Genomic DNA, 68,934 nt, shown 5'->3' on the forward strand with positions numbered 1-68,934 from the left:
TTCCGCTGCTGTCAGGTGGCCCAGTTCCGTCGCGGTGCGCTGGAGCGTCGCTTCCTGGCGCGCGCGGAGGAGGTGCGCGCCGGCACGTGCGTGGTGACGCTGGCGCAGGCCGAGCCGGTGACGCCTGGCGTGGCTCCGCCGCGCGCCGGCGACGCCAACAACAACGCCATCAGGAGGGTGTCCCCGCCGCGCGCTGACCAGGTGGGCGGCGGGCCCGCGCGGCTGGCGGCGGAGCTGCTGAGAGGCCGAGGGCGCTGGGAGGTCATGGCCGCGTGATGTGGAGAGGCCCTACTGTTGTGAGTCTTTCAGTTGAAACGGGAGGTCGCTGTGCGTTTTGAGCCTGCTGAAAAGTTCGATGCGGTCATGAACACCACCGCTCTCTGTATTTTGATGTCTGCGTGACGGCGCGTTCGTCGCACCAGTTTTCTCGTCCCGAAGCTTTACGAAAGTTTGATCTCGGGATAACCTGTTAATACTGACGTTGTGATGCTTGGGAGACATTAAGAAGTAAATCTGACGAAAAACAGGACAGGCTGGAGTCTGTATCGAAAGGGTTCTGAACGTCGTCATCGACGGGGATGGGTGATGTGACCCGTTGCTGGTGTTGTCTGCCGCAGGACATGAACTGGCGTAACAAGCCGGCCCCGCCCGTCACTACCTCGGAATCGACGAATTGGCGGGCGGCGGACCCACGACCAGGCGGAGGGTTCCGCGTGGAGCGACGCACCCCCGCCGGCCGCGGCCCCCCAGCCGAGCCTCAGGCGCAGGCACAGGCGCAGACCCAGACCCAGACCCAGACCCAGACCCAGACACAGGCACAGACACAGACACAGACCCGGACCCAGCCCGAGACCCAGATCCGCACCCAGACTCAGCCCGAGACCCAAATGCAGACCCAGACCCGGATCCAGCCGCCGCGGGAGCCTGAGTCGGTGTCTGGGCCGGATTCGGACCGCTTCGCCGGTAAGATGCGCATGGACGATCCTGCCGAGTACGCGCGGCGGCCGGCGGCGCGCGCGGACGGCAGCCGCAGCCGCCCGACTGGCCGCCGGCCCTCGGGCGGAACAGCCGGCCGCGCCGCCGCCGCGCCCGCTGCTGACGACGACTGGGACGACGCCGGCAAAACCTCCGCCGCCAAACTCTCCGCCGCCGACGACTGGGACAACGCCGCCGAGCCCTCCGTCGCCAGGCCGGCCGCCGCCGCCGCGCTGGAGATCCCGGCGCACGCGAGCAAGATCGAGCGACGCCCGCTGGCGGTGGGCGAGACGGTGGTGGCGACGCCCACCTGGGTGGCCGGCCTGCACCGGTTCCACGTGCAGCCGGCGCCGGCCGACCCGGCGTTCGTCGCGCTCATGGCTGAGCTGCAGACGGGCTACGGCTCCCTGCGGCCGGCCGACGGGCTGGAGACGGACCCGGCCGTCGGCAGGCCGGTGGCGGCCAGGTGAGCCTGCGCTACTGGACGGGAATGGCGCACCTGGGGCACGATGGCGGAGCGGAGGGAGACTGTTGTCCTTTGCCCTGAGGCTCTGAAAGTATGTCACGCACCACACTGTTCCTCAGATGGACAGTGTTTTGCACGTTCTGCCTCATGTAGTTGAGTAGCGTAGTGTTCTTGCGTGTCACAATCGTCAAAAACGGCCGGAAGTAGCCGTCTGGGATCATCTATCGCGTTCGTGATTGACACACTTGGCTGACAAAGACTATTGCAGCGGTGCATTAGTGACCTGCCCTCACGCTGTGGACGGTGGGCTGGGCGGGGAGTGGGGGAGACTGTGGCCGGGGCAGGAGCCGGCGCCGGCGGCGGGAGCTGGCTGTGCTGACGGCCGTGCTGACGGCTGGTGCGGCCGCCGCGGCAGGTTCGCCGACGGCGCCTGGTACCGGGCGGAGGTGCGCGCCGTCACCGCAGGCCAGCTGCGCCTGCTGTTCGTCGACTATGGCAACGCCGAGCTGGTGCCGCGCGACCAGGTCAAGCGACTGCGGCGGGGAACTCTGCCGGCTGCCGGCGCAGGCCTACTGGTGAGTCGGAGCCGGGGCCGGGGGCCGGGGCCGGGGTCGGGGTCGGGACCGGGACCGGGGTCAGGGCCGGGGTCAGAGCCGGGGCCGGGGCCGGGGCCGGGGAGGGCCAGGGCCGGGGCCGGGGGCCGGGGCCGGGGCCGGGCCGGAGCCGGAGCCGGAGCCGGAGCCGGAGCCGGAGGCCGGAGCCGGAGCCGGGGCCGGGGCCGGGCCGGGCCGGGAGAGAGCGTGGACGGTAACCCACTGTGGCTATCTCAAGAGCCTGGCGTGTCAACAAATGGTGTCCATTGCTGAGTTTGGTGAGGCTGACGGCAATTGAGCTGCTGTCATAGCGGTCATTGATTGCAGGCAAGTAATGGGATCTTGGAGACGAGCCCTATAGACGAAACGGGCGTATGCCGAGTTCGTTCATGCCTAGTGTTGTGATGGATACGTGATCGAGCGGTATTTGTTTGGTTAGACGGCGCCACAGCCTGCCTAATGCGCGGGTCAGGATGGCCGAGCGGTCCAAGGCGCTGCGTTCAGGTCGCAGTCCGGTTCTCCGGGCGTGGGTTCGAATCCCACTTCTGACAGACGGTTTTGGTGTGTGCCCGCGGTCATCTGAACGTATTTAATTGACAGTGGAATGCATTGCGGTCCGGTGGACATACTCTCGGGAGATTGGAGGAGAGAGAGCGGTGGGAGAGTCGGAAGGGAGGGGGCATGTTGCAGGAAGGTGTTGTCACCCGGCGTCTCCATCCTAAGTGCGGTGAGCAGACGCCTGAGTCTCCCTGCTGTGCCCTCAGCTGCCGCTTTGGCGGCGTAGAGCCGGTCGGAGGTCAGTGGAAGGTTCTGGACGAGGCGCAGCTCGCCAAGTACTTCAGCTGCGACATGGAGGTGAGCGGCGTGGGGTCAACGCCCTATCGTCATGTGTTGGATGTTGTGATGGTCATGATTGGGACTCAGTTGTGTCACATTGGCCAGCTTTTTGGTGCTTCCGCCGCTTTCGACAGACCCATCTCGACCCAACGCCCGATGTAGAAGTAGAGGAAATATGGTGTATCGGTACGTCCTCTCACCGACCTCTGCGTTGACCATCACTGTAGGTTATCTTGTGTGGCCGACCCTGTCTGGTCAGGTTCGCCGTGGTTGGGTTGCGCGTTTCGAAGCGTGCGCAGCTCTAAGCACGACGCACGCCACCTCGTGGCCTATGACTTGGTCCGGCTTGGTCATATGGCCTGGTCATGAGCCAGGGGGACTGTGGCTCTTCCGCTCGGTCCAGACATGGCGTCACTGCTGCTGCCGCCGTCGACGCGTCCCCAACACGACACTGGGCAGATGTGACTGTCACAACAGGGTCTAGTGCGTGCTGTTGTTCGGGCCGGGCTCCTCCGACCCGAGCGAGAGAGGGGCTAGGGCGAGTCATGACAATTGCAGAGCGGTCCACTTGTAGGACGGCTTCATGCCTGAATAGTTCCGGCGCACAATGCTGGATGATGAGCATTCGACCGATAGGCGGCAGTTAGGGCCTAAAAGCTGCCAATAGCGACCAGAATACAAGGCATTACAGTGACCAATACCGGGCGCTGTAGCCGGGAACGGTGGGGGGGGGGGGGGGGGAGGGGGTTGTGTGGAACGCGACCCCTCTGGCGTGAGGTGATCCAACTAAGACTGGGTTGGTGGCACGGTGAGAGCGTTGGGCGCAGTGTTGTGGCGTAGGTCTGCTGTCGCCGGATGGCGGGCGGGTCGGTCAGGCTGCCAGCAACGGCCGCGCGGCGAGGGGGTGCGATGAGGATGGGAAGGGACGGGGTTATTCAGGAACTTGGTTATAACGCGTAGCAAACAAAGTTTGATCAAGTGAGGGCATGCTACCTATTGCTAGGTATTTTCATTCATCTCATGAAAGTCCTGGGTGCGGTTACCGTACGTTCACCCTCACGTGCAATATGCGGGTTGAAAATTTTTTGAAAGGTTTTTTAGTGATGAACAAACTCGGCATTGGGATCGTGGCAACTTCAGATATCTACAGAATCATCACGCAACACTTGCAGTACGCAGTACAGGAATGCGTCATGCAACATTGCCTAAGCGGCGATGGGAATATCAATCCGGCTGTCTTTCATCTGCTGAATTCTTTCAATAAGCAGCAAAAGCAATAGCACAGTCCGAGCATTGAGCTCGCATGCGTCCCGCGTGGGAATTCTGCCGTCCACGGACTAAAAGGCCTAAGAGTCATCCAGTAAACATAGCACTTCGGCCCTTTTGCCTTCGGATGGCAGGATTGTGCGTGTCCCGGCTATGCGCTCGGTATTCCTTGGGTTGGTGCGCCGTTGTGGGGCGCGACGGTGCCGCCGTGTGGCCAACAGGCGGCCGGCGCCCTGGGACGTCACCTTACCGGCTGCCGGCAGGTGACGTGTGTGGGCGTGGCCGGTGCCGTCGCCGAAGTGGAGGTGACCTTGGCCGGCCGCAAAGTCACCGACTTGCTGGTGGCCGACGGGCTGGCCGTGCGCGCGGTGCCGGCCCGGACCCTGCGCCAGCGCGGTGAGCGGCCGACGCTGCGGTGTCTGACGCCGGCCCTGATCGTCACCAGCGGCCGCGGACGGCGGCGGAGCTCGTGACGGCCGCTCCCCGCTCGCTCTGACGCCGGCCGGCCGTCTCCCGCTCTGGTGCTGGCTGGCTGCCTCCCGCCCTGACGCCGCCCAGCCACCTCCAATTCGAATGCCCTTCGGCCGCCTCGCGCCATCCGTGACGTGTCCGATACGGCTCGCTTCACTGGCCAGCAGCCTTAAACATTTGTTTGTCCGACGCGCGTTCTGTTGTGTGTTTCATTCAGGAGTCTTCACGATTACGTAAGCGTTCCTCTGTCGACTTGCGAACGCCGTTGCCTGAGGGCATGATCATATAGGGTCCGTCATGTGGGTGTCATCGAATAGAGTCATCTGGATGTCCGCCGGCTGGCGTGCCAGCGTGACCGTCGGTGGAGGGGCCTCTGTCTCGCGGTGCTGCGAGCGGCAGCGGTCGGGGTGCCGTGACGTCCCCGCGCCGCCGCCGCACCGACAGAGTGGTGACTGGCACCCGCCTCCGTGCCCGGTAGCCGCCGGGCCGTTCCCTCCGCTGCGCGCCGAGTTCCGTCGCGGCGACCGGCTGGACGTGTTCGTCTCGTACATCGCCGGCCCCGACCGGCTGTTCGGCCAGCTCAGCGCCAGCGCCGCGCAGCTGGAGCTGTTGGAGGCGCAGATCGCTGCCGCCACACCCGCCTGCGAGGTGCGCCCGACGGGAGCTGTGTGTCTGGCTGCGTCTGTTGGGCTCATTCACAGGCGCACGGGCTCATAGAAGTGTTTGTCGGTCGCAAATGTCTTCGAGCATGTGATTACTATCTTCAGTTGAGGGCACTTACGGCCTTTCCACCCCACCGGCGTTCACTATATGAAGTTATTTTGGTCTCTTTCCACTGATTGAGTATGCTGTGTCCCTGCCATAGTTGCCTGTCTATCACCTAGTCCAGTCTGCCTGCCCTCCTGTAATCTCCGTCGCCGGGCTCCGCGCGCCCCTGACCGCCGGCGCTGGCGCCCCTTCAGCCCGTCCCTCCAGCCGTCGGCTGCGCCTGCCTCGCGCCGTTCGAGGACACCCTCTACCGCGGCCTGGTGGCCGCCGTCGACCCAGCCGGCGTCACCGTCCACTTCGTCGACTATGGCAACACCGAGCGGCTGTCGGCGACCGAGGTGAGGCCCCGGACGGTTGAAGGTCGGGGCTGACCACCGGCGGAGCAGGCCACTCTGGCTGCGCTGCCAACTCCGAGCTTGCTTGTTACAGTGCCGGGAGCTGGCGTATTGTATTGAAGCTAGTGTGATGTGTGGACCCGACTCACCCGTGTTATCTGACGCAGGGGCGAGCTGCGTTTATGCGGGCACTCGGTACCGGAGTAAATTGGCGTGACCTGACCTTGCCCAGCCCAGGCGACTGGTTCAGCTGACGCTCGCTCCACATAACATGGTCTAACCGGGATCAGTTTCTAGCGTGTTCCGCCATAACACTAATAAGCCACATATGCTAGTATAGCTGCTGATACGACCTGGGCTTATATTTTAGGAGATGACCTGACCTGACCTGACCGTGTGTGTGTGTGGGACCAGCTGCTAGAGTGTCTGGAGGGTCTGCGGACCCAGTGATGACCTGACCTGACTGTGTGTGGTCAGCCGCTGGAGTGTCCGGAGGAGCTGCGGACCCCGTGGTGACCTGACCTGACCTGACTTGTGTGGGTCAGCTGCTGGAGTGTCCGGAGGAGCTGCGGACCCGTGGTGACCTGACCTGACCTGATCTTGTGTGGGTCAGCTGCTGGAGTGTCCGAGAGGGCTGCGGACCCGTGGTGACCTGACCTGACCTGATCTGTGTGTATGGTCAGCTGCTGGAGTGTCCGGAGGAGCTGCGGAACCTGCCGGCGAGGGCGCTCGTTTGACGCTGGCCGGCGTCTCCTCGGACCAGACCGCCAAGCTGCTCCCGAGCTGACCAGATGGTGAGGCGCGCAGAACACGGCAGCCCGGCGGGGGAGGGGCGGGGATGGGCGGGGGCAGTCTCAACACGCTGTCAAGTGGCCAACGCTGCCCCGCATGCTGTGTGCGCGGATATGTGTCGTAAAGCGCACCTGTGTGCAGCACATAGTATTTGTAAAAGTGTGGTTTTCAGCAGGCTTAGGCTTCTGAGTGTGTGTGTCCGCGTGAAGGCTGTATTTTCTTCTGTGTGCGATAATTTTTCATCCATTATACGTGTATGCTTTCATTGATGACATGCTAAGCCATACATCCATGCGGAGTGTAACAACGTAAGCCACTCGACTCAGCAGGAACTAATCATGCATTGTCTTCGAGTCGCGCATCTGCTATTGAGCATCGAATCACTCTAACGGGATATCCGAATGATGGCCTTCTTTTCTATTGAGGCCTGCATTCTGTGTCTAGCCGGATAGCTGTGTTTTTTTTTGTTTGTGAGCCGTGCTCGCGCTTGGTCCCGGCCGGCCTGACCTGACCTGACTCCGCTGCCGCGCCGGCCTGACCTGACCTGACCCCGCTTCCGCGCTGGCCTGACCTGACCTCGCTGCCGCGCCGGCCTGACCTGACCCCGCTGCCGGCCTGACCTGACCTGACCCCGCTGCCGCGCCGGCAGGAGCTGATTGCGCTGGTGGAGCGGACCGGGCCCGACTCGTTGGACGTGACCCTGCTGGATGGCGAGGTCAATATCAACCTCGAGCTGGGCGGCGCCGCGCCGGCGCCCGAGCCGCCGGCCGAGACGGCGCCGCCAGCGTCTGAGCCGAGTCCGCCGCCGTTGGAGCCGCCGCCGCCGTTGGAGCCGAGCCCGCCGCCTTCGGAACCGAGTCCGCCGCCGTCGGAGCCGCCGCCGCCGTCCCACCGCATCACCGTGTCGTTCGCCATCTCGCCGGACGAGTTCTACGTGCAGGACGCGATGGCGGCCGGCCAGCTGGACGCGCTGATGGAGCAGCTGGAGACCGCGTACAGCGCGCTGTCAGACGGCGAGCGGGCCGTGGCAGAGGTGAGCCGACCGGCCCCAGAGGCGCCGCCGGCTCCAGAGGCGCCAGCGGTTCTAGAGGTGTCAGCGGTCCTAGAGGCGTCAGCGGCCTTAGAGGCGTCGGGCGTCCTTGTGACCTGGCCAGCGCTCTGTGCGGTGGACAAATGCAGAGTTGGTGCTCACTGGACCCGATGATATGGAAGCCGTGTTGACGTGGCCGCGTAGGCGCTACATGGCCTAGATCGCAGCTCATCCCGCTACATGGCCTAGGTCGCAGCTCATCCGCGCTACATGGCCTAGATCGCAGCTCATCCGCGCTACATGGCCTAGATCGCAGCTCATCTGCGCTACATGACCTAGATCACAGCTCATCCTCGCTACATGGCCTAGATCGCAGCTCATCCCGTTATATGACCTAGATCGCAGCTCATCCGCGCTACATGGCCTAGATCGCAGCTCATCCAAGACTTCATTCACCAACATTAGTTTGCCTCTCAGTATTAGGTGACGCGAATTGTGTTTTGGAGGTGACCGTTGCAATCTGGGTCCTCTGGGCGGGAGTATCACGGGAACACGAAGCTTGCCTTTTCAGCGTCCCGGGTGGAGCTGGTGATACGATGCCAAGCCTCGTCTAATGGCCAAAAATACCGGGCATTTGCGCGTGCTATTGCAAAGCCACGCCCCCAGCGTTGGCTACACTCGTGGTCAGGTTTCTTTCACGTGTTGGGCGATAGCGGAGCCTACATGTGGCCACGCGCCTGGAGCTCGCTGTGCTTGCCACTCGCCGTGTAAAGAGGCTGTGGAGTTCACTGTTGCCTTAGCTTCTCTCGGCGGCTGGGCTCATCACGACCGGTGGCGCGCCGCGCCCAGCTGTGACCGGCCGCGTCTCCTCTGGCGGCAGGTGGAGCCGGGTGACCTGGTGGCGGCGCCGTTCTCCGAGGACGCCGCCTTCTACCGGGCGCGTGTGCTGGCCGTGTCCGCGGACGCCGCCTCGCTCCACCTGCAGTTTGTGGACTACGGTAACAGGGAGTGGGCGGCGCACGGCGCGTGCCGTCAGTTGACGCCCGCGCTGCTCGCGCCCGCGCCGTTCGCGCAGCAGTGCCGGCTGGCGGCGCGGCCGGCCGCCGGCGCCTCCGGCTGGAGCGCGGCCGCCACCGAGGCGTTCGAGGCGCTGGTGGGACTGGCCGAGGCCCAGCTGACGCTGACGCCGGAGTCCGACGGCGACGCCGTCTGGACGGTACGGCTGATGGATGCTGCCGGGGAGGACGTGGCGGCGGCGCTGACGGCGGCCGGTCACGCTCAGGCAGCGGAGGACCCGGCGCCGGCCGCCGCCGCCGCCGGTCTGGCCAGTCTGATACCTGGTCAGGTGGCCGCAGCCGTCGTAGCCTTCTCACTGAGCCCAACTGACTTCTGGGCACAGCTGCTGGCCGACTCGGACCGGCTGGACACGCTCATGGCCGGCATAGAGGCGCTGGAAGGCGAGCTGACGGTCGAGGTTGGCCCGGTGGCCGGCCAGCTCGCCATCGTGCGCTACGCCGAGGACGGCGCTCTGTACCGCGCCCGTCTCCTCACGCAACCCGAGCAGGGCAGCTGCAGCGTGCTCTTCATCGACTACGGCAACACGGAGACGGTGCCGGCCGCCGAGCTGATGGCGTGCCCGGCGCCGGTCGCCGCCGAACCGCCGCTGGCCTCCCACTGCGCGCTGATGCTCCGGCCGCGCGCCTGGACGGGCGCCGCGCTGGAGCGGTTCGCCGAGCTGGCCGGCGTTGGCCGACGAGCACGCAGAGCTGGAGCTGGAAGTGCTCCGAGCCGGCGACCCGGCGCTGGTGGCGCTGCGGCGTGGCGGCGTCGACCTAGCCGCGGAGCTGGAGGAGGCCGGCCTCGCCACGCCGTCGGGTGAGGGCGGCGGCGGGCCGGTGGCCGACGAGGCGGACAGCGCCCGACAGCACGACACCAGTGCCGTCTGCGAGGGAGCCGCTGACTTTTCCGCGGCGGGGCGGGGCGAGAAGACCGGAGAGACGGAGGAGACGCACCTTGCCACGCCCCAGCACAGCGGCATGCCGGCGCTGCTGGAGGACCCGGGCGAGCACGCCGTGTTCGTGTCGCACATCAACTCGCCGCTGGACTTTTACGTCCACTCGCCCGACTCGGCGCTGTTGAACGACCTGATGGAGCGGTTGGCGGCCGCCGGTCCGGCGCTGCTGCCCGCCTCCGAGCCGCGGCCGGGGGACCTGGTCGCGGCCTCCTCCTCCGAGGATGGTGCGCTGTACCGGACGCGCGTGCTTTCGCTCGCCGGCGACCGGGCGCGCGTCCTGTTCATCGACTACGGCAATGACGAGACGGTGCCGCTGGCTGCGCTGCGGCGCTTGCCGACGGCGCTGGCGGGCCCGCCTCCGCAGGCGCTCCGTTGCCGCCTGGCCGTGTGCGCGTGCGCCGCCGCCGCCGCGGCCGAGCGGCTGCGCCAGCTGACAGAAGACGGCGCGGCGCTGACCCTGCTGGAGTGGTGCACCGACGCGGTCGGCCCGGTGGCCGAGGTGCGGCTGGCGGCCGGCGGCGGGGACGCGGCAGCGGCGCTCGCGGCCGCCGGCCTCTGCCTGCTGTCGCGGCGGCCGTCGCTGCCGCCGCCGCAGCTGCCGCCGCTCGGTGTTGACACGGCCGTCCGTCTGACGCACGCCGAGGACGCCCAGCTGGTGTACCTGCGCCTCGCTAAGGACGACACGGTGCTGCTGGCGCTGGGCGACCTGACGGACCTGCTGTACGCCGACCCGGTGCCGGCGCTGGCGGCGCCGGCCAGTCGGCGACCTCTGTGTACTCCGGCCGGCGGCCTGCCGATGGCTGGCAGCGCGCGCGCGTGTTGGCTGTGGACGCGGCGGCCGGCGCGGCGCGCCTCCGCTTGGTTGACAGCGGCGCAACGCTGCGCGCTCCGCTCTCAACGCTGCTACAGCTGCTGCCGAGCGTGGCACTGCCGCCGCCGCTGGCGCTGCGCTGCCGCCTGTCGGCGCCGCTGCCCGGCCCCGCTGAGACGGCCGCCGCCCGGCTCAGCGAGCTGTGCGCGGCCGCCGCCGACCGGTTAACGGCCCGGCTCGAGACCGACGACGACGGACTGTGCGCGCAGCTCGCGCTCAACGGCCAGCCGGCAGGTGATCTGTTGGCTGGTGATGGCACCGCGCCGGCCGGTGGTGACACCGCGTCGGCCTATGGTGACCCCGCACCGGCCGGTGATGACACCGCGCCGACCGGTGATGACACCGCGTCGGCTGTGGGTGATACCGCGTTGGCCGGTGGTGACACCACGCCGCCTGCGGGTGACACCGCGTCGGCCGGTGGCGACACCGTGCCAACGCCGCGGCCGGGCACCCGACGCGGCCGAGACGAAAAGATTGTGCCCGGACAGATATCGTTCTGCTTGATCTCAGACGTAGAGTGCTCTGGAGAGGATGCGCACCGAAGCGAGCCTGCCGTCCAGCTGGACGAGACGAGCGGGTCTGCCGCCCAGTCGGAGGTGGCTGACGAGTCCGCTGTCCAGCTAGGGGCGTTTGATGAGTCGGCCGCGCCGCCGGGGAAGCGACAGGGCAAGTCAGTTGATGGTCCGAAACATGGACAGAAGATGCCGACCGCCCGGAATGGTGGCGACGGGCGGGGCGGCGTGGCGACGCCAGTTCGCGGACGGCGGCTCAGCTGGGAGTCGAAGATCGTGCCAGGCCAGATATCGTTCATTCTGCTGACGGAGCCGCTGGACGAGACGGCCAGCCCGGAGTTGGGCCTAACCGGCGGCTCGGCTCTGACCGACGACTCGGCCCGGGGGCGGGCGTCGGGAGTGAGCGCCGGGCGGACAAGTTTGTCGGAAGACACCGGCAGGGCGACGGGGATAAGCGCTGAATCAGTGGCAACGGAACAGGCGGCCGTGGAACCGGCGGCCGAGAGAACCAGCGCGCGACCAGCGGAGGAGAAACAGGACTTGGGGGCTGTGGAGGACAAAGCCGGCATGAGACCGGTGGAGAAGGCGGACCCCGAGTCAGCAGACGTGAAGACCGACTTGGAGCCCGCGGAAGGCAAACAGAACCTGAAGCCGGAGGACGAGAAAACCACCGCGGGAGCGGGGGAAGAGAAACTAGACCTGGAGACGGAGGGTGTGGCAGTGGGTGGTAAGGTGACGGGGGGCAGAGTCGACTTGGACGTGTCAGTGGCCCCAGCGCTGACGAGTGGGAACAGCATGACCGTGACAGCAGAGAGCGCAGTGATGGTGGGTGCAAGCTCCGCGAAGCCAGAGAAAGTAGGGAAACGGACAAATCTCGAGATTATCCTTGAAGCTGAGGAAGGAGTCCATGAAGAGGCTGAAGAAGAGGAGTCTGAGGCAGTCAACGAAAGTGAGTTGGATAAAGTTAAGGGCATGGGAAGCATCGAGCTGGCTTTGGTCCGTGAGTTTGAAATGACTGTGAACGACATTGATCTCAAGGTAACGGAGGAGGACGCGGTGCTTGAAGCCGCGAAATGGCGAGTTGAATGCGAGATAGCGGAAGAGTCTCATCTCGAGGTAACTGACGAAGGCGAGCTCCAGGGAACAACAGCGACGCGGATCGCGAAGTTAGGGATGACAGAGGAGTGTTCCACCCTAGATGTCGCAGAAGGGGAAGCAGCAGAGGTTGAGGCACCTGATGAGGTCCAGTTTGAGGTTGTGACGGAAGAGACACCCGCCCGCGAAGAGGAACAGGGTCTGGAGGACATGATGGGCGCCGACCGCTGCCCCAGTGATGATGACATCTTGCTGCCCAGCGGGTGTACGCTATCACCTGGCGATTGTCTGTCTGCCGGCATCGTGGAGATGTGTGAAGACGTTGCGGAGCAGCTGGAGGAGACACTGACTGCGGATCAGGCTAGCGCAAGCCCCCGAACGCAGCCGTCGCCGGGAAAGCCCGGTGGTGATGTCTGCGCCGAGACCCGGTCCGCTCCGGGGGCCGATGGAGAGAGGCGCGGGAGCGCCGCGACTCCTCTCGGCGATGGTGCCGATCGAGCGGAGACGAGTGACGAGGGAGCGGCTCCGGGAGGGGATGACGCGGAGGAGGCGTCAGTGGGTGCGGCGCACCATGCCTCGGCCGGTGACGCTGCCACCGACGCCGGTTCAGCGGGTGACGAGATACCTCAGGAAGTGGAAGCCGTCGCAGAGATGCGATCTTCCGACGAGGCACTAGTCATCGACGAGGCTGTTGAGGAGATGTGCGCAAGGCTTTGCGAGTTACTGATCCAGGTAGAGTCACACTCTGCCGATGAGGCAAGGCCTCAAGAGTCGACGGTCGGAGGTGCCTGTCGGCTGCCGGACGACGCGGCTGGGCGCGACACCGCCGGTGCCGGTGACGCGCGGCAGGAACTCGTCCCGAAGCTCCCGCCGGCGGGCGACGGTCGGCGGGAGGCGGCGGGTGCCGCGGGCCCGGCCGGCAGCGACTCTGCGCCGGCGGCTGGCCCCGGCGGCGACGAGCCGGCTCAGGGCGCGTCCCGGCCTTCCGCCCCGGCCGCCGCCGCCGCCGCCCAGCCGTAGCCGCCGCTCCGGCGGACCGCGTAGACGCACGGATCGGCGCTGGAGTCTGGTGGGAGGTCGGGGTGAGCCTGACAGTGATACAGCTGTGAGGTATGTAAGGCCCGATGGCATGTAGTCAAGTTCCTGAGCGGTATTCAAGGCGTTTTGTTAGTCAAGAATGACCATTTTTGTCCTTGCGTTTGTGGTAGTTTTGTGTAAAGTACAATGCGTGACGTATCTGCTGTGGGGTAGATGCGGCGCTTCAGGGCGGGAAGTGCAAAGACGAAACCTGTACTCTGACAAGGCTGTTAACCAAGATTTGTATTTTGTTAATAAAAAACTTTCTACTACAAGCTCTTCCGCGTTGACGGAATGTGTTGAATCTCGGGGGGCATCGGTATGTCGGGATGGTCCGGGTGTGGCGCCCGGGCGTTCGCCGCGCACAGATACAACCCACCGAGCGAGTGGGAAAGATCACCTGGCCAAGATCTGCCGTGCGGAGATGAACACGGCCGCCACATATTTGTTCATTGAGCGGCTGGTGCTCGATTTCCAGCCGGCTTGAAGCGTGGCTCTGCCGTTTATGCTTCCAGTGCGTATCCGTTACTCGTGTCGTTATTTGTAGTTGCTTCGCGGCAGGGCGCTTGCGCCTCGTGGCTGAAAGAAGTCACTCCAACGTTATCGCTTTGGAAGTGACTCGAACGACATTTGTTCCCCCGCCCCCTGGCTGTCTCACAATTACCACCGAGGATTGTGGTGGAGTACCTGGTAAGTGCTCGGGAATCTCGCTGTTCTCCTGGCACCTGATCCTTAGCGCGGGCTCCCTACCCTGTTCCCTCGGCCTGCGATGCTGCTGCCTCCCTGGCCGCCATTTCCGCCTCTCTGGCCGCCAGCTCCGCCTCCTCGGCCGCCTCTTCCGCCTTCCGGGCCGCCTCCTCGGCTTTCCTCGCCGCCTGCTTCTGCTGCTGTCGCAGGTGGTCCGTGTAGGTCAGCTCGTGCGCGAACAGCCGCGAGCACATCCAGGCGGCGCGGGCGGCGCCGCCGCCGGCGTACGGCGGCAGCGGCGCTGGCTCGCCCGGCCAGTTCCAGCGCCAGCCGCGGCAGCGGGCCACCCAGTGGCGCACGCGCTGGCGCAGCGCCACCAGTCCGCTCCGCACGTGCGCCACGCCGTACTCGCGCAGCGCCTCGCGGAGCAGGCGGTGGAAGTGGGAGTAGAGGGCGCCGTCGGCGGCCAGGTGGTGGCGCAGTTGTCGCCGCAGCGTCAGGTTGTGCGCGGCGGCTGAACGCAGGGACGGCGGCCTCACATTGTGTCGGAACGCCACCACGTCGTCCCAGTCGAGGCAGAAGCGGTAGCGCATCAGCACCAGCGACTCGTCCAGCAGGTCGGTGATCATGACCAGGTGGAAGCGGCGCTGCACGTCCTCCAGCATCGCCTCCTGCAGCTGGTCGTCGGCCTGCAGCGCCGCCACGTCGTAGCCGAGGTCAAAGGACATCTGGTTGGGGAAGAAGTGAGATGCGAAGGCGGTGGCGGGCAGGAGGTCTGTGGGCGCCGCGGCGAACTCGGCCAGCGACATGTTCCACACGTCCTGCAGGTTGTAGTACTCGAACATGGAGATGAACTGGTCGACGGGTCTGCGCATGACGGTCACCCAGACCGCGTCCGGGCCGACCACCTGCCGGCGGACCGTCGGCCGGATCAGGTCGGGGGTCACCTACAGGTCAGATGTTATCAGGTCGGAACGATGCTCACCCGGGGTCAGACCGGGAGGCGAAATTAGGTCAGATTGACATCCAGTCTAAACTGAGATCGGGCCTCAATCCAGAATGAGAGTGGGGTTCGGATTACAGTCACATGCAACGCCACCGCTGAAAACTTCGAGCGTTTTCATAATATATTCCAGCGAATGTTTGCTATTGTTTTTTAACTATGAGCTCACACTGTGCTGAAAAACATTTTATTAAGAGAGCTGACCGCGTGATCCTGGGACCGGCGGCCGTGCATTGGTGGGGCCCGGGTCGGGCGGCTGCCCCGGCCGTGGCGCCACTCCCACCGTCGAGCACGCCGTGTTCCGCCGTGCTGCGCGGGGCGGCGTCGGCGCCGGGCGCAGGCACACCGTGGGTCGGTGCGTGGTTATGTGTACGCATGAGTCCGTGGGCGAAACCTTGCGTTGTGAGTGATAAATCAGTGTGAGCAAATTGTTATTAGAGCTAGGATGGTTGTTCCTGGGACATAGACGTTATCGGCGGGCGTCTCATGGAGGACGCGGGGTTCCTCTGAGACGCAACTCGACAGTCAACGGTTAAAGCAGCTAAGTTATGTCCTTGGCTCAAAATGTGTCTCCAGCTTTATTTGTGCTAACCTGGCCACAATAATTGACTCGCAAATGGTCCCAGCAGATGTACTGGAAGTTTGAAACTTGTTTTTAACCGTGATGTGCTATCAGCGGGCAGGAGGGCCAGCCCAAGCCGCCCTCCCACCGCCCCAGTTGGACCAAGAATGGCAACAATGACGGTTTTGAACTTTGAAGAAAATGTAGGCAACTTGCGTGAAAGGAATCCTGCTGTAGCATTATCTCTTAAATGAAATAAAACGATGCCCGACAGAATGATGAAAATCAGGATACTTGGCCGGATTTTCTTCTCTGAAAGTTGGCTGTTTCTCCCGAGACAATGTTTCGGACCCGCCCCTGTTGACAGGCCGCGAAAACCAGCATTAGCAGGGGACCGCGCCAGACTTGTGGCTTCTCTGCGCCGCGTATGGCCGCCGGTAATGGCAAACGGCGCGACTACCTTTTAAATTGTATTGACTTTATCTTTGCCTGGGAATTTGAACTTAGATTGCCCGATCACAAAAATCCTAACGACTGTGACCATATCAAAGCCTAAAAAGCCCAAGTCCCTGAGCCTGGATAAATTTGCCTGCCGCACTATTTCACATAGACTATTAACGCCGTCGATATGATGCTGAATGACAGCACGGACGGCCTGATCTACGCAGCTACCGGTGAATGATTTCCTTGGAGGGACGACCCGCGGAACGTGATGAACTTGACTGAATCCCCCTTTTGAAAACTGATTATGCTTCAGGCGCTGAATCCCCCTTTCGAAAACTGATAATGCTTCAAGCGCTTTTTGATGTAAATAAATAGCACTTTGAGCTGTAACATCGCGAATCCTCGACCACAAGTGTATCTGGAATTACTGATGAAAGGCAGAGCAACGTGCAAATCAACCATTAAAAGGCCTTATGAAAATATTCAATGGCTCCAGCGGCGGCCATGGTCACGAGACCTTGAGTACATTTCCCGTGGTGCTCATTACTCGTGGCCAGGCCTGTGCTTCACTCTGCTTCAGCGGAACCGATTCCGACTTACTCGCAGCGACCGATTTCTACCGATTCTGAGCAGTGATGTGCAACATTGAGTCGACTCAAATTTCGACTCAAGAAGATTTGACGTCATTTCCTTATTTCACCCCGATGGATTCAGATGCGCTGGATGCATTTTGATTCCCGAATGCCGGAAATAACCACCCTTCTGTGTAGCACGACCAGGAGATGTTGTTTAATACACGACGGGTGATCCATGAAATGTTTCCTGAAAATGCTCGAAAATATTCGCCTTGTCCAGCAGTGCACATAGGCGCGAGCAACTCTGTACCGGACTGGGCGGAGTTAAAATCAACCTCAGAATCAGAAAAATGTGCTGGCCTCGGGCCTCACTAATAATTATAAAATATACAAGGTCCGAGGGTCTTGTCGAAAAAGTTATTCGGCTATGTTAGTTAAAGTGTGACATCTAGTTCTGGGCCATGCGCCTACTTGGGATTGTTTGTTCGAGCATGCTTCGCCAACCGCACTATTCATGTGAGGAATTCAACTAGGTTATGTTTTGCTAGCCTCGTTTCTCCCTTTGGAAGAAGACGCATGGGAAATATTTTTGGTACTCCTAATCGAATGCATTTAACCCTGTTTCAGACAGGAGGGGTAGATTTTAACTCGCCCAACCCCGTCGGGCCTTGTGCTGTTTTCTCAGAGACGGTTTCGAGCGGGTCTTTTGAGACCCGCTTCCCGTTTTGGGAGGGGCTTCCCGATGGTAGTATATATATATATATATATATATATATATATATATATATATATGCAATATGTAATATTGCAATATGGGGACGGCTTCAGGATTCAAGAGGAAGGCTCCCCAAACCGTGTCATAATACATTATGGGTAGCAGACATAGACTGTGCAGGCGTATGTGGGACGCCAGTGCAGAGATATGCGGCATGCTTCTCGGTATCTAGATGTAGAGACTTGCACCTCCGCCAATATTTACTCGAATGCTTGATAAACATGACAATGTCGTCTTCTTCTTGCGTGAGAGGAAGCCGAACAACAAAGACTCGAAGTCAGACCAGCACCAAGGTGTTGTGAACGGATGGCGTCGAAAAATGTATACACATCTGCAGAAGCAACAAAAGCAAAACAAAAACAAAAGCGCAGAGGCACCTCCAGGAATGAGAGAAAGGGATTGATGCCATCTGAAGCATGCAGGTCTTACACTGCATGCTGTGTTTTTCTTTCTCTTCTGTGCAGTAAACAGCATCTGAAACTTCAAAGGCGAGTCCAGGAACGACAAAAGTGGGGACCACAGTGGAGGGAGGCCGCAGCCACCAGCAGCGTGGCATCAGCCGTTGACAGTAGCCTTGGGCACGCTTCAACGATATGTCCCCACTGAACTGCATATTTCGTTGACAGAAATCAAACGCCGTGTAGTTTTTCGTCATCGGTTCAGTAGTTCCCGATATTTCCCGTGAGAACGGGACCCCTCCCGCTTGTCCTGAATAGCATTCACGGAACCCTCCCGGAATAGAGTCAAATGCGTCAAGGCACGTGGGTGCCGTCAGATCTGGAAATGGGCAACACCGAGCCCTGCACAGCCCGGAGCAGAGTTCTCGGCTAATGCAATCGGAACCCATGTCCCCTTTTGACGTGGTCTCCGCCTCCGGCCGAACAAATAATGATCAGAGTGCCGACTGGGAGTCGCCGGGCCGAGGCTGGCCTGGGAGGCCCCGCCACGATGCAGTGCGCCAGCCTGGGAGCACCTGCGCAGTGGCTGTGGCCGGTTTGGTTGGCACTGGGTCAGTGGCCGTGGCCGAGCCGTGGCCGATCTGAGAAATCCTGAGCGGATGCCGTGGCCGGTTTGGGGGGCCATGCGCAATGGCCGTGGCCGAACCGTGACCAGTATGTGAGGGCCTGAGCAGTGGCCGTGGCCGAGCCGTGGCCGTTTTGGGAAGCCGTGCGCAGTGGTCGTGGCCCAGCCGTGTACGGTCTGGAGGGGGGGGGGGGGGAGCTGGCCCAGTGGACGTTAGCAGCACACGTGCTGGCCGTGACAGGTGGCGGGAGACTGTCAGGTCAGGGTATCGGTGGCAGGAGGCGGGCAGGTCAGTCGATCACCAAGGGATCTGGCGGAAGGCAGGCAAGTTAGGGGATCAGTAGTGGGAGGCGGGCAGGTCAGGGGATTGGTGACGGAAGGTGGACAGGTCAGTCGATCACCAGGGGATCTGACGGAAGGCAGGCAAGTCAAGGGATCAGTGGCGGGAGGCGGGCAGGTCAGGGAATCAGTGGAGGGAGGCGGGCAAATCAGGGGATTGGTGGTGGGAGGCGGACAAGTCAAGGGATCGGTGGGGGAGGCGGGCAAGTCAGGGGATCTGGCGGGAGGCAGGCAAGTCAGGGGATCAGCGGCGGGAAGCGGGCAGGTCAGGGGATTAGTGGCGGAAGGGGGGCAGGTCAGGGGTTCTGGCGGAAAGCGGGCAGGCCAGGGGATCGCTGGCGGGAGGCGGGCAGGTTAGCGGATCGGCGGCGGTGTGACGGCCGGTCGCGACAGCCGGCAGACGCGCGCGGTGCCCTTGGCCACCGTCCTCGTGTTGGTCGGTCGCCACGCCGCTTCTCGAGAACTCGGCCGACCGCTGCAGCGTTCGCTAGAAATGCAAAGGCGGCTCCTGCAGGACCAGTGCGCAGTAGAGAAGCCGGTCAACGCGGCACGAACTTATGAACGGGGCGCCGCTGGAAGCCGTCGGGGCCGCCGTTCCGAGAATTGCTCGTGACGTCCGAGGATAAAAGGTTCTGACATTCTCTGTTTGCAAGGTCGGAGAGAGGATCGCGCGTTCGGCTCGGTGTCTTACCATGTTGCCATGGTCGCGTATGTGCCACCCAGAGGTATGAGCCTTGAAAATGCATGTTTTTCCGAAGCAGGTGGAATGAAAAATGTTATTAGCCTGATACATCAAACGGTTGAAAGGAAGAACGGCATTTTTGGATTGAATATGCTTAGTTTGTTCTTAACAGTAATTTTTATTAGCGACAAGTAATCTTTGATGCAGTATATACCGTTATTGTTAGTGATAGAGTACCGTGAGCATAAGCTTAACCTTTTTTCTGATGACTTTTGGTGCCCAGGAGCCTTCTTCAATTCACACAATTTTCGAAGAAGCTTTGAGAGCACCAAACACGAGTTGAGATGGTTTACAAGGTCGTCGGGGCTTATACTCCATCAACTATGAAATCAGCAATTATACGGAAAAGGTAGCAGAAGAAGGATACCTGCGAGATATTAGCAAAAACACCGGCAGAAAACCTGCGCCACAGCCAGAGCTCAATATCATATTTGATCGGGGTTTTGCAGCCGGCTGGTAGAGGTTAGGGGTCACACAACAAGCACTGCTTAGCTTGAGCTCCGAGCCCAGAAATCCATTCACTTAAAAGGTTCGGATGACATCTCAGTAAACATTTGCAAAAAAAAAATATGGTCCGGTCGCTCCAACATGTGCAAAACTCACGGCGCGGCCACAGTGATTCCTCGCCATGGCTGCTCAGGAGGCGCGTGGTCGGGCAATACCCCTGGGTGGAGCGCATCAGCTGACCTTGGTGACCTGCGCCGGGTCGAGCCTCATGTGGTGCAGCAGCAGGCGGTAGGTGGCGTTGTCGGCGCCTGCCGACCGGTGCACCATGTTCGCCCTGAAGCGCTGCGGGTGGCCGAAGTAGTTGCCCCGCCGCGGCAGGGCCAGCTGCAGCCGCTGCTGCTCGCCCAGCCGCAGCAGAATGTTCTGCACGCTGCTGCTGGCACACTTGTGCAACTTCAGGAAGAAGACGGCGCTCGGTTTTGGGCAGACTGGTTCCTCCCTGCGCGACAACAGGCACCTGATGTGTCAGCCGAGGGGCTGCTCTTACGAACGGTGGCTGTATCACCAGCAATGGCTATGCAACTTCGCGGCCATTTCTTGGAGTATTGTTACAAATGCTTACATTTTCGACAGTTGTCTGGGTTAGGAAGTATTTTCTGAGAAAAATATTATCTAACGCATTAACATTTGAATTCCGCATTTATTTGAGGGCGTGTTCGCGTTCGAAACCAGTATCAAGATCCGATTTCACCTAAAACGCGTTCCCACTTCTTGCAAAAATGAGATCTGTTCTGCTTATCTCTTACAGCTTGGTCTCCAGACCGCAAAGAAGGAAGTCGAGCGGCATCATTAGTCTGGAGTGAAGTTTCGCAAAAAAGTCAGGGATGGATGTGAGCGGAAAATGTCCAAACCTTCTAACAAAGGACAGGAGAATCAGGTTTCTGCCAGGATTTGACCTACATTCTTCTCAGATTTAAGGCACCGCAGCCTACCTCGCGTACTGAATGGGGAAGTATATCCCTTTCATTGCCACATGAAATCAAGCAGCAAAAATATGGTCTTGCTTGTGATCCAGCTATGCATCCGTTGGTTACTTGGAAAGGTCAACGTACTTATACTTTTGAAATTAACTTACTTTTCTTATTTTCGATATCATGCTCAGGTATTAGTACCTACATATGTGCTTGTTTTGTGCACAGTGGACTCACATTATGCACACATATTTGCACAGTGAACTCAGCATCAATGGTCCTTTTGAATGCTTTCTCGATAAATATGAAAATAGTTTTAATTCTTTGCGGATGTTCGCCCAAAATGGTTCAAAGGCTCATCATACAAGCATCTATAATTTGTCATAGTGTGTGGCCTGATGTCACTCATGTTTATCGTTGGACGTTTTCTAGAGTGACGGTTTTAGATGTAAGAGCAGATTTGTAAAAATCAAGTTATCATGGACTTCATCCAATTACATCGATACATATATATATATATATATATATATATATATATATATATATATATATGCATGCATATGTTGTGAGGTATTATATATATATATATATATGTATATATATAATTAGAATATGAAATGCTCGTCATTAGATCATCGGATTGCTAAGCTGAATGCAAGGTCGCATACTTTTGCGTGTTGCGAAACGCCAGTATTGATCTCGTCCGAATGCATATTCCAAACCCTTCCCTCGAAAAAATGCAATGCTCCTCAGCTGAGCCAGAGCCTATTTTAGGATCAAATGACTGGGAGGGCAAAAAAAAATGCTAGGCCAATCGAATTCCAGGTAAAGGTAACATCGAAGCAAAACATGAGTGTTTCACCGACCTTGGCATCATGCCGACAGTTCCACACAGCTTTCATTGTTCAGATTTGTTAAGTCAAAGCCAAGTTAACTTTGTTAGAGCCAAGTTTTGTCAATTGCAATATCGTGTTGTACAATATTTCTGTACTAGTTCTTGGCTCAAATTAGGATGTCATAAACTGCATTATTCACAAAGATGTGCGCCTGTCTATATGCCCGTCCTTCTGTTTGTCGTCTTTTGCTAGTTGGCCCATGTGCAGGTCAGACAGGGTGCAGCAAGAGCCTGACCTTTCCACAGCACGCAAGTACGGCGTGGCGTGTACACACGCGTGCTAATGACTCGCTGCGGAGATTGACAAGCGCAATACGCTGGTGGGAGGGCCTATTTTTAAGCTCACCCGGTTACCAGAAATCGCGCACGTGGGTTGAGCAAGTTACGCGGTAGTCAAGCCGTTGAAATGATGTCCATTTTTTTTGGGGCGAGCAACCATGAATCCTGGGATCTCTATTTGAAGGAGGAACCGTTTTACGTAAAATAGCCCCAGTGCGAGAATGAAGGGTCGGGGATTGGGAATGATCGTAGGAATTGCGTGTGTAGATACTTTGCAGCGATGCTTGACGCTATCGGAGATGTCGCAGCAATGAGTATTCGACGAACTATGAATAGTGGACCAGACTGTCGCCGTGCAGTATCGAAGCGCCGACTTAGACGCGCTCACAGCAGGATATCAGCTGGCGCGTTTTTGGTCGTGGCGAACTCGGCGCCGGAGGCACGATTTTAGCCTCATTAACTGCTAGAGGCGAGCGCCAATCACTGTGCGTAGAGACTGGTCGTAAGAACAAAGATGCCCTCGGGAGCAAGTGTCCTCGTCGCCAAGTATATGGCATGGATCAAGATTACGGGACTAAACGTTGACAGCAAAAAATTAGTGCGAAGTACAAATACAGTGCAAATGAGATCAAAGACACGCAATTTTGTTTTACGACAAGCGAGAAATTTTGCGCGCCTGCGACACTCTGAATGCGGTTTTTGCGAAAGCTTTTTGTGCTGTACACGCCCATGCACCGCCCCGCCCCTCCTACTATGAAATCTGCGCACGCCCATGTACGGAGACATGTCTCGAAGAACTCACTTAAAATAGGATCGAATGGTGATATAGCCAAAACCACACAATTTATATGATCTAAAGAACGCTGACTTCTTGGAACGCATATACGTGTCCCAAGGAGCCACAGGAGTAAGTTGTTTATTTGGAGCCATTGCAAAATCAGGATAGCATGACCGCGTTATGTCGCACACCACCTATACGTAGGTGAACACAGGCTATTTACGTAATTTGTCAAATGGATGTGCATGCTCAAAAATCTAAACTTCACCACATTGTGTGTGCATGTGTGTGTTTGTGTGTGTGCGTGCGTACGCTGCGTGCGTGCGTGCGTGCGTGTGTGTGTGGGGGGGGGGGGAGTGGATGTGGGTGGGTGTGTTTAATAATGGTGGTTCAGCAGCGCATCACGCAACCAAAGAGGGCAGTCCCGGGCGGTGGAAGAGGGACAGGGTACACATGGGAACCTGCGCCATCATCTTCTTCGCCCCCAGGAAAAGTCGCAATAACAAGTGATGCGTGAGTGTCGTAAGAGCAGTCCGCTTTATTCAAAATCTCGAAGTATCACATGAGCGCTATGACGTTACCTGGAAAGAGCCGAGGGACAATTACATTTGCCTCCTCAGCTTCTCAGAGCTGTAAGATGCATTCGGGCGTAAGCCACCGGTAAAGCAAGGTTTCTGCTAGGGGGGGGGGGGGGGGGGATTTGCAATTTATCATCGGGCCTTGAGCGGTTATTGGTGGGGACACCGTCCCCTCAATTAATATGTTAAAATAGGCTCTAAGTCAAACAGATCTGGATGCTTTAGGTACAGGGGCAGACCCTGCGCTATGTCCAGGATCTGACACCATGGGGAAACTGATAACCCGCTTATTAATGTCATGTAGGTGCTGAATGGCGCTGAAAGTGTATCAATGCATTGTCACAGCAGCCATGCGAGCGCAGGGACTGCGTCGGTGGTGACAATGTAGGTCACCATTAAGGAAATTGGTACCGGCGATAGGGATCGCAGGTCACGCTTTCATGGACGATCAATGGCGACCATGCCAAGGTCACGTCACGTGACATGTTGGGTCGGGTGTGGCCCAGTTACGAGTTCTTGCACGCAACGCATGCTTATCTGCATGGTCACGCTCTCAGGGAGCTGTACTCCGTCTGGCCAACAAAATAAATAATAAAGCCGCTTTGCGGCAACATGTCAGGACTTTGAGCGTGCATATTTGGGAAGCCATATGGACGGCATGCAAATGAATTAAGAGCACACATAATAGATGAAATAGGATGAGAGCATGATCACCACTGATCTGACCCGATGGAATACAATCTTGCGGCGACCCGTTGGAAGTGGTCTGACACCCGTTGCTCTCACGTCTGATGTCTGGACTAGAGCATGGCTCCGACGCTTTAAGAAGAGGTGGGATAACACAGCAAGTGATTCGCCTAATTGCATGATGGGCGGACAATGCAAATTGTTTCGCCACGAATTACGTCAACAGCACCTCTCAGACTTAACCTTCAAATGTGGCAACTTCAACCACATTCATCGCTGTATCACGAATTAAGGAAAGTTAATCTCTGTGAATGAATATGTGAGCATGCAGTCGTGTTCTACGCGGCACCAATGCGTTGATAGCCTTAAAAGCCAGTTGGGAGGTGAGGCATAGTCTTACCAATTACTGCGAAAACCTCCCCCCCCCCCCCCCCCCCCCACCACACACACTCCCTCATTTGCTTGGGCTTTGACCTTCGGGGAGCTATAAGGATGGAATGCAAATTAAGTATTGTAAAGCCGGCTTTGATGGAAAAATAATGTCTCTGTAGCGTGAAGTTAGATGGCTGCATCCGCAGCAACCAGTAGACTAGGCCGCTTCTTGGAACTCACTCGGCGATCCATAAACTCCAGTCCTCCAGTCGTAGTGCGTAGAAGGCCGTTATGACGAGCACGGTCGCTGAAAGCAGGCACAGCACCCCGGGGCAGATTCTCATAGTTCTTGGCTCGCTAACGTGAGCCGTCCCTCGTAGCTAGAGAGTCACACTTCTAAGCAAATTGATAAACTGGCTTTAAGGGACATGCAAGTGAGTTCTACAGCAACAGAATTGTTGGCCTATGATTGGGATGCCAGGTGTTAAACTTAAATCACCAGACTAACGTAAGCATGATTGGAAATAAAGGCAAGTTTTCGGACAGTTAGCGGGGTTGAGTTTGCTGTTAGAAAGTTGACTAGTGAGTAATGCACGGGCTCAACAGGTACTGAACACCTGCGAGTTTTATCGATTGTAGTTATAAGAGGTACAGCGATGTATACAAGCGTTAAAACCGAGCTGGTTCACAGCACAGATTAGCAAAACGCGGCTTTTTGGCAGACACTGAGTGGTGTTTTCCACGGCTAGTTTAAAAACAGCGGCATTTAACATCGCGCAGAAAAGTGCATCGCTTCAAGTAATTCAGGAGTGTGGTGTTACGAATGTTTGCCATAGGAGAGCTCTTATGCAGTCATGATTAGAGCATTCGTGTCAGCCTTCCTGGGCGTGAAAACAGGATTGAAGAATGTGTGCCAATCTTCCTATCGGATATAATCTCATGGCGTGTCCGGATAAATCCGAAGCTGAGCTAAGCTGTAAGAGGGATATGTCAAGATCACAAATGAGCAACGCCGCTGGTGAGGCAAGGAATTGAGCAAGACAGAATCACTTTCGTAAGACCGCTATGCACATCATCTTGCCTAAGTTACATCAGACGCTGTGGGAAACACGCTTTACAGTCAGGGCAGTCATAAAATTTGGCCTGTTATTGTTGTTGGTCAGATGTGCGAGCTGTTCCAACTCGGTGATTTCATATGACTTTTCCGGAGCAAACGTCGCAGAGGATGCAAATTTACCAAGCCAGAATAGCCGTCACCTTTGGAATAAAACTATCTTCGCAACTACGCCAGTGCACATGACATACTACAAGTTACGAGGAGATGCAACGCGAATGAACGACACGATGTACGCTCTGAGAGCCATCGAGAATCATACGTGCCTAAACTTTACTCAGATGAATGACGACGTGAAGAGGTGCCGTGATCCATGGACTGTTTGCGCCACTATTGGGAGCTTGAAATCGCTGGTGTTTGCCTCTTCTGAATCAGGACAGAAGCAATTGTTTTCCTCGACGAAGTCTTCTTTGGGTGCTGCGGTGGCAGTTCTAGCCTCTCTCGGACTAAGGAGTGAAATTAACAGGCAAGATCGTGATGCCTACTTGCAGATCCATTTTGAGCAGCTGAACTACGATATATTTTCCCCTAAAACAGCAGTTGTAAGAGCTCTTAAATCCCAGCTATTTTTGAAGTGCGGGCATCCTAAGCGCTTTACACCCTTCGATTACTTTTCTGTCACCCTCGGTGATTTTATGAACCTACAAGAGGACGACAGACCCGTGATTGTGACCAGAAAACCTAGCAATATGTGGAAACTATATCTGCAAATTCCGACCGCTCCTACGTTAACCATTTTTGATCGGTTTTATATCACGGAAAGGCAATGTTCTAAAGACGTAAATAAGGATGGAAGGCATTGTGATCCGGACGACTGCAAAGCTGGATTTCTTATGCAATCGTGTCTTTGCATCTGCCTTCCTGGCTTCACAGGGAGCAAATGCGACGCCAAATCCTCGACCACCGACTCCTCCGCCATTCTGGGCATCAAGCTGCCCAGCTTTCCGATCACGGTGTCCACTCCATTCGACTTGGTTCAGCAGGGCCTGGAGCTGACCTCTGACCGATGGCCGACCCAGCACCGGTTCGTCTGGTCCTGCCAGCTGGAGGCGCCTCCGCGCTCGCTACTGCACATCAGTCTGGTGCCGGCCCACCTTACGCGGGCGCCTGCAGATGCACTCGGCCGACCACGACAGCTTCGACCTCCAGCTGCTGTACACGCACGCCAGCGCCACCACGTACCGGGCGCTCCGGCTGGCGGAACACCTGCCGGTGGTGACGGTGATGCCGCGCGTGACCCGCGTCACGCTGCTGCTGGTGGGCTGGGGTGGCCGGCCGCTCGGCCCGCTGCTGCACGGCTCGCCCCTCTTCAGCCGACACGCGCCCGACCCGCCGTTCCATCTGTGGCTGGCCCGCTCACCGCGCGCGCCGCCCGTGCTCCGTGCTTTCTTCGCCGGTGCTGCGCTCCTGCCCCGGGCACCCAGCTCTGCCCAGAGTGAGGGCCGGCTCGGCGACGGCGGCGGCGGCGGTGGCGGCGGTGAGGCGGTGGCGCCGTCGCCCCAGCCCGGCCCCGTCGCTGACCCCCTGCGCCGATACTTGCCGCTGGTGCTCGGCGTCGTCTGCGCCATGTGGTTCCTCCTGCTGGCTGTCGCCATCCTTTGCTACGTGCAGTCGGGCCGCATCGGGCGTCCGCCGCCCGACGACACGCCCGTCGCCGAGGAGCAGCCTCCTCCCGCCGACGAGCCGGCCGAGGCCGACTCGTCCTCGTCGGGCAGTTCGGCGGGCGGCCTACTGGGTCTGCCCGGCGCTGGCCTGCTGGGTCTGGCCGGCGGGTCAGACACCAGCAGCGGCTCGGCACCGGCCACCGAGCACTCGGGAGCTATGACCACGGACGCGTCAGAGGCGTCGGCGCACGTTGCAGTTCACGGCGGCGCCGCCGGACGGGCAGGACGGGCAGTTTGGGCAGGGCGGGCAGGGCAAGCTGTTGGATGCTGCTGGGGCGCCGGCTGTCGTCTAGCCTGAGAGGGTGGAAATGACCAGAGACTGACAGAGCTCACAGCTCCATAGAGCGCCGACTGTCTTCTAACCTTGGAAGGCGGAGATGATCAGAGACTGACAGCGATCACGGCTCCATAGAACGCGGTGGGGTCAGTCGTGGCGTCTGCCGGATTTCCATTACAATGTGTGAAGAGCTTGGGTCCTTGACCTGGGTTTCACAACACAGCTGACTTCCTGAGGTCAGCTGAAATCGGCCAAGTCGTCGATGAAATATAGCATCATCGTGAAAGACATGCCATAAAGGTGGCAGACAATGATCTCAAATACGGGTCGAACACGGTCCTTTCTAGCGGAGTGTTTCGGAATGGTCGGAGATATTGACTCACGGCTCGAGCTGAATTCCACGGTCCCATTTAGCAGTGGCCACGTGAATCTCAGGACGACCGCATTCACATGACAATGTGTGGGGGTGAACAAATCGCCCAGTCACTTCTGGTTCAGAGAAGAGCTGGCTGGAAGATCAGAACTTGTGGTATTACGATATTGTTACCAGATGCAAGAAAAGAGGCGTTTGCACTGATCCAAATACAGGTAAAGCTGGAACTTCCGACTTTGCGAAAGAGGAGGCCAGAGATTGCACTTCCAGAATATTGAGATCAAGTTGAGACGCCAGTGCGACTTAAAAACGGCACGTATGTGGTAGGAGAGATCAGTGCGATTCTTACGGATTCAAAGCTTATATAATCCTAGACATATTTCATTACAGAAAACACTGATTGTTTTGTGTGGTGCAGGTATCGTATACAATATCTCAAACCTAAGCCCAATGGTAATTGCATTCATTGTCCATTATTTTTGTACCCCATGGACGCTGTTCTTATTAAAGGGAGTGCTGCACAATTCTATGGGGCTTTGAACCGAAAGAGCCATCGTGAAGATCATTTGGTACATTTCACAGCTCTGTAGGTCTTAAGACCTAAACCCCTCTAGTTCCCGAGCTACACGTCCGCGAAGATGGTGATGCTATTTCGGGGATAGTATTTAAGGTCACTTTGGCATTCATGACGTGATACCGACGTCATTCAAATCCTGCCATGCCATAAGCGATGCAGCGATCAAGGCTAATGAAAACATAATGGTCGATTCATACATATGTGGCGTTCGTGGATACGAGTTCCAGGTGTAACGGCCGTCACTGGACTCCCAATCAACGTTGTGCACGGCCGATGACGTCATCAAACCGTGAGGCATCGCGGAGCATATTTATTTAACAGAAAAAATATGCAACCTGGAGCACTCTTTTCTTCTTAAAAGTATACCAATAGTTATAGGTGAGCTTGTTTCGTAATATGTGTGATGCATGCTTTAATATCTTCAAATGTGGCACGTTCCCTTTAACTGCATGCAGTTACACCGTCAGTTACACACGACAGACTTTTCAGCTGTTCGGTACCTCTTCGGGACAGTCTACTGGACCACACCCGCTTGCTGTCAGGCTCTACTGGACCACACCCGCTTGCTGTCAGGCTCTACTGGACCACACCCGCTTGCTGTCAGGCTCTACTGGACCACACCCGCTTGCTGTCAGGCTCTACTGGACCACACCCGCTTGCTGTCAGGCTCTACTGGACCACACCCGCTTGCTGTCAGGCTCCCTGGGTGACGCCTGTGCACACGCAGGGGCTATTCCCATTTTTCGGGCTCGGTAAGCTAGAGGACTGCTCCGGTGGCATGAAGGGGCCATGCTCTTGGGACATACCACGGGGAGATCTATATAGGTAAGCCAGGATTATTAGCACTGGCAGGATTATTTATAGGCAGGCCATGCCCGTGAACCCACCGCCGCGGGCGCTGGTTGGCACGGCGTCGATTCAGCGGCAGGGCGAAACACTCCCCAATGCCTGTCATCTTCTGGGAAGGGCCGGCCGAGGAAAAGCGCGCCAAGTTTACTGCCCATTCGTTTTTTTAGCACTGTTCTTGCTACGGGCCTGTTTGCGGACCTCATATAGATGCCGGAAATCGGGGTGATCTCGGGTCTTTCCCCTGGGATTCCTTGATATTGCTGCCGATGTTGATTTCCGGCTATGAACATGATGCAGCGCACGATGTGATGAGTGGATTGACGCAAAAGTGGGAGGTCTGAATGTGAACGCCTCTCATAAATTAATAACAAACAACACAGTCATAGCCGCCAGCAAGGCCACAAACCATTGCCCACTCGTCCGATCTGCCAGCTGAGACGAACCACGCGTCCGCCGCCGGACCGGGTCGCACTTCCAGCCGGCTCCGGCCAACATGCGGCCCGGTTACGGCCCCCCCCCCCCCGAGCGACCCATCAGCTGCCTACGGTCGCGAAACGTTTGGTTTTAAAAAGCTTGGACGCTTGAAACATTTCGTTATCTGCTGCCCGATGCAGTTTTGTCAGCCGTTACCTCTGAGAGAACTATTGCGTTGTTGATCTTGACTGATCTCGCAAAAGTTTCAGATGATGCGTTCTATTTCAAGCAGTTTTGAGGTTAGAATCCAATGATAGAGAGGACAATTCAGTCGATATCACTTTTGACTTCGATCTGGATGACCACACAAGCAAGAGTGGCTAGGTGTTGTTGGATTTTTAAATTACGACATATGAGCTTTGAGGCCTCAAACGCCCATCCTCAACCTCATGTTCCCAAGCCTTGATCCAAAACTGTGATACATCGGGGGTGCAGCCACAACGCAGCGCTGCTGCATCTCCCGCTTGAAGGAACGAGGACCGACTCTGAACGAGAAGACTCGAGGGGCGTCACGCCGAGCGAGAGTTAGTTCCTGAGTTAGAGAGTTAGTTCCTGAGTTAGAGAGTTAGTTCCTGAGTTAGAGAGTTAGTTCCTGAGTTAGAGAGTTAGTCCTGAGTTAGAGAGTTAGTTCCTGAGTTAGAGAGTTAGTTCCTGAGTTAGAGAGTTAGTTCCTGAGTTAGAGAGTTAGTTCCTGAGTTAGAGAGTTAGTTCCTGAGTTAGAGAGTTAGTTCCTGAGTTAGAGAGTTAGTTCCTCCTGAAGTTGATGGCATGCAGAAGTTTTGGTATGCTGCCCTTCTGTTGGGGAGGGAGGGGGGAGGGGGGGGGCAGTGTGAGTACCGTTGCATTGTGTGGCGCGCGTCCTGCTGCGAGTGCTCGCATGTCAGGTGGAAGGGCAGTGACATTTGTGGGCAGTTGGTGCTGGTTATGGGTGAGGGTGTGCCACCGTGTCAGTTTGCGTATGTCTCATCGTGACTTGTAGTGCTCTACCTCAAATCGTTTCACACTGTGCGCGAGCGTGTTGTCCATACAGTGCACCAGTGACTAGCCTGGCTGGTCTGTGCTGTGCGTCTCACGAGTCTGAGGAAGCCGCTGGTTGTCAAGATCCCCGTCATAAACTGCGTCACAACTGTCAAACAACGGAAGAATGTACCGTGTATATGTCGTTGAGAGTGTGTGGACGCAGAAGTTGTGATAGTGAGCAGAGAGGTCCAATGGCTTTGTTGGTTTTGGAGATAAAGTGCCATCAGCGTACTGACTGATGGAAGTGTAAGTCAATAGACATTGTCATGCCAAGGTGTTCTTGTTCTTGGGAACCACATCAGGGGTGTAAAACACAGCCAGAACAATGTGCACGCCCGTATCTACCTCTGAACAAGCTAACGCGCACCAAACAAATCAAATGAAAATACAAAAGTAACAAATACTTTTGAGGGGGTGTCCTGAGCAGCAAAAATGTGATTAAAGTGCTGTTTTCTCCAGAAAAGGAACGAGAACAAATTTTAGAAATGAGTGCGTTGGTGTTTCGTTGCGGTGGGATGTTACCTGAATCTTTAGGAGTTAATTCAGGTATTAGACGGTCATTTAAAAACAGCTTCTGTCAAGACGTTTATCTTAGACGTGGGGGGTTGAACCATGCCATATTTCTTTGACACGCTCCTGTAACTACAGTTCCTGGAGCGTGGTAGTGCTGCTTGCTGTCGTATTTTCTTCCTGTGAAAATCTGGGGTCATGACCCCTCTTCAAGTGAGGCGACCAGAGGGGCTACATGGGTTGGAACGCCCACAGACCAGATTTGACCCCCTCCATACGTTTCTGACCGCCTCTGGACTTTAAAATGGCCTCACCTGAGTGTAAATGGCCGGCAGGCAGAGACATCCTGGGCTTTACAATCCACTATGGAAGCGGTTCGCTCCCAGGAGTGCTGGAAGTCTGTCGTCGAATTGCCGTCCAGCTTGCTCGGTTCGGGTCCGTTTGGGATTGGTTGGTCCTTGTCGATTAGTGTAACCGTACTGTTGGTTGGACATGCAGCTGCTGGAGCCCAGAAAGCTAGAGCTAGGTCTATGGCTTTGCATAGAAAGAATGGATTAAAAAGACGCTTGCATCCCTAGCACTGATTTTCTCTCGAAAATTCCGCTCCTGTGCTTACCATTCTGCAGGTTAGCCATGACGCTGCTTATGATACAAGGTGAGATTTGTATAAACAGGTACGAGAGAGCCAACCATTTGGTAGGAAACTAAAACTGTCGGTGGACACCAGCAGTTCGCATTTGATCAGCTATCCCAGGCAGCGCTGAACCCCCGAAAATCATGAACCGCGGCGACTAGCCGCACGGCGATGCGATGATCGAGACGCTCCTTCCAAATCAACTGTCTTTTTGAAACATCATGTTGTAATAACCACGTGCAGCCCCCTTACTTACGAGGACCGCTGATCTGACTTGCCGCTCCTCCCCCGTCCATGGGCGAAGTTTTTACCGCGCCACTGCCGCAGCTCACAAAGCCACCTCAACCAACACGCGAGACCAGCCGGCCGCCATTTTCATCGTCCAGTCTCTTACGTCATAAAACCGTTGGGACTGAGCGGCCGGTCTCGGATTCAGCCGTCATGTTTGTTGTGACGGCGGCCACCCGCCACGCACCTTCACGTGGAAGCCCCGAATCTACGCACTACGCGCCTCCCTCCGTACGGGCCGCGCAGCCGATCAATGCGGCGTCTTCGAGGCCGTACGGCCTTCCTACTACGGTCTGGTTTGAGCCCGATGTGCGTAGTAAATACGACAGTGGAGGTTTAATGCGCTCGGCTAAAAAGATCAGGTTCCACAAATGCTTTGATGATGATACAAGGCCTTGTAACTGGCGTTTATATTTGTTTAAGAGACTCAATGTCATTTATTACAATTTTAATGATACAATCAACACAACAACACACCGTATTTGAGCTAGAACTTTAGCCGAGCGCACCAAGTGGGCGGAGCTTCTCTCCTCGTCAATAATCATTCAGCGTTGCGCGAGGCTGGGAAACGGGGCCAGCCGCGCGCGGTGGCGCTGGTGGCGGCCCGGGCCGCGCCGTTCAGTCGTTGGGTGTCCGTTGAGGAGGTAGTGCGCTTCTCTTGTGGCGCAGGTTTGAAGCAAGAACTTGCGGCTCGCGACGAAACTGGTCAGCGGCGGAGGAGGACGGAAGCGCGGCTGTCGGACTGAGAGTGAGTCAATGTGGATTTCGGCGGGGAGTGGTTACCGCCGACCCCACCCTCATTCGGAGCGGTCCCGGCAAACGCGCGCCGGGCGTTGTGTCGCTCGCATGAGTGGATGATGAGCATATGACAATTTAGGCGTTTGTGTCCAACGTGAATCCGTGTCCTGACCTCATGGGCGTAGAACCACCTCAGAGAGGGAGGCAAAAACGCGTTTTCGAGGTGAACTTTCATTCGTTCCCTCACCAAAAGGGAGCGTTTGGACGTGAATGGCTTGAGTGAATGACCACTGCCCCCCCCCCCCCCCTCCGCCCCGCTCCCGCTGTTCCAACGCGCATGACCAGAGCCAGGTTTCGCCATGTATCGCGTCACGCCGCGGTGGCCGCCCATCATGTTCCTTTCGCCCTGTGGCTCGGTCCCGGCGTGGACCAACGGCGTTCTCTCTGCCCCAGATCAAGCGGCCATCCGCGCTGGAAATATAGGTGGCCTGGCGTCGTCACTGAAGGAAATCGCGGCGTCCGGCAGGCGAGGTGGGTACGCCGCACGGCGCTGGCGGGCCAGAGGAGTGTGCTGGCGGTCCCTTGCGGTCCAGAGGAGTGTGCTGGCGGTCCCTTGCGGTCCAGAGGAGTGTGATGGCGGTCCCCGGTGGACCAGAGGGGTGTGCTGGCGGTCCCTTGCTGTCCAGAGGAGTGCGCTGGCGGTCCCTTGCGGTCCAGATGGGTGCGCTGGCGGTCCCCGGTGGACCAGAGGGGTGTGCTGCGGTCCTCGGCGGTCCCGAGGGGTGTGCTAGCGGTCCCCGGTGGACCAGAGGGGTGTGCTGGCGGTCCTCGGTGGTCCAGAGGGATGTGCTAGCGGTCCCTGGTAGACCAGAGGGGTGTGCTGGCGGTCCTCGGCGGTCCAGAGGGGTGTGCTGGTGGTTCTCGACGGACCATAGCGGTGTGCTAGCGGTCCCCGGTGAACCGGAGGGGTGTGCTGGCGGTCCCTTACGGTCCAGAGGGGTGTGCTGGCGGTCCCCGGTGGACCAGAGGGGTGTGCTGGCGGTCCTCGGCGGTCCAGAGGGGTGCGCTGGCGGTCCCCGCTGGGCTCCGGCGGGTCTGAGGGCTACCAAACCCCGGCGGCCAGCGTGGCGGACGGAGCCCTGTGCAGAGCCGCGGGCGGCGGCCGCGCCGCAGGCCTGCCCACCGGCTAGAACTCGGTACCGGCTGAGCGGCATCGGAGCCTGCATGGTGGGCCTGATCACGCTGTCCGCCGTCGACGGGGCGCTCCGGAAGCGCGTCGTTTCCGGGTCCGCGGCCAGGATTCCCCAGGGCTATCAGATCTGGAGTCCGCTCAGGGCCTGGTGAGGCTTGAAAGAAGGCTTCTTTCGCCATCAGCGCCGAATTGGACGGCCGCAATGGGACGAGATGGCGGGACATGTCGGCAGCGTCAGATGGTGCTGATCATCATTCAGCCTGTGAGCATCCGGTGACCTGACGACGTGTCCCAACTGGCCACCGACAGCTCACCGACTCCCACTCGAACAACGCGGTCGGGGAGGGGGGGGGGGGGGGGGCGTGGGATGGTGCATTCAAGTTCGTTCTGTTGTTTGATGTTCTGGAAAATCGGGCGCACTTCAACGAATTTTTTAATAATATTTTGTAAAGGGAGTGCACCACATCTGTATGGGGTTTTAGACTGAAATAGCCATCTTGAGGAGCTTTCGGTGCTATTCACAATCCTACCCCTCTTAAGACTTACCCCTCTAGTCTCTGAACTACACGCCCGCGAACATGGAGAAAGGTATATCGGGGAGAGTATAATGCAAAGTGACCACGGCATTCGTAAATGCAATATTAACGTAATTCAAATCACACCATTGCATAAGCCATGCGGCGATCAGGGCCAAGAAAAGTATGTTGTTAGGGCGTTCAGATCTGGTGTTCGTGAACGCGATTTCCAGATATAACGTCGGTCAATTGGCTCTCAGTCAATATCGTTCGTGGTACGATGACGTAATCAAACCATGGCGCATTGAGAAACTTGTGAACCAAACAGAGAATTGTACTGTCTAGAGCAGCCTTTCCACTTAAAAAGTGTACCAACAGTTAGAAGTGAGCTTGTTTCATCATATCTGATGCTTGCTACAATGTCTTCAAATGCGAAACATTCCATTTAACACAAATACGTTCACTACGTTCCGTAAGTGACGTCGGCTACGTCACGTACTTGTGCTCGAATTCCAAATAGCAGTTTTCAACGCCAGCAAATCCCGGACACTTGAAAGATCGCAGCCTCCACGCGTGGTCATGGGCCGTGACGTTATGGACTTTAGCTGTGATAATTATGGAAGCTCTGCAGGGTGCCTGCTTCTCAAAGCGGAAAATCGTGGAATGTCGACGCAATTTGTACTTTTGGAGGTGTTTTTCAATCGATAACGAACCGAAAATGACCAAATTTAGCTAAAACACCACACCCTTAGAAATGAAAACTACATGTACATAAGTCTGTAAGCTCGTGTGTTTCTGACAGAAACTCACCACAGGTGGTACTCACGCTCTATTCCTGGTACCCACGGCTCGGTGAGCCCGACCCCGCTGATTCCCTACGGAGGGCTTCTTTGGTGGCCGAACTTCTCATGAGCATGCCCCTTCCCTGAAGAGGCTGCGGTTCCCAGGCGTGCTCAGTCCACTGCCGCGTTGAACGGGGCGGGCGTGCTGACGGGGCGGGCGTGCTGGCGGGCGCGGGCGTGCCGCCGCGGGTGTCCGTCCTGCCACACTGGCCTCCCGTCCATTGGCGCCCTGTTTACCGTCACTCGGAGCTCATTGCCATTGGCGGGGCGTGCGGCCTGTTGGACGCCCCGCTCCGCGCCGCCGCCTCGCTCCGGCCGTAACTCGCGCTCCCAGTGGGCGTCTCCATAGATCAGACGCCGCCGTGTCCTGCCGGCCGCACACGGTCGCGTTTTCACGCGGTTGGCTCGCACCGCCCGCCGTCTGCTCCGCGTGCAGTCAGACGCTGTTGCTGCCCTGCGGGAAAAGCGGAGTGGACAGTTTCTTTTTAAGGTTGTGTCGTCATCAGGAACCGAAGTTACGGCCCACGTTAGCAATTGGGCTCCTACAATGCGGTGAAAGTATAAAGTGCAGGCTAAGGTACAGCCTTTATGTATTGGGAAGCTGGATGAGGACCCTTGAGATGAAATCGTGCGGTTGGAATTTAGTGCAGTCTGGTCTTTTCTTACTGCATATCCGGCCGAATCACCAAGCGTCTGTCACTGATCTGCTGCCCTCGTGATCGCCTGGCCTCGCTCGATCGCTATCAGCTGGCTAGAAACTCCAGACTGGGCCGCCCCCGCTGCTGGAAGCATACCTGTTGAAAATGTTACCGTTGACTGGGTGCCTTGCCCGACCCAATGCTGCTGCAGAGAATAATATTTCGTTCTCATTAAACCTCGCAGATGCATGCGAAATCCATTGCACGCGCGCGCTTGGACCGAAGGATCCAGGCTGCAGGAGGAGGGGGAGGGGGAGGACAGATATCTCAGCCTGGGAGTCGGCCACCAGCCTGCTCGAGCTGCTTGCTGGGACTCTCGCTCCCGGGACATCCCAACTGAGTGGGGCCGTACCTGGGACATCCCAACTGAGCTAGGTCACATCTTGGACATCGCGGCTGAGCGGGGTCGCATCTGAGACATCCCAGCTGGGCGGGGTCGCATCTGAAACATCCCAGCTGAGCAGGGTCGCATCTGAGACATCCTAGCTGAGCAGGGTCGCATCTGAGACATACTAGCTGAGCAGGGTCGCATCTGAGACATCCCAGCTGAGCGGGGCCGCATCTGGGACATCCCAGCTGAGTGGGGCCGTGTGAAGAACATACGAACTCGCAACTCACGATGTTAAAAAGCCGAGAGCGCTGGGTCTTTTTAAGCCAATTATAACGTGAATTTCTGCTGAGATTTCCTCTTGCGCCCGTCATCGCCGCTCCCGGCTGGCCGTCTCATGGCTAGCCTAGCGGCTGACGTCTGGCGGGCTGGGTCGCGGCCGAGCGCGTGCCGGGCCTCGGCGAACTGCGCAGCTGCGCGGCCGGGACCGCGCGGCACGTCGTGAGCCGCCACTGCCAGAAGCCGGAGCCGGCGCGGCAGCCAGAGCCGGAGCCGGAGCCGGAGCCGGAGCCCGCAGCCGGTGCGGCAGCGAGAGCCGGCGCGGCAGCCGGAGCCGGAGCCGGAGCCGGTGCGGCAGCGAGAGCCGGAGCCGGCGCCGGAGCCGAAGCACAGAGGCAGGGCCCGAGCCGAGCCTGGCAGAGGCGAGGCGGGACGAGTCGAGTCGGGAATAACGTTGCTGATGCGACTTTCCGCACATGTATTTATGGACTACTAATGAAATGTGCGAGTTGGGTGCAAAGTAATGATGCGTCAATGCTTGGAATGATCATCACCAACGGCACTTTACAAGATGCTTCGCTTTGACAGATCATCGATGGATTTTTCTGACATCTGTGATGAATACGCCCTCCACATTCCTGGGACTCAACGTCGAAGCGCTGCTGGAGCCAGAAGCGTACATTAAGCATTAACAGCTCTTTTCTGAGGTTCAAGGCAGCTTCTCCATGACACTAGTCATATCAGACGCTTCACATTGGCAGGCAGAAAGGCGGCTGACGACCCTGTGCCTGGTCATGCTGCCATACTGTGGATGTTTGTGCCACCTTCAGTGTGACTGGTTCGATGTCGATTGTTCACACTACCCCCGTCACCCCAACCTTCCCTATTGCAGCTGGCGGTCTAAATGCACTTCGACAGCCATTCGATAGCAATAACAATCACTACACCGCAGGCCGGCGGACCTCATTGGAAAGCAGCCTACCGTCGATCGAAACCTGTTGTCGATTTATCTCGCTTCACGGAGCTGGGTCGGCGCGGTAAAAAGAAGCCGTGTTGCCTGAACGAGACCGTCCGCTATCTCAGTGAAACGAACGCGCTGTTCTCGCGAGGTGTCGTGTCACAGTTGGACAAGCTATTTAAAGCACGGATGCTATCTAATCCTGGACTTACATCGACACGGCCACCGCCTCCGGCCGACACCGAGACAAGTCTGTCTTGCAAAGAGCGCCTGCAACGCACCCGCGGTGCCGGACGCCGCGCTGCATTTGACGCGTCGCCGCCGCTCTCCGCGCCGGGCTGGGCGGCTCGGTCGGAGCTGCAGCGCGGCGCTCCTCGCCGCTGCCGGGGGCGCCGGTTCGGTCGGACCGCGGCACGGCGCTGGTCGCCGCTGCCGGGGGCAGCGCCTCGCTCGGCGGGCGGACCGGTGCGCCAGCCGCACGGCCGTCGCCCCGCGTGTACACTGCGCGTGCCGCAGACCACATTGGGCTGAGGTATGCCGGCCTGGTGCCGCGCGACCACCGCCAGGACTGATTCGATATCTCCGGTCCGCACGGGGCGCCAGCGGCCGCGGCGCAGTGGCCAGCCTAGGAGGCTCCCGGCAGGCTAGCCCAGGCTTCATTTCTCTCTCGTAGAAGGCTTCCGTCCAGAAGGTGTATTTTTGGAAGACCTGAGCTCAGAACGCTATGTTCAGAATGCGTACATTCCGAAGGGTTTATGTTCTGGTATATGTTCAGAAAACCTTCGTTCTGTACCCCTTTTTCAGAAGGCCTAGATAGACTAGGCTATGTGCAGAACGCACGCTTCCAGAAACCATTGTTCAGACGGTTTACTTGCAAGGGGACTTGTGATTAGAAAGCTCACTGTCCAAACCCGTACCAGGAAGATCTACTTTTACACTGGTTGTTAGTTCAGGACGTAAAGGGAGACGGGAACATCGAGATTTCTAAGGCATTTACCTTACCTAGGCCCGCAAGCAGTGTTTAATCTGCAGAAAAGTTGGGGGGAATGCTTCGTCCCTCTCCTGCTGGCGGAGTCTAGGAGACCTTCGGAACACAGGTTTCTGTCAGCAGGTCCTCTGAGCGTGGCCTTCATAAAGTAGACCTGAACATAGGTACCCGGAGCGAAGGCTTGCGAAACGTTGACCTTCTGAAAATAGGCCTTCTGCAAAACGACCTCGTAAGCCCAGGCGTTGTGAGAAACGAGCTTAGCGGCAATCTAAAAATAGACCTTGCGATGCGTGTCGCGGTGGTGCCCCGTTCGGCACGCGGCGATCGCCAGGGGGACGGGACGGGACCCCGCCGGGCAGTCGCGTCAGCAGATACGGCCGGCGACGGCCGGCTGCTCAGCGGTGCGGCGGACCTCGCGGCTACCTGGCGGCGCGTGGCAGGCCCCCGCCGGGGGGTGGCGTGTGCACATGCAGCGGATGGGCAGCTAACACGTCTAGGGCGGCTCGCGACGAGCCCGCCGCTGTTGACGCCGCTGCTGATGAAGCTGCCCGCCTGCTCCGCCTACTTCGGATGCGTGCACGCCTGGGCGACTGGCAAAACGTCGAGCTCGATGCTGCTGCACGGCCCGCGCGTCGCTTGTTCCGCTCCACGCCGTCTGCAGAGAAAGAGGCGCGTGCAGAAGCGACGGCGGTACACCTGCGCCGTCGCGTGGCAGTGCGCCACGCTGCCTCGCTTTCGTGCCGTCGCTTGGCGCCGCGGCCAGCGCCGTGAGAGCGCGAGGTCGGGGCCGGCCCGGCGGGGACCGGTGTGGGCCGGGGCGGCAGCCGGCGGCCGCGTGACCGGTGCCGGTCGGGCCAGCCGGCTCGCAGGCCGGACGTGTCGCTGACGCCAGCGGGTGTGGACGCGCCCATCCTCCCACCCGCCGCCAAAGTCTGGTCCGGATTTTTGCTCCGCTGCTGGCGACTAAGATCACGTGGGGTGGATCACGATCACGTAGATCACGTGGATCACGTGGATCACGTGGATCACATGCTGGCGACTAAGATCACGTGGGCGGCTGCGCCAGGGCAGGGGCGCCTGTTTGAGACAGGTTGTGGACACTGCTTTCATGTATAAGAGTGGTGCGAGGTGCTCCAGGCGTAAGGTGGACGTGCGGCTATTCGCCACTCTACGCGCGCGCGTACAACAGGTATGCCTTCTAAACGCTACCCTAATGAATTAGACCTCGTGAGAAATTGTCTCTGAGCTCATTTTGTGCGAGGTTAAAACATATCGGCATGATTCATTGGGCGCGTTTTTGTGCTAGAAATGGTAAATTTGAACGCTGTAATATTAAGACAACGTTTTGGCCTGAACATTGGTCCAATGGAAAGCTGGTGCCACCTGCCGGCATCTTCATTATGGCAGCTTTTTAGTGCGTAGCGTTATTACAAAATATAAATGGCAATGCAGGCAATCGCCCGTTGTTCTCATTTTCTCAGTGATCAGGAAATAGTTTTTAGAAAAACTACCATCTGCTCGTTGTCGGAAAACACTCAAGAAACATTTTAGTTCGGCCAACTTAATTACACACTATTGTATCAGACCTTCTGTGCGAAAATGCACCCAAAATAATGTTAGGAAAATGTGAATGTAATATTTTGATAGCATTGTGTTAAGAAAAAAATAATGGAATAGAAGACAACAAGAATATTACATATGCATGGCATTCAATACATGACCTTTAATTACAGATACAGCGTGCACAAGTCTGACAAAACTTTTGTTATATATATATATATATATATATATATATATATATATATATATATATATATATATATATATATATATATATATATACTGAAATTGGATGTTGAAGCTCAGCTTGAGATACAACGTAGGGTATATATGCGTGAAATTATGGAAGGGCTTTGACTGAAATATGTCCACGCTTTACAGATGTCCCTTGGCTCTGCGAAGTTCAGAGGTTGACCATCAGGCTGTTAAAACGCACCCACGCACGTACTTACGCACGCACGCACGCCCTCACGCACACGCGCGCTCGCACGCACCCACCAAGGCACCTGCCTGGGGTATTCATGTGCGGCGTCTCCCAGGGGGACATTCAACCACAGCTGAGCTGTTGAACCAGCCCAGTTACGCCGCACACCCTGGACATCTGACGCCGCCACCATCTGCACTCTCAGCCCCCGGACCGGTGTCCGGTCGCGGGCGCGACCTCGTCAGTCACCGGGGCAACACGGCACGGGGCGCCGGAAGGCGCGGTGTCGGTGTCGCCCGGTCCTGTGCGAGCCTGCCGACCGGCCGATGGGCGCGGTGTCGGCGCTGCAGCGCTTGCCACCGCCAGCTGTCACCGCCAGTGAACCGTGCGCTGTGCTGGAGCTGCTCAGCTCGGTCAGGTGGCGCGCGGCGGGCACGGTGCAGGCGGCGAGAAGCGGCAGGCCCGTGCGCTTTAGTGGCAGAGCGGCAGCTGCTGCTCCCTTGACAGACTTGTAAGCAGGCTAGAGCAGCTGGCGACGAGTTTCTGTGCTGCCCATGCGGAGCTGACCGCAGATGTCACGGCCTTCTTGCTGTGTAGCTGTTTGTGGTTTTTGCTACGTGCTGCTACGAAGAGTCAGTTCACGGGGCCCTGTGCAGTGACCAGTGAGCGAAAATGCCAGCTTCGACCAAGCTGCAAAGACCACCTGCAGGTGCTTACGAGCCTGTGGTGGTGCCGGCCCTCCGGAGCAAATGCCCAAATACGGCGCCTTCGTTAGCACACGACGCCGGCCAGTGCAACGAGCTGCGTATGTTGTCACCTGCACTACCGACTGTGTGGTGTTTCGTGTCATCCTCCGCGGTCGCGCACACACTGCAGAGCTTGGTGCAATCTCAGCAATGTGAAGGAGGTCAGAAGTGAGGAGTCAGGGGTCGGCTGGAAAGTACACTGACGACGTCAATGGCGCAGCATTGGAACGTAGCTTCAATGAAGATCAATGGGCCCATCGTGAGTTGTAAGCGATAGATAGTTGCTCATAATAAGCCGACCAGAGCTGATATCTCTGATCGTGCAGCTGTAGGGCTCGTGTCAGCGGTGCGACACGTGTGCGGGGCGTGAGCAGAGGCCCCGCCGGCTGACCTCGGCCCAGGTCCGGGTCACGCCGACAGCGCATCCTCTGGGCTGTCACCACTGTCAGGTCAGCCAGCCGTACTGACACGGCCGGCAGCGCACCCCCCGCCGCGGCCTCCGCCGAGCTCCCAGCCGCGCTGGCCGCCCGCCAGACAGCAGAAATCACCGCAGCCGCGCGCGCGCGCGCCCCGGGCTATTCTGCTCGCATGGCGCGGAGTGGCGCTGGCGGCTGCTCGACCACCTGCGGCGGCCATCTCCACGCACCTGCGCGCTGACCAGTGGCCGGCGTGGTGGACCGTCGGAACTTCCGCGCCGCCTCACATGGGTCGCGGCTGCGACCACGTGGGAGTGGGCGATTCTGCGAATGGCGAAACACCGGTTTGAACTGGTTCGGTGCTGCGCTCCCCGGAAGAAGAAAACTGTCGCAGCTGTCCCACTGCTACGGCGAAAGGGCGTCTGACCGCCGCTCCATCTGTCGCCGTCGACCTCGCGCGCCGAGGGGGGTGGTACGCGTTCCTCCACCGGCCCTGGCGGCCGTTCTTGTCGGGCCTCGTTGGACGGCGGTAGAGCAGCCGCAGGCGCCGGGCGCCTTCTCACCACTCACCGCCGTGCGTGCTGGGAGCATGGCGCCCAGGTGACCTGGCCAGACAGGTCCGCACGTGTTTCCGCGGCCATTGCGCCGCTGGCACGCCTCGCGCGCGCCGTAGATGCCGCTGCCGCTGCGCTTTAAATGCCGCGGAACTGAATGCCGCCGGCGACTCCGCTCACTTCGTCGCTTGAGCCCGCGAGTTTGTTCGCGTCAGTACTCTGGCGGACCCAAGGGCGGAGGCTTTGGGCCTTTGCACGATGCATTACGTTCTCGAGGGCTTGAGAAGACCTAATCCGAAAAGTAGCCCAAATTTGACGGCATGTGCCCGAATTGGCTGCTTTAGCTTTCCGCGCCTATCATTTCTTCCCCTGTGGTCCATGCACGTGTTGTGACTGTGGACAAGTAGATTAGATAATTGCTGCAAAAGTGTTTTCTCGCGTGCAGTATTCGTGGGTTGATTTTCCTCTTTTCCCTCGTCAACCGGTGCGGCGTGAATTGGCTTAGACGGCTATGATCTATCGGGATCGCAATCACTCGCTGATTGCCGGTTGTCACCAATATCGCGTTTTCCGGAGCCGCGTTTGAAGGTTGGCGGAGGAACAATGCGTTGTGAAACTCTCCGTTGTGAACTCAAACTAGCACAAACTTGTTTCTTTCGCAAACGATCTTACTGCGATTTGGGGGTGTAGTTTCCTGTTCAGTTTGTGTGGGGAGGAGGGGAGGGGGGCTCCAGCTCCCAACTTTGGACGAGAGTGGGCTAAATTCATTGTGAAACTCGCTTTGGATTACTTTCGGTTTAGGTTGAGCTATTTTTCCTTGTTCAGCCACCCATCATTTGAATCTCAAAACCATGTCGGTCCGGTGATGCACTCCGGTTTCATCGACAGTTTCATCCGGTACGTGCGCACGAACAGAGTGTAGTGTTTTTTTTGTTGTTTTTGTTTGTTTTGTATACGAGCCTCGCTTACAGCGGCCGGGCCCTGCCGTTCTGGCAGTGACGGTTTGTGACGGTGTGACGGTGTGACGGTCTGTCTTTGCCAAATGACAACGAAATCGACGATAAACTTATCACACAACTGAAGTTACTCGGGCTAATTACATGGACATTCTAGTGCGACATATTTTGTCCGGCTTAACTTAATCAACATGCGTTTGCACGATGACTCATGCAGACGACATTTGCTACCTTGCATGGATATCCTTAACCTGAATACCGCGCAACCTTGCACAGCGCCGTAGTGATGGTGGCACCATTCTGGTCCCGCCTGATTCCGTAAGTCCCGATCCGGCTGGATGCCGCGAGGTCGCGAGTCACGGCGGGTCTTGATGCGCGTGGTGGCGACGGCGTGCGGAACACCAGGTGCGTTTTGGAGCTGGCCTGGCGGCTGGCGGCTGGCGGCTGGCGGGCCAGGGGTGTTGCTAGCTAGTCTTTACCTCATCCAGCGGGTGCTTCACCTCGCTAGTTCACCGTCCATGAAGCGACCGAACGTGCCGTTCGAGCGGACAGGAGGCAGGAGACACATCCGGTTGCTGGAGACGACGACGGCGGCGTGACGCACGCGTCGGCCAAACCGTTGCGAGTAATGGTGACGCGGTGCGTTTGACGTGGACGCAGTGGCGGCTGTTTTGTCACCCGTCACCACCAAACTCCCCGCCGTTGCAGCGGCGGGGGCGGGAAAATGGCGGCGCTGCTGGGCATAACCAGCCGCCCGGTCGCTCCGCTGCCTTTTACTTACATTCCTCTCGCGACGGTCTGGAGTGCATCTGCCACTGCCCAAGATATTCACAATACATTTTCTCGATGCTGACGCAGAAAACACAGTTGGGGCGCTGCACGCCTGTCAGATCTGTAAAACAACAACGCGCATAGTTCCTCTGGTTAGCGTGCGTTGGGATACATGCATGGCTTGTGTTGCAGGAGATTTTTTTAAAAACGTGAAGCAAGCGCATCGCGACGGAATGTCAATTCTGTCCGCACTTCTCCACATGCAGGCCTCGCGTTGAAGCTCAGAAACAATCTCCTCGATCTGTTGATCTGCTGATCTGTTGATCCTCCAGCCCACCAAAATATAGAGAGATATAGAGCCCACGGTAGACACCGCTTATGACTTAGTGCCATTTGCCGTCTCCCGATCTTTATGCTTTCAGCGCGTGCATGAAAATATTGAAGTGAATGCTTTATTTGGAATCTGAACGGAGATAGGCAGCTTGCAGGTGCTGTGAAATCTACACGAGTGTGTCTAGGCACATTTCACAAATATACAAAAATAAAGTCACGAACAGGATAGCTAATATCCTGTGGGGGTCGGGGTTTCAAACCACCGGGCATCGGCAGTTCCAAAGTGTGGGGAGACCGGATGTCAAAGTGTATGCGTTAGGGGGGGAGGGGAGGTGGGGGGGGGGGGGGGTAGATACCCCGGTCCCTACAAGCCGCCTTTCACTCACACTGCCAGAAACTATCCGAAATCGGTTGTGTTTTCCTATATATCAGCAGCAGCTGGTGGGATAAATGTTCTATCGCACTCGTCTGGCTTGGTAGGGTGTAAACACCATTCAGTCGTTCGTTTTAATCTTCAGGTATAAAACTATGAAGAGCAATGACACCACACATGGCGACGATACGCCACTTAATGTGGAGTTCGACAGTTGATTTGAAGATGAGGTCAGCAATACGCTAATGGCTCAGGTCGTGAGCAAAGCTGACGTGTCTGATCTGTGTCATACACCATCACTCTACCATCTAACCAGGGCTGTGCGTGTACCTGCTAAACTATGTCGAAGTGTGCCGCCACCCTGCGTAGTAGGTGAGGACAATCGCAGCACGACACAGCGGGGTTGAATATCTTCCGAGGTGACGTTTGGCTGTGTACCCTACAAATTCTTGTCCCAGCAGGCGAAATCATCGCTGATGTTTTCCGGTTCTCTTATTTCGATATTCCGGTTGTTCCGGTCTTGATGTTTCTTCCCATTGTAGTGGGGATTTTTGCAAAATTGTTCTCGCATGCCCTCCACCTCAGTCAGCGACTTGCGTCCATGGTTAGCTACATTGAAGCTAAAGCAAGCCGTCCCAATGTACAGCAACAGCATTGTCAATGAGAGCGTGGCATGCTTGCATTAATTTCGGGTAGCAGATTATTTCGGTTAGCATACTTTCTTCTACCCTGCCGACGTGCCAGACTGTAGCGCTGGCGCTGTTTTCGTACCCGGGGTCACGGCGCAAATGAAGCGGCACCCGTGGTGCTGCTGCCACGCTGTCGTGACCGCGGCGGTGTTCAATGCTCACGCCGTCTGTGTCGTCGATCGCACAGCGGGCCCTGTACCGCTGTCGTTCTCAATCGGCAACTGGGTCAGCACGCCGGCAAAACACGGCGCAAAAACGTCGCTGTTTGACGTGTAGGGTGCGGAGATAGTGGCCGTGCGGCAAGGCGCGGCTACGGCTACGATTGGCGGCCGTGGTGTGGCCGCTGGGGCTCCGTTTGCGGCTGATAGCCGTGCGTCTGACTGCAGGGGGCCTCCCCGTCACAGGGCCGGCCCGGCGTGCGACCGCCGACGTTGCAGCTCTCATTCAGCCGCACCGCCGCCGAAGCGCTGTTCGGAACTGTGTGGCACGTGTTTCGTGCGCCGCGTGTAGTTGCTTAACGGCGCCGGCCGTTAACATGTGGGAATGGACGCTGGGACCTCGATGGTTTCTAATTTTGAACCCGGTGTCGTGATTAGAGAGTTTCTCAGGTATTGCGGAACTTGGAGGGAATGTCTTGGCGGCCGCTTCCACCCGCATGCTGTTCTCTCTCCCCACATGTCTGTTGTTCCGTTATAGACGCCCTGAACCAGCCCGCGCTGCTGGCCTGAAGTATCCTTTCACAGACATCGCGCTGTTCGTGCTACAGCTCAACGGAAATAGCTCGCCTTGAGTGGGATTCGAACTGATATGGTCAGGCTCCGGGACACGAAGAGACATTCACAGACATCACTTATTCAAGTCCGAAACGACCCGTTTTCTTAGCGTGAATACCATTTGTGTGCTGCATTGTTCCATGCCGGCTCGGGTAGAAAAAGTATCACGTGATGGGGGAACCAACACTAACGGCCCACGGCCTGACCATTAACACCACCGCCGGTCTGTGGTTGGCTGCATGTGACGCACTGCACAGCAAAACGCGACGGTATGACCAAACCTACCCACAATATGCATCCCAAAACGAGCTTCTCTCTTGATTTGGCCCACTTCCTTCTCGAAGCTGGGTGGCGGCATGGAGTCCCCGAACTGAGCAGAAAGCTGTGCGCCCCTGAAAAAACACATGCTTATATCTGATGTATCTAATTATAGGAAGCGCGTGTAATCCAATGAGAGATTTGCATAAGCAGGTTATATATATATATGTATATAATGGCATATAGATAATTTAGTTTATATATATATATATATATATGTATATATAAATTTACATACGCAATCGAATATATATGTACATCCAAATTATTATAAACAACTATGATTGTGCATGACAGGAGGGGGAGGGGGTATATGGGAATGGTCACCGGCCAGGTCGGGAACGCCGCACTTCACCGATCGTCTGCTGATTGCTCCAACCAGTGGCGGAGTTGCCCCGGAGAAGTTGGAAGGGGGAAGGTGAACGGTCAGAACGAGGTTTTTACTTTTCTCAGATCGAGAGAGCGAGCGAGGAAGTGGACACAGCCTTCCGCCGTCCCCGCTTTGCTTCCGTCGCCTCTGAACCCAACGCAAACCTTAAAACATATGCGGAACGTCGGAGCAGGCATAGCACAGCTGTCTCCCAAATGTACGCGGACCCGGATGCTGCCCTCGTGAGCTGGCGCCGCCGCTGTGCGGGCTGCGGCCCTGAACTGGCGTCCTCGCCGCACACGAGACACGTGCCTGACGCCGCGGGGCCTCTCGGCGCCGGCACGCTGATTGTGGCTGCATGAGGGCGCAGTGGCCGGCGCCGGGCTAATGCGCGGCAGCGGCAGCCACGGTCGGCGACCGGGCGCCGCGCGCCAGCAACGAGCCGGCTCCGAACGGCGACCGGTCGTTCACTGTTCGGGCGGTTGGACGCACCGTGTATTTCGTGGTCTGCTCAGTTTTGAGGTTTTTGAATGCATTCAAATTGTTATTAACTATGTATAAAGGTGAAATGCCCTCGTGGGGCTGAAGGGCTGGGAGCCGAGAACGAAGGTAGATAGGTTTGTTCAGATCGCTGCTTCCAAATGCCTGGCCGCCGTAGGTGTCCTGAATATCCACATGGATGAGTGTCCATGTGGTCGCTGGGCTCCCGCGTTTGTCAGCTGTTGCGTTGCCAGTCCGCTGACGGGGGCAGTCCGGGAAATACCAGGTGTCAGCGGACAGTGGGCGCTGGTTTCTGGGGAATTCGTGCAGCTCCGAAGGCATGGACGCGTGCACCTGCATAGGTCAGGTCTGACAAATACCGCTGGTGTAACGGAAAGCTGAAAGGTTCCCCGAAGTTTCTCGCGTGCCTAGGGTCCCGTACACGTGCCACTTTCCCTCACTGCGGAGCGTCCGTCATGAGCGTGCACACCTCTGTTTGCACTGTGAGTCCTGGCCTTGGAGGAAGATAGTGAGCATGCCGGTAGGACTCAAGTGCCTTGCAGGATAAGGTCGGCCTGGGCTTTTCGCGGACAGTTAGCTGCGTGCGATATGGCGTGTTATGTGCGGGCCGTGTTACATGCGCTCGGTAACTTACCGTTTTAAACGGATCAGTGAAGCCAAGATGCGTATGCTTCCTCACCGAGGCTGCTCGCATGACCCTCCGCCTGACGAGGCTCCTCGCATGACCCTCCGCCTGACGAGGCTCCTCGCGTGACCCTCCGTCCGGCGAGGCTCCTCGCGTGACCCCCCCCCCCCCCCGTCCCGGGAGGGCCGGCCCAGGCTGCGATGTCGGTTGGGCGGCGCATAACCGGCCGCGATCCTGCCCACCGGCGCCGGCGGGCGCGCCAGTCCGCGGTGCTGACGTGTTGGCGATGCCCATACCACCGGCCGTCACGTTCCCTCTCCAGTAGGACCCGTGGCGTATCCCCCGCATTGAGACGGGCGGCGGCGGAGGCCGCTTCCACTGCACCGCCCGGCCCATGTGAGTCAGCGGACTGGGTCGAGTCAGGTCGTGGGCTTTGCGACCGGCATCTCAGTCATAGCTCTGATGGAAAACAGGGTTTGCTGTAGGTTGCTCGGGAATCGGTCTCACAGCAGGGGGATCGTCGTGTCTTGCTGGGCGCTTGAACAGGGAGCACCAGGTCACCGGATCCATCGCCAGGTCACCGGATCCATCGCCAGGTCGCCGGATTCATCGCCAGGTCACCGGAGCCGCCGCGCTCCTACCACAATGAAGTCGCGTGCCTCATTTCCAACCCATAAACCCTTTGCATTTGGATCACAATCTCCCGTAATTGTTTTATTTTTAGCGTTGTGCCTTTGGCATGCAGCGTTCCTAACCGTATTTGGATACTTAGGCCTTTCAAATCGCATTGGCGACACTCACATTATCACTCCTTACTCTCAAAATACTCCGTTTTCTTCCGTTCTCTGATGTATTCATCCTGTAAAATAAAATAAACGAGTGGTTGATGCAAGCTTAACGCACCTCATTAAAGAAAGGTGCCAGGTAATGTCAATGGCTGGGTGGGGCACATTCCCCTGGACAAGAACATCATGGGGTTACGCCGTTAACTGATGAGGCTTCATCCCAAGTCGATCAGTGATAGTGGCCTGTGGTGACATAAATGCCGCATGTGGTTCGCTTTGGCGCTGACGGGCCCGCGACGACTGAGTTACACGTCGACGATATGACAGATAAACGGCAGATAAATGGACGCGGCCCACCCGGCCGCTGAAGGTCTCAACCCCGGAGTTCTGCCCTCTCGGACGCCGACTCCGTCTGCAGCACAGCATTTCCGATCTCCCTATAAATGGCTGTGGTCTCGGAAAATGACGCCCATAGCCCACGTCCAGAGGTGTGTCAACCGGTTTGGCTCGCGGGCCCCGGCGTGGGTTCGCGGAATGCGCGCGGCCGCCTGGCTACGCATTAGCGATGTTGGGGTAGCTCCGCGCCATCGACGCATGTGATGTCCGGCTTCGGTCTGGCAGGTAGCGGGTTATGTCACCGCGCACCGGCCGGCCGCGTGGTCTTGTCGGAGCTGGCTGCGCGGCGGCGGGCGCGCCTCGGCCGTACGTTACGCTCGGTAGGCACGAGTGATGCCGCGAGGCGCGTCGACTGCAGCGACCACTCCGCGCCCACGTGCGCCCGGCTCGTCGTCACGTGGCCACTGGCAGGGGGTGTGGGCTTTGGAGGTGATTGGTTCGGTTGCCGGGATCCCCCGCTGAGCCTCTGTCGCTGGGCCCGTCGGTGCATGATCCGTCGGTGCCGTGTTCTGACTGAGTCTGTGCCGCTAGCTGTCCGGACCACTGCCGCTAGCTGTCCGGACCACGTCACTCCAGCGTGGGGTCGAGCGCTGCGATAAGCTCTGCTGATCCGTCCCGGGTCCGGCTGTCGTTGCCGGTTATCTTCGTTTTCTCCCACACTGCGTGTACCTGACGCGAAAGGCGGCTAGTTGTACGGCACGTGAGGCGTCACTGATTGATTGTATGGTCTGGGCCACTGCAGCGCCGTCGGCGAACTCCCTCGCCATAACGTTATATCATGCGTCTTTGCGAGGACGCCTACGCTGCGTACGGGGCCGCGGTCCACCGCTGCTGCATGCATATCTGATGGTGCCGGCCGTATCTGATGTGCCGTCGCGCCGGCATCTGAGGGCCCGCGGAAGCCAGGGTGCGCCGCCGCCGTCGCGGCCCATGCGGATCCCCGGACCCGAGGCTGGGTCCCCGGCGGGCCTCGAGCGCGGGCTCGGGCCAGGGGCTGGTGACGGGCGACGACGCCGACTGCACCCTGCAGCGGCCGGTCCGCACCGCCGCGCCACGGTCAGCCACCGCACAGCCGCCATCAGCCACCGCACAGCAGCCATCAGCCATCGCACAGCGGCCATCAGCCATCACACAGCAGCCATCATCCACCGCACAGCAGCCATCAGCCATCGCACAGCAGCCATCAACCACCGCACAGCAGCCGTCAGTGGCCGCACAGCAGCCATCAGCCATCGCACAGCAGCCATCAGCCACCGCACAGCGCAGTCACAGGAGACGCAGTGCGGTGGTGGTCGCAAGGGCAGGGTCCGGTGGTCCTCAGGGCGGGATCTGGTAGCCTTTAGGACAGGGCCCGATAGTCACTAGGACAGGGACCAGTGATCACTTGGACAGGGTAGCGATGGAACGAAAGACGATGTTGCCGATGACAGTATTGCAGCTGGTAAGCTGTTTCCTGCCCTACTTGCTGGTGGCTTTCCAAAGCCCGCTGCCGAATGCCCAGATCGCTTTGGCCAGCGCTGGCCCTGAGCTGAACAGTTAAGCTCGTGAACGTTACCGTAAGAGTGGAATGCAGAACGTGCAGCTCGACAGCGGCGTTCGTAGGATGGCACAGGCTGGCCCGGCGGCGGCACTGGCAGGATGGCAGTGGCGGGCGTTCGCAGGATGGCAGCGGCCGGCTCGGCGCCAGTGATGCGTCACGGGGTACACCGGTGTCGAATGCGACCGTGACCACCCAGCCGGCCGCGACGGACCCAGCGAACGCCAGCGGACCCCGGCGAACCGAGCCCGCCCATGGCAGCCCGCTCTGGTGTCGCTGCCGGCTCGTGTGGTGACGAGATCGTAGATCGGAGCCAGGCCGGCCCGCTTTACGACCTCGCTCGGTGGGCGGCGCTCTGAGATCTGCCACCGGCTGTCCGCGCGGTGCTGGCGCCAGGGGGCGCTCGGCGAGCGGGCGAGGGGGGGGGACGCAAATTACACGCTGAATGGAGGCCACCGACGGACGCGTTCAGGGGTGTGATGAGATGCGTCCGGCATCAGTTCTGGCACCCGATTACTCTGTGAAAACGGGCTGGTTTAGTTCCATGGAACAGCATTATGGCTGAACTCTGTGCTTGCACGCTTTTTTTGCAGATTTTCCCGAAATTGATGTCCCATTTTGTCCACATAGGCCATTTGTTGTCCTGGTTGGTCAACAGACAACCAACTGTTTGCCAGCACCAACAGACCTGAGCCGCCGTATTTCAAGGCCTAAATCCGCCGTCGGCCGATTCCACTGTTCCTGAGGCCGAGCCTCTCGCAGCGGCTGGGCCCGGTGCCCGTGACCCTGTTCGCTTCCCATGCCCCCGCCGCCCGGAATGGGGCCGCCGCCGGACCGCCCCGTCCGCCCGTCGGCGGCGGTGTCGGCGTTTCATCCACATGGGGGGGGGGGGGGGCTGCGCGCGCTTCTCAGAAGCGGTCCCCTCGGACCAGGGCGCGGCACCGTTACGCAATGATGGGCGGAGCCTGCCGGGGCCTGCCGGGGGCTCGCCGGGGGCCGCCGGGCGCCCGCCACCGACTGATGAGGCGGGATGTCTACCGCTCCTGGGGAGGGGGAGGGGGGGGGGGGGGCGCAGCTGGTTTGGAGCCGGGGTACCGAGCTCTCTCGCGCTAGGACGCAAAACTCCTGATTTCTGCCGTCACTGGCTGCCTGCTACCACCATCTCGGATTCCTAGCCGCCTGCGATGGATGCCGAAATGACGCACGGTTTCTGAGAGCGGCGGCTGTCGCGGTTGGCCGGTAGCGGAAATCGATCGCGGCTTCTCCAACTTTCTGTGTCGTTTCTCAGCCTAATGCGTCTGTGATGTCTGGCGACTGCTGGCGCCCGCGTTAGTCAGCGGCGTGGCCTCCGAGGCCTAAATCCCTGAATTCCCAAACCTGAACCACATGAACGTGAGACTGCAACGCTCGCGATTGGCGGATGCCGGGTTCGATTCTCTCCAGCTGCGTATTTTTCCGGCCACGCACTTAAGCGCTGATGCGACGCTGAGACGTGCCACACTGAGACGTGCGACGCTGAGATGGTGAGACGCCGAGACGTGCGACGCTGAGAGTGACGTCAGTCTCATTTGTCAGCAAATCGGCTGTACCGGAACGCACGGTTAGATCCCGCTCCCGCCGTGAGCTGCAAACACTGGCTGAACCGAGCAAACTTCTTGGCAGCCCTTGATGAAGAGCGTTCCAGATCCTCGCAGCGGGATTCCCGGGGGGACTTCGGACCGCCGTGATGCCTCGATTCGCACTGCGTTTTAAACACTCCAGGGTTTACCCACTGCTGTAAAACAGCGACGCCGTACATCAGTACTGTAAACTGGTCTCACTACAGTGGTTTCGCCTCTGCTGGCGACGCGTCCGTAGCGCTGGCTGCGTCAGCTCCTGACCGGGTGGACCCGTAAAACCGCACCAACACGGCGCCGCCCACCGCCGACGCACGCTTCCCTGCCGGCGTGCTTCGGCTGCGTGTCAGCCGGTGCCGGCATCGACAGCGGCTCATTTGTCTTGGTCGCGCTGTTTTTGTGTCGGGAGACGCTGACGTAACGAGCCCACCGGCGCCGCTCCGTTCCGCCGGCCCGCGGCACCACTGACGAGCCCACGGGCGCTGCCCGCCTCCGCCGGCCCGCGGCAGCAGGGCCTCAAGGCACCACTGGTGCGGCTCTCAACTCTGTGTTCGGGTGCGGACATGGCGTGTGCCCGGGCGCGGGCATTAAGTGGAAGTTCTTCTCCACCGCACTCATGGCGATGTTTTATGCCAAGATTTGCAATTATACCGGACATCGCATGCGAGTGAGGTATTTACATTAGTGGTGATGAGGCAGTCCTCCGTCTGTGTTGGGTGGTGGAGGTTGCAACCAAAATCTCAGAAACGTCAGTGTATCGTGCCTTGCCGTTTGACGCCCATGCCGCGCAGCCTCCCCAGTATCTGTACGGGATACCATCCTTTATGGGATACCTTTAGGGAATACCTTTTTTACATACCTTATCCTCGGAGAACGCGTTGGTAACACATGCACTGAGAGGTCAGTGAACTATGTTGGCCGCGAAACGGACCCGTCGACCACAGATATAAATCCAGCATCCAATTATGGTTTGTTCTTGAGAGATTCGTTTTTCTGCGTGGTAGTGTCGGTGGAACGAATCGGGCCTGCCCGCAAAGACACGCCCCAATCCTTTTTGAAGATTGATATGTTCGTAAGAAGTAGACGCGCATGTCATTATTGACGGCAGAGCATTGATGGCGTCAAATTGGTCCCTTGTCGGGCCAGTGAGCGGTTAGAGGCGGGGGGGGGGGGGGGGGGGGGGGGGGGCGAGAGGTGGAACAAGAGAAGCTGTAGTGTTTGGCCTCTGTGGCTCAGCGCCACGTGTCATTTTTGGCAGCGCGTGCCCAGATTGCTGCTAAGGCATGAACTTCAGTGATTTTTTTTTCATTTTTTCGATGTTGAACGCAACTTGTTCTCTCTACTTTGGTTTAGCTAAATTTTATCTCATTTTTACTCCCATTAAATTCAAACGAGTCCGTTACTTCTGAAAGATAGCAACGTGACGTCATGATCCGCCCTATGATCCAGTCCGATGCAACTATTGTTTTGTTATCTGTTCGTTCGCGCCTTCCCAGTTCCGGATCACACACACGACGTCCCACAGTTGGCGTCTGTATTTGAACTGCACCACCGGAGACCAACGGAACGCGCCAAAGTACATGATGGCGCACACGGCACGATAGTGATGTGGGGGAACTGGCGCCTAAATTGGGGACGATATACATTTAGCATGGGACATCACGTGACAACTATTGTAAGAAGATCACAAAAAATAGGCTGTCAGTTTCGCAAAATTTGTTAGGAGGGTTGAATGGAGAAAAGTACTATGGCTGCCCCAAAATACGTCAAAAATCGGTCTGCCCCCGGATTTGGCTCCCTTTCCCTCAAAGTTTGGAGGAGCTTCACCAAATGAATTGGAAACTCCATCCATATGGGGCAGCATAACGAACAATGAAATCTGAGATACCAACCCGCATCACGTTTGCCGCACTAAATGCCTGCAACACTGAGCACCAATTTTACAGCGGCGCCAAATAGCCTCACACGGTTGGTAACCAAGCACCGTACACCCCACTGCATCGAATGCGTGCTCTGACCCTCGCTCTACTGTTTTGTGAGCCAGCACTGCGTGCCGGAAACCCATCCCAGAGTACGTTAGAGAGAAGATGAAAAATTATTTGCGCTATCCAAATAGGTATGAACGTTCTCCGTGCTTCTTCTGGGAAACCGTTCGTTGTCGGGACTGGCTGCAGAAATTGCATTGGGTGCAGTTATCGGATTGGCTGCAGTAATTGCATTGGGTGCAGTTAGCGGATCGGCTGCAGTGATGAGATTGTATGCAGTGATCGGTTTGGGTGCAGTGATCGGGTTGGGTGCAGTGATCGGATTGGGTGCAGTGAGCGCATTGGATGCAGTGATCAGATTGGGTGCAGTGATTGGATTGGCTGCGGTGATTTAATTGGCTGCCGCGTGCTGACGCGAGCGGCGTGTCCGTGTCCGCAGGGGAGGCCGGCCACGACACAATGACCGCCTGCCTAGGCAGAACGTGGGAGCACGGCTACAACCACCTCGCCGACAGCTGCAATAGCCTGGACGCCAATGGCAGCGACGATGAGGCGGTAAGGCACGCGCCGCGCGCCCGCTCGGCCCCCTGTGTGCGGTGTGCGGTGTGCGGTGTGCTGTGTGCGGTGTGTCATGGGAGCCATCGGCGATCGGTGCAGCGGGCGCAGATCCTCCACATCGCTGCCACGACTGTGGTGTTATCCCGCGACAACACGCGCCTTTCTCGCATCTCCGGTGCCGGTAGTGTAGTGGTTAGCGCGTCTGCGTTGGCTGCTGCGCGTCTGGGAAACCAGAGGTACGGGGTTCGATTCCCCGCGGTGCCCGCCCTTCATGCCAGGGTGAGAGGCAGGCGACGCCATATAGCCTCAGCAGCTGAGTGCGTCGTAAAAGCCCCAATCTCACACACAAACACACACACACACACACACACACACCTCATCTGTCTTTTCGCGCGCCCTTTTTAACCGTTGTCTCTTCGAACATTACCGCTTCCTTCTCTTTGCTTTTTTGCGGGTGTTTTCCAGACGTGCCGGTAGCAGGCGTTTTACCGCCTAAAAATGGGACTGGTGCGGCGGCGGTTAGTTGGTCAGCGCCGATTGACGTCATTAGTGACGTCCGCATTCCGGCTACCGGTGCTATCAATTTTTCAGTAACTGAACGGCAGGGCAAGATGACTGCACCTATTTTCACTACAGTTAGCAGAAGCGAATTTTCGTGTCAATAATTGTGTGCCCAAGTGATATATGTGCACAAATTTGATATTTCTATGATTTTAAAATGTCAAGCATTCGACAGCTTCTCCTACATTCCGCTGCATCGGAAATCAAACAGCAAGCCATTGACCTTACTCTCCTCGCCCTCTATAGCTGTTTCAATTGCCTTCATTTCTTCTCATCAACCTCATACCTCTTTTTACTCTGTAACTGGCCGCGCCGGGCGCTCTCTTCGAGGCCAGACTCCTCCCTCCCCCCAGCCATTTCGAAGCCAGTGTTCCTCCCACGACCGCTTCGGGGACAGTCCGCCTGTCGCAGCCGCTTTTCGTCCTCCTGAGTTTCTGTCTGTCCTCTGCCGGTCGCCCGAGGCGACGCTCGCCAGCAACGCGCGGCATGGCCTGACGTTACATCAGCGAGCTAGCGGTAACTGGAGTCGGTTCCAGGAGCTGCTGCTAGCTGACGCAACGCGGCCACCGCCCCCGTGGCGGCGCGCCCCAGGCCCGCGCGGTCAGCGGCCTCCGGGCGGCAGCTCGCGGTCGCGCCGCGGCGCCTGTGGTCCTCTCCGGGACCTGGGGCCCTGCCGGTGACCTGGGACGGCTGCGGGCACCTCAGCCATGGTCGCAGACGGAGGCCGCTTCGGCCGGGCCCGCTATGACGTCATTGTAGCTGTCGGTGACGTCAGCGGCCGACCGCAGACGAGGAGGGCGGGGAAATCCAGACGCATCTTCGCTGGTGGCATGACTTGTCGTACATTAACGTGACACAAAGGGGATGGGGGTTGACATGAGAGAGGATGATGTGTGTCTCCCATGCTCAGATGGGACGGGGCAGCTATAATCCTCCTTTGGCGCGCCCACGCGTTCCAATGGCGACGAATTAGGAGTCGCTTGCGGCTGCTTTCTCAGATCCCGCACGTGTCCGTAACCTGTCGAATCTGGACCCCACCGTCGGTTCCGGGACCGTGACCTGTCGGGTCCGGGCCCCACCGTCTGTCCCGGGATCGTGGCCTGTCGGTTCCGGACCCCACCATCGGTCCCGACACGTCATGGTCTCGACACGGGACCGTGGCGTGTCGAGCCCGAACCACTCCGCTGGTGCCCGAGGTCGTGTCTGGTCCCGACGGGCGCCGGCGCGTCGCCGCCGCCTGATCCCGACAGCTCTGGAGCGTTCGTCCACGCTTTCGCGGCGTCATGACGCTAACGCCCGCCCAGCCGACTTCGGCCGCCTCTCCCCGTCACCGTAGCCCGACGTGACCAAAAAAAAAGAAGAAGAAAAAAACGCGACGGGCGGTGCGACCAGTGGCGGCACGACGGAGCGTCCTCCCGCACTCTCTCCCGTCAGGCTGCTGCGATTGGGCATCCTCCTGCACTCTCTCCGAACCAGTCTGCTTCTATGGGACATCCTCCCGCACTCTTTCTCGTCAGGCTGCTGCCATGGGACATCCTCCCGCCTCTCTCCCGTCAGGCTGCTGCGATGGGACATCCTCCCGCCGTCTCTCCCGTCAGGCTGCTGCGATGGGGCATCCTCCCGCACTCTTCGTCTGCCATCTGGGTCATCGCCTGTCTGAGTGCGGCATCGGCTGCTCTTGCGCCTGCCTCGTCACGGTTCGGATTTCTCAACAGAGCCGCGCCTGAAAGGACGTAGAATCACAGCACGCCGTGGGAAAGGAGACGTCGTGTGAGAAGGCGACAGTTGGAGAGGCAGAGCGTGCATGCGCGCCCGGGAGAGTGATGGACCAACAGGGGCGCGCCAAATGCCGGATGATTTGGCTGAGCGCGGCGCGCGGCTTCGGCGGCGGTTTTTGCCCGGATGGCAGGAAGGGAATGCGTTAGTCGGAACTGGCCGCGGTGCAGCCCGTTGTGTTGACGTGTTGTGGCGCCGACCAATGCGGACGCTGGCCCAGCTCGCGCTGCGCTCGAACCGCCCCGACTGACGGAGTGATGTTAAGGTCACTTGAAGGGATTGGTTTTTCCATGGCAGTGTTCCAGCGCTGTGGCGAATGGAGCGAGGGGTACTTGATGCCAGGAAGTGGTGTTTCAACACCAACGAATGCAGAGTAATGGTAATTCCAGCACTTTTGCACTTGTCTCTCCCCGCCGTCTGCGCGGTATCGTCATGACATGAAATACTGCGCAACGCGGGTACACGGTAGCGGTGGGGGAGGGGTTGAGGGGTGTAGCGGACGTCGGTGGGAGATCGAGTGACACCAAGCCACTCGTAGGTTTATGTAAAAGCGATGAATTCGCGGTAATATTGCAGCGTAACGGCAGGAATACGTCGAACGAACGGAAGAAAGCAGAGATATCTTGTGCTTCAATGGGAGATGCTGTAACTTCGCCGGCCACGGCATCTCAAGGTTTGTCCCCCCCCCCCCTCCACACCAGATGTGCAGTTTGGCTCCTCCCTGAAGCGAACTAGTTAATCACCATCTAAACGGAATGTCTACGTCTTATGTGCCCAGATGATGATGCACGCTTCCGAGCGACGTGAAAATACCAGCATGTATCACGCATCTTCGCGTTTTTCCATTCTGTCTACCAATGCTTCTTGGTTTTGCGCAGTGTTTGTTTCGGGCGTGTGGCAGCATCTTTCAGTTTATTCGTAAAGTCGCACTTTTACGAGCTGGTGTTGACATTAGAAATAAAAAATCGTTTGACGGCATGACAACGCTAGGTAACATGAGTAACGGTAATCGGTACCTGTCTGTATTGAGAACTGTACCTTTTGAGCCTTCTCGCTCCCATACCTTATGGATATGGGCCCTGCTTCTCAATTAAAAAAATAAACTGTTGGCTTCTTCCTGGAGTGGACAGTTCAGAGAGACTCCCTAATGTTGTTGTGTCTACAACAGGGCGAAATTATTATTGCAGGGGTGCATCTTTTCATTCCTAACAGATGTAGAAAAGCAGAAAGATTGCCGCTTCTGTTAACGCCTTGTACGTGGGTGGCTCGTTCCATGACGTGACCGAGTACATCGGAGAATGTTCTCGAGCCTGAGCCACGCGAGTGGGCAAGACAGCTCTTCATTCTCATTTCATTCGTTCATTGTTATTTCTCGATAATCACGCGACAGGCGGTGCACAGCGGAAGGAAAGAGAACATGACAACAGAAACGGAATCACGTGTGAAACTCGCCGCCAACATCAATACATTGTTGTGTCAGCCGACTTTGCGGTGACCGTATTTGCGCAGGTGCTGCCATATGTCACTATGTCATTACCCTGCCGTAGGTTTCGGGTGAAAGCCAACATCGCACAGAATTACTTCACACAGAACACCTTGGCAAAAATAGTACTGCAGAGGTAAGACGATACCGAAAATTTGTACGCAATATACTCAGAATTTAGGTCAGATCCGCTTACCATACCTCGCAGGCTTGAATGCACGTTACTTATATTTTTAAATTAATTATATGAAGGCATCGTAATCCACTTAAGTTCTTTATCGGGAGTTTTTTAACGCTAAAATAATTTCGGAAAGTGTTGGCTGCCCCTGCCCCGCTGCCCCTGTGACTGGCGGCGGTGGCGGGCGACTTATTGGGCTAACATGGGTATGGAGGCAGGCTTGTACTTGAGCAACTGTCATTACACAGCTGTCTTTTGCAATTAGACCCCTCCCTCATGTCCAGAAAATTAAAATCGGAAACTTTAATGGCAGACCCAGTTCTGCAGCTGATTGAGGTCGCATGTCTTCTCTGCCAGCGCCTCGTCGCGGCTCGCAGCAAGCGCCGCCGGGCGGCCAGCCGCCGTCGGCGGCCTCCGCTAGCGCGGGCCAGCCGCGCTGCGCAGCGGCCGGGCGGCCGTGCTCACCGCCGCGCGGGCGTCGGCCTCGGCCGGCTGTACTGCGCAGTTGTCACCTGGCCACGTGTGACGTCACGACGGCGCGCGGCCCGCCGCCGCACGCACAGCCGCTTCTCGGAACACTTTCTCCGCGCGCGGCGCCGCTGGAGCGGCGCGGCCGCCAGCTGCCGGCCGGGTGACCCGCGCGCCGGGCCCGGCGCGCCACCGCGGTGGCGCGCCGGCGGCCGCGGCGGCCGGCGCGCGCTCGGAAAACGAGGCAGTGAGCCCAGGGCTCGGCGGGATTTCCCCGGGGAAGGTGGCCTCGCCGAGGGGGAGGGGGCATGGCCAGTCAGGGAACAGCGTGGCGGCAGTGGTGTCGATGTGTCCTGCAGGCGCAAACGATGTGGAGCGGACGCGGAATTGGCCCGCGAGATAAAGTTGCGCTTTGTCATTGGTGTGTGATTTCTTCGAATGCAGCTGACCAGAGGCGAAGTTTCGCAAAATCAGTTGTTTTTTTTTTGGGGGGGGGGGGGTACTGAGCAGCGAAAAATGCCACAACGTGCCCACGAAATATGCCAATTCAAGTTTTCCCCCGGATTTTGCCCACTTCCTTTCCAAATTTGGGGCGAGGCTGAAGTCCCCCCCCCCTCCCAACTGAATAAGGAAGTGCACCCCTGTTGCAGGCACTGGGGCAGAAATTTATGCGCGCGCACACTCTCGATCAGCTGAACTGGCAGGTACAAATAACCTGTGACTGTGTGGCCCCTATCGAAAGCACCAGCACAGGCAGCGTCAGTTTATAAGGTTTGCTGTCTTAAGTGAAGTATGATATTAAGAAGTGTGTAGTAGGCGTGTGAATGTGTATAGCGCGTGTAACAACGTCGATCGAGCCACGGCCACGGCCATGTCGCGATGCATTGCGCTCTGCCGGACTGTCATTCGCGTTGATCATCAACGCTCTTTTCGCCCCCCATGGACGCAGGATGCTGGGCCCCATTTCGTGGGGTGTTTCAAAGGTCGTTGGGCCCAAATGCCTTTAAAGTCTGTTCGTTCACGCATCACAGTGCGGGATTGGGTTGAACCTACAGGGCGACTGGGTGGGTCATGCACCACGCGCCCCTCTCACTGCCTCCTCGTACAGGTGGAAGCTGTGAGACCCCTGTGTGGTGTCGCGCCTGTGTGGCCCAATGTGTAGCTCCCACCCGCGTGGCCGCTGGCGTGGCCTGGCCAGCGTTTTGAGGCGCGGCAAAGCGTCACACAAACGTCTGGCGAACCTCAGTCGTAAGTGCTCACCGGCTCCGTGCCTCGGGCTCAGCTCAGCTCATATGAACCCCAACCGAACTCATCCACCCCAACATGTCCCCAAATGAACTCGTCCATCCCCAACCTGCCCCCAACTGAACTGGTCTTGTCCAAATGCACGAGGGCAATCATTGGTTTCGTGCACCATGAATTGTCTGCACGCAGTGCAGAACTCGGCGCTTCTAGACGCCAAAACCCCGGGAGGTCACGGTCAGTCTTCGCGGCTTGCTTTTGCGTTTCAAGGCTTCAAAAGCCTCGCGGCGCCCACGTGCGTTGGAACGCGGGCCACGCCGCGCTGCACCGTCCGTCCAGCGGCCCACTGCTTGCTGCGCTACGAAGCGTTGCGTTCTTCGCCATTGAGTGATTGGTTCGTGGGCGATATAAGCAGAAAACGTGCGCAGCGTATTATTTCCAGTCCCAGCTTTCATCAGCGGTATCTCAAGTGTGTGGGTACATGGATTTCCCCATTCCGGCGTATAGAATATCCCTTCTTGGCAGGCCGTCGTCTGCGCCGCTGAGCTCCAGCGGGGTGGGTGGACACGTGGACAAGGTGGGCTTATTTTTGGCCCGACTTTTCAGCCAAACCTTCGCACGGCCGTTTTGCTCGCGCTCAGTTCTTGGAGATCCGATTGACGGCACCGCCGACGGACAGCCTGGGCGAGATTGGCAGCCCCACGACGCCCACCGTGCAGGCTGGGCGCTATCTCGATGTACCCCCGGCCCTGGCAAGGCAGGCGCCGTTAGTTCCCGGAATGCCTACGTGCTGCGGAGCGATCGGTCCACTGGAGGCGTCCAGTAGTGACACGCCGCCACGTGCTGCGAAGCGGCCGGTCCGCTGGGGCCGTCCGTTCGTACCACTGCCACGTGACTGCTTCCAGCGGACTGGCGGAGCGGCCGGCCCGCTGCAGGCGTCCAGTAGCGACACGCCGCACGTGCTGCGAAGCGGCCGATCCGCTGGAGTCTTACGGTCGTGTTACACCACCACGTGCGCCCCCAGTCAGAGACAGAGGTCGGCGGCGTCGGATGCAGTAGCAGCGCGCTGACGACAGGGGATGTCAACCCGGCCCGAGTGTCCGTGCAGCTGGAGTATAGCCAGAGAGGAGCACAGCACAGGTGTTACTCGTGCGCGCGCGACACTCCTGATACGCCAACAGCTGACCATCAGTCATACGGTCGTTCAGGCCCCTGAACGTAGTTCATAGCGCAAGAACAGACATGCACACGCACAAATCACTGCTTAGTTGCTACGTCTTCTTGAGTCGGGTAAACTTGTGACTCGGAACACACAAATCCCGTGGGCGTATCGACAGAGGCGTGCGCGTACCCGACGCGGGCCAGCTGACTGACGCCGGACATGTATCCGAATGGAGCCAGCTGACTGGCGCTGGACATGTATCCGAATGGAGCCAGCTGACTGGCGCCGGACATGTATCCGAATCGAACCAGCCGACTGACGCCGGCGTGTGTGTGTGTGTGTCATTGGGGCTTTACGACGCACTCAGCTGCTGAGGCTATATGGCGTCGCCTGTCTCTCACCCTGGCAGAAAGGGCGTGCACCGCGGGGAATCAAACCCCATACCTCTGGTTGCCCAGGCGCGCAGTGGTTAACCCAGACGCGTTAACCACTACACTACCGGCACCCAGGTAGTGTAGTGGTAAACGACTGACGCCGGAGATGTATCCGAATCGAGCCTGCTGACTGACGCCGAACATGTGTCCGACTCGAGCCAGTTGACTGACGCTGGACGTGTGCCGGACTCGACCCAGCTGACTGACACCTTAGCTGGTGACGTCGTCTGCCTGCTTGGCTTTGTCAGATTGTTCTGTAGGTCATATCCCGGGGTCGCCGCCACATAGATCTCACGAATAGACATCGCGTGGGCACTGCGCAATAGACGATGACAAATACCCTTGTGAACTTCAGCTGCCAAAGGCGGCCGTAATCGATGTATTGGGGCGCACGAGTTAGCAATGATTTCCCTGCAGTTTCGGTGTTGGCGCTCAGTCCTGATGGCCGCAGTGCAGTGGATTTGATTTGATCTAGGGATGTCATGGCTACCGCCCTCGCGGCTAAGTTATGCTGACACAGATATTGTATTTCGATGCGTGTAAGTTGCTTCGAGGCCGTTTAAACCATGATCACGAAAAGGCAGGTCTACTTGCGCCTTGTCGCTTCGTTCGTGCGTGGCGTTCTGTTGATGTCGTGCTGCTGCCATACTGGATTCAGTGGTGCAGTTCCGTATACATCTGAGTCGATGGGACTGCAAGACCGTGGGTCTCAAGATACCCCTTTCAGTTTCTGATATAAGATAGCTGGTATTCGCTAAGTTTTCAGGTTAAACCTAGCTAAGGGAAAGTTCGTCCAAAAAGTGCTCACTCATCTTCTTCTCCCACCGAAACTGGTTCTCTACAAACGCTCTGGGATGACCATGTATCGCCCACCAATCCTAACTGCATGCGGTGGCTTATACTATTCATGTGTCACATCGACGACTTCTGTGAAGATGCATTGCGCTTTCAAATGTCCAGCTGTCATACAGCTGTCCTGCGGTTACATCTGCATTGGAGTCCCTGTTGCCACGCCTGTCTCCGTTCTTCGGGCTGAAGGAGTCTGTGAGGTTCTGCATACTGTGCTGCCGGCTGAGAAGTCTGTGCTGTTCTGCGTACTGTGCTGTCGGCTGACGAGTCTGTGCTGTTCTGCGCGCCGTGCTGCTGTCTGAGGAGTCTGCGCTGTTCTGCGTACTGTGCTGCCGGCTGAGAAGTCTGTGCTGTGTCTGCGTAATGTGCTGTCGGCCGAGGAGTCTGTGCTGTTCTGCGCGCCGTGCTGCTGTCTGAGGAGTCTGCGCTGTTCTGCGCGCTGTGCTGCCGGCGGCTCTGTGACTCGCTTCCGCTGGACTGCGGGGCCGCCGCCGCTTGTCGGCCGGCCGTCCGCTGCTTGTTGCGGAGTTGGCACCCGCGCCGCGCCCGGCCTACTGCGACGACGAGTCCGTCCTTTGACGCCGCGCTGGCCTACTGCGACGGGTCTGCCCTTCGGCGTTACGCCGGCCTAATGCAACGCTTTTGTCCTTTGACGCCGCGCCCGGCCTACTGCGACGCGCTGTTCTTTGACGTCGCACCCGACCTACTACGACGCGCCGTCCTTCGCTGCCGCGCTCGGCGTATTTCGACGATCCCGCCCTTCGACGCCGCGCCCGGCCTACTGCGACGCTGCCGTCGTTCACCGCTGGAGCCGGCTGCCGATCGATGCCGTCGGGCTGTGGTTTTTACCACGTCCAGTGTTGCGCATCTCTTTGCTTCGAGCGCTGCCGGACCCGAATGAATGCGGAATCTGTCTGTTGCTCGGCGCTTTGTTGCTGCCACGCTCTTTGACCGGCACGCCGCGGCACTCGTGACCGACGAGAGCTCGCCGCGGGTGGTGCGCGAGCCTCCGGCGGCGCGGCGTTCTGGTGTCGGTGAGGGTCGAGGAGCTCGCTCCCTCCTCCGCCCTGGCGCGCCGCTGCCTCGTCGCGATGAAGCGCCTCGCACCGGCTGAGAAGCCCGGGCAGCGAGCACCCTGATGGCCGTGTCAGCTGGAATGGGAGCCGAGAGACTGAGCAGCCGGACGTGCTGTGGGCCCACGCGTAATGCGATGAGACCGTGACGTCACAGGGCCCACTGGGGGAGCTTCTCTGACGTCATCGGTGAACGGCGGGGTGGGGGAGGAGCTGCGATCAAGAGACCCCCCGGCGGAGTCGATGAGGAGCGAGCCAGTGAAGCGCATGTTTCGTAGTCTAGATGTGTGCTAGTTTCCATCTTTGGTTTTGGGCACATATTTTCTCCCGTGAAAACGAGACTCGTGATCCTGGTTTCGGCTGTTTTTTCTTAAACAGCAGTCCCTGGTTCCTGTATCTCATTGGTACTTCCCGAAAATGCGTGCCCCGGTTCCCGGTTCTCACTGCTTTTTTTCTGAAACGTATGGTGGGGTGTCTGATCCCATTGGTCTCCTGCTAACACCAGGCCGTGATTTCTGATTCCCACCGACTGCTCTACCAACACCAGGCCCTGGGCCCTGGTTCCTGATTCCTGCCAGTCCTTTCACAAAGACCATAGAGCATGGTTCCTGTTCTCATTAGCCCCTCACAAACATCGCACCCTGTTTCCTGATGTCCGTTTGGATGACTTGCAAAACGTCATGTCCAGGCTTCTGCTTCTTATTGCCTCATTTGTATACACTAGCTGGGGTTACCGTTCGATAATTATCTACCATTGAAGGCATGTCGTCGGAAGTAAAATATGCACTCTATGTTCTGTAATATCTACTCATGCAACGGGCAAAATATAAGTGCAGAGTGTGGATGTATGAGTGCACGTTGGCTTCTCACAATAATTCCAGGTAATATCATCGCTCTCGCTTGTTCCCATGACTTTTACCCGATCTGGATTTACCGGGCCCACGGCATAATTCCAGGCCGAATCGTAGTTTAGATCTCTGGACGCAATACATACTGGTTTTCAGTTCCGGCTGGGTCCCTTGCCATTTAAGGTTGAATCTTAGTTCTTGGTGGATCCCTGCGCATACTCCGAGGGGGGATCTTGGTTCTTCCGGATCTCCGGCTTAGTGCCAGATTGGATTCTTGTTCTTGCTGGTTCCGTCAATACATTTTCGGTGCTGGATACCGGTCCTTGTTGGATCTCTGGGATTGACTCCAGACTGGTTCCTCTGTTCCGCCTGGTCCTGGAACTAGGAACCGGGATTGCTTCCCAGGAAAGAAGCCTACTAGCAGCCAGCCACATGTCTACTGCATGGTTATGATGAGATGTGTCGACGAAGCGACGCGCTCGGTGAAACCCTTCGCCTTCACGCATCGGACTGATGGGGTGCAGGGACGGCACAGCTTGTTTTGCTTCGGCAAATTTTTAGACTGTAATTGGCCCGCTTTTAGGACTGGTTCAACGGCATGAGAAGGTTTTGTAACACACCTCTGGCGTTAGTTTGTTGTGCGTGACTATTTTATCTTGAAATATCCTAAAATCTCCCGAGGCTTGCAAGGCGTGTCACAGCTTGATCTCACCGAACTGTCGTGCTGGGAGACTGTTGTGAACGTCCGTCCGCGTACTGCTTGTAAATTGCGATCAGACGAGACCAGACGAGATATAAGTGCAACCAGACCAGATAAGACCAAATGTAACGTGCTACCAGACCAGAACCAGACCAGACGTACCGTGCGACCAGACTAGACCAGACCAGATGTAACGTGCGACTAGCCCAGACCAGACCAGATTAACGTGCGACCAGACCAGACCAGACCAGATGTAACGTGTGACCAGACCGATGAAGAGCTGGCACACCTAGCAGACACGGTAGACTCGAATGAAAGGGCCCGGTATGCGCACCTAGACGTGCGAGAGCGAGTAAACACAGGGCTGTGCCAGAGCTGGCCTCGCCGGACCGGTCCGGACCGATCCGTATCGCAGAGCGGACCGCCAAGTAAGAGCCTCAGAGCCGACCGCATTCTGATGTGGGCCAGATTGGGGCGGCGCTGCTGTTTTGCTCGCTGATGAGCGGACGGCCAGCTGGGCTGTGGCGGCGCGGCACGCGGGCTGGGCGTGCCGGAGACGGCGCGGCGCTGCCGACGGCAGAGTGTCGCTGGCTGGCGGCGGCCGCGCGCTCCCCGGCGCCGGCGCGACGCGGCGCGGCCCGAGCTGCCGCGACGCACTTCTGCGGGCCGTCTAAATGCCCTCTGATGAGGCTCGGCCGACCGGTCGATGACGGCTGCTGAGGCTGGCGAGGGCCGGTGGCCGTCGGCCCGGGCACGCGCGGCCAGCGGCTGCTGAAGGACGGAGCGCGCGCCCGGGCCTTAGGGGCGGCCGCCGGCTGGCGCCCGGATGGGCGACTGGGAGAGCTGGAGAGCCAGAGAGCTGGGGCTCACGCTGCAGGCTGGAGCGGGCGCTGAAGGCTTGTGATTGATTCGCCGGTGACATTGTGTGGTGATGGGCTGATGCTGGCCGTGTTTTGAGGAGCAGGCGATAGATGTGCGATTGAATGAAGGATATCCTCATGTTGACAGGAGTGCCGCAGAGCCCCAATATTTATGGACGGTGTTCATGGTCAGGGGGGGGGGGGGGCTAGAGGAACGTCCGCGCGATTCCCAGGCCGACTTTGTGTTTATCGCTGTGTGGCATGCAGGGGATCACGTGCGGGCTTTATTTAACGTCTAGTCTTGATGCGGTAACAGCACACGGGTCCGGCGCGGAGGCTGTCTGTGACACGGACGTAACTTTTGAATCGGTGAAATTGCGTCATCATTGTGTTTTCGGTTAGGTGGAAATTATTGGACACGTGCCAGAGTTTGTTACAAGGTGTTTGATATTGCAAACGCATCGAAAGAAGTAGCAAAGTATTCCTGTCTTTTGAAATTTGGAGAATGCATGCGCAATAATAACAAAGTCGAAAATGTATCATTGGGCTGAGCGATTAACCGTGACTTTTTCACAAACTTAACATCTGTTTGTCGCTGAACCGAAACGTTTATTGCAAGCCGCCGAATGTGGTGCAGCCTTCGTTTGACTCCATAAGCTCTAAAGTCTACCAAATACTTGGGCCTTGTTTCGCGGTCTAGTTCACTTCCTCGGCGGTGACGCCGCGCGTGCCTAGCTTGACTCTTGGCCGGTGTTATCCAAAACAATTTGCGCACCATCTGCAAGGCAACCCAGGCTGACAACATATGTGTGACGGCTCGGGGAAAGGGGTAAATTGTGGCTCCCGTAACACGTCTACTCGTGTGCCCATTATGCAAAAGTGCACCACTTAAGGCAAATTGTCAGCCCCCGCAGTATGTAGATGGCGTTCGGACCGCCATGCTCGCGCCACAATCCAGCCCCTCCCCCATCCTCTCCCCTCGAATAGCTAATGAGGCGACAGCGGTGTGACGCCGTTCCTCCGCAGCCGTTCCCCTGCACGCGGCGGCGGCGGCGGCGGCGGCGGCAGCGGCGGCAGCGGCGGCGGTCTAGTGTATTGACCCGCCGGGAGGGTCAGAGAGGGCGGACCCGGCGCCCCCAGGCGGCCGCAGCTGCGCCGCTGTGGCTTCCTGGCTGGTCATGGACGGCCGGGTGAGGAGGGGGCTTTGGTAGCGGGGGCCATGGGTATAATGGGCAGTTATCCTGTCGTAAAGCCACGGGAAGTAAACGTTGCGTCATCGCGCTATCGCCCGCGCCCCCCTCTCGGGGGCGGGTGGGAGGGGGTGGCGCCTGCCGCAGGGTGAGCCGCATGGCCGCGGCGTCAGCCACGCAGCCCGCGGGGCCATAGGGAGCGCTCTCCCTGAACTCGCCGCGTACCCTGTGCACGCCGCGCTGCCGCGCGCGCCCGGCCCGGTCAGCACGTGAGGCGCTGAAATGTGAACGCATGGCGCTGGGGTCGATCCGACGAGTTGGAGCCCGGTCCACCGAGCCACGCGGGGTGAGGTTCTGACTCGTCTGCGCACGGTCACAACGGTGTGGGCCTGGGGTGGATTTCTGGACGTTTTAGGTCTCGTTGCGCTCTCGTTCGCAGCCCGCTGAGTGTTGGAGCCTCCAGTTGTAGTGATGACACGGGCCGAGGCTGCCGATGGCCCCGGCCTGGACTGCCGGTGACACGGCCTCAGGCTGCCGATGGATGACACCGGCCTTTACTGGCGATGACACGGGCCGAGGCTGCCGATGGCACCGGCCTAGACTGCCGATGACACGGGCAGAAGCTGCCGATGGATGACACCGACGTTTACCGCCCATGACACGGGCAGAGACTGCCGATGGCACCAGCCTAGACTGCCGGTGACACGGCCCTAGGGTGCCGATGGATGACACCGGCCTTTACCGGTGATGACACGGGCCGAGGCTGCCGATGGCACCGGCCTAGGCTGCCGATGACACGGGCAGAAGCTGCCGATGGATGACACCGACGTTTACCGCCCATGACACGGGCAGAGGCTGCCGATGGCACCGGCCTAGACTGCCGGTGACACGGTCCTAGGCTGCCGATGGATGACACCGACCTTTACTGCCGATGACACGGGCCGAGGCTGCCGATGGCACCGGCCTAGACTGCCGATGACACAGGCCTGGGCTGCCGACAGATCAAAGCTCCTGTTTTGTTGTTGTTGGACGCATTCTTGTCCTTGGTTGACAGGGACGCACGTGCGCCACACTGCGCGCGGGGCCGTCTCTGAGGCATTGCGCCATGCGGCGTCCCACTCTCCTCTGTTTCAATGCGCATTCCTGCTCCCCTGTGTTCCGTTGCCAGACGACGTTACCCGACTAACATAACTACACCGGTCCCAAATTAAACAGGGCGCGTCCCCCCCCCCCCCCCCTCCCTTCCC

General features: G+C 58.1%; 2 protein-coding genes, 1 long non-coding RNA gene and 1 other non-coding gene across 4 annotated transcripts in view; 3 read left to right on the plus strand and 1 right to left on the minus strand.

The window, feature by feature from the left end:
- LOC119097174 (uncharacterized) overlaps positions 1-6,448 on the plus strand; it is a 23,760-nt gene extending 17,312 nt beyond the window's left edge. Inside the window, exons 20-27 of the mRNA XM_037220233.1 lie at positions 16-72; positions 109-201; positions 618-1,296; positions 1,907-1,979; positions 2,799-2,889; positions 5,053-5,182; positions 5,584-5,714; positions 6,395-6,448. Of these exons, the coding sequence (XP_037076128.1) occupies positions 16-72; positions 109-201; positions 618-1,296; positions 1,907-1,979; positions 2,799-2,889; positions 5,053-5,182; positions 5,584-5,714; positions 6,395-6,448 (1,308 nt within the window). The remainder of the gene's footprint in view (positions 1-15; positions 73-108; positions 202-617; positions 1,297-1,906; positions 1,980-2,798; positions 2,890-5,052; positions 5,183-5,583; positions 5,715-6,394) is intronic.
- TRNAL-CAG (transfer RNA leucine (anticodon CAG)) lies at positions 2,502-2,585 on the plus strand. Its single transcript has one exon. It is a non-coding gene; the product is annotated as a tRNA-Leu (tRNA).
- Positions 6,449-12,124: 5,676 nt separating the features above from the next.
- On the minus strand, positions 12,125-24,795 carry LOC119097175 (galactose-3-O-sulfotransferase 3). Its single transcript, XM_037220234.1, has 5 exons — positions 24,500-24,795; positions 19,940-20,198; positions 14,202-14,697; positions 12,596-12,614; positions 12,125-12,164 (listed from the first exon to the last, which is right to left on the minus strand). The coding sequence occupies exons 1-5, from the start codon at positions 24,601-24,603 to the stop codon at positions 12,125-12,127; spliced, it is 918 nt and encodes a 305-aa protein (XP_037076129.1). The 5' UTR covers positions 24,604-24,795.
- Positions 24,796-32,651: 7,856 nt separating this feature from the next.
- On the plus strand, positions 32,652-55,049 carry LOC119096197 (uncharacterized). The gene is made up of 3 exons (XR_005094029.1): positions 32,652-32,787; positions 33,231-33,308; positions 54,745-55,049. It is a non-coding gene; the product is annotated as an uncharacterized LOC119096197 (long non-coding RNA).
- The last annotated feature ends 13,885 nt before the right edge of the window (positions 55,050-68,934 follow it).

This window comes from Pollicipes pollicipes, unplaced genomic scaffold (genome assembly GCF_011947565.3).
Source record: "Pollicipes pollicipes isolate AB1234 unplaced genomic scaffold, Ppol_2.1 Scaffold_4295;HRSCAF=5057_pilon_pilon_pilon, whole genome shotgun sequence".
In the NCBI taxonomy this organism is placed as follows: Eukaryota; Metazoa; Arthropoda; class Thecostraca; order Pollicipedomorpha; family Pollicipedidae; genus Pollicipes; species Pollicipes pollicipes.

What these genes read in the sequence shown, in the direction of transcription:
- LOC119097175 (XM_037220234.1), bottom strand. Translation starts at nt 24,603, where the DNA reads ATGAGAATCTGCCCCGGGGTGCTGTGCCTGCTTTCAGCGACCGTGCTC. An exon ending in TGGAGTTTATGGATCGCCGA is followed by an intron (nt 20,199 to 24,499) that starts GTGAGTTCCAAG and finishes GTTGTCGCGCAG; the next exon opens with GGAGGAACCAGTCTGCCCAA. An exon ending in ACCCGGCGCAGGTCACCAAG is followed by an intron (nt 14,698 to 19,939) that starts GTCAGCTGATGC and finishes GTCCGCCGGCAG; the next exon opens with GTGGTCGGCCCGGACGCGGT.